Source organism: Zingiber officinale, chromosome 3B, assembly GCF_018446385.1.
Source record: "Zingiber officinale cultivar Zhangliang chromosome 3B, Zo_v1.1, whole genome shotgun sequence".
Taxonomy (NCBI): domain Eukaryota; kingdom Viridiplantae; phylum Streptophyta; class Magnoliopsida; order Zingiberales; family Zingiberaceae; genus Zingiber; species Zingiber officinale.
In genome coordinates this window covers 65,507,564-65,579,652 of record NC_055991.1, presented here as the reverse complement: position 1 = coordinate 65,579,652, position 72,089 = coordinate 65,507,564, and the positions used below count along the sequence as shown (strand labels likewise).

Genomic DNA, 72,089 nt, shown 5'->3' with positions numbered 1-72,089 from the left:
TGGAGCACGGGTTGCTACTGTTGCTGTAGGAACTTATTCTCTATCTCTGCCCTCTAGGCTTGTACTAGAATTGGATGATTGTTGTTATGTGTCTGCTTTGACTAAGAACATTATATCAGTTTCTTGTTTAGACATGAAAAGGTTTTCATTTATAATAAAGAACAAATATTGTTCAGTTTATTTAAATGATATGTTCTATTATAGTGCACCTTTGATGAACGGACTCTATATTCTAGACCTTGAGAACCCTATCTATAACATAAGTACCAAGAGGTTCAAGTCAAATGACATAAACTAAACCTATATCTGGCACTGTCGCTTAGGTCATATAAATGGCAAACGCTTATCCCAGCTCCATAAAGATAGTTTGCTGGACTCATTTGATTTTGAATCATATGAGACATGCGAGTCATGCCTACTGGGCAAGATGACCAAGACTCCCTTTAGTGACACAGCGAGAGAGCGACTGACTTGTTAGGACTTATACATAGTGATGTATGTGGAACTTTCAATGTCGCTGCAAGGGGTGGTTATAGGTACTTCATTACATTTCCTGATGATTTCAGTAGATATGGTTATGTGTATATGATGACACATAAGTCAGAATCCTTTGAAAAGCTCAAAAAATTCAAGAATGAAGTACAAAACTAGCTTGGCAAGAGTATTAAGATACTTCGATCAAATCGAGGTGGAGAATACCTTAGCCATGAGTTTCGTGACTATCTAGCTGAGTGTGGGATCCTATCCCAACTCACTTCTCCTGGAACACCACAATGGAATGGTGTATCCAAAAGGAGGAATCGTACCTTATTAGATATGGTACAGTTTATGATGAGTCACACAAATCTTCCCATGTATCTTTGGGGCTATACTCTAGACACAGCAGCCTTCATTCTCAACCGAGTTCCATCTAAGGCTGTAATAAAGACACCACATAGGATATGGTCTGGGAGAGATGCTCAGGTGTCTTTTATGAGGATTTGGGGTTGTGAGGCTTACGTTCGACGTCAAGTCTCGGACAAATTGGGACCTAAATTCGATAAGTGCTATTTTTTGGATATCCCAAGGAAACGAAGGGATATTACTTCTACATTCCCAGTCAACACAAGATAGTTGTGGCTAAGACTGGGGTATTTCTAGAAAGGGATTTTGTTTCTCGAAAGACTAGTGGGAGTACGTTCGATCTTGAAGAAGTTCAAGATGTGAACCATAGCACTGAAGCCTTGATAGAAGTTGAACTGGAACCACAAAGTGTTGTGGAAGATGTTGTTCCACAAGGAGTTGAGGAACCACAACCAATTCAAGTTGACCTACCTCTTCACAGATCTGATAGGGTACATCGTCAGCCTGAGAGATACTCATTTCTCTTGTCTAACCATGATGATGTTTTGCTCATTGATGATGAGCCTACCTCCTATCAGGAAGCTGTGATGAGACCAGATTCCGAGAAATGGCTAGAGGCCATGAGATCCGAGATGGAATCCATGTACACTAACCAAGTATGAACCTTGGTTGATCCACCTGAAGGGGTCAAACCCATTGGGTGTAAGTGGGTCTTTAAGAGAAAGACTGGCATGGATGGACTTATCTATAAGGGTCGCTTGGTAGCTAAAGATTTCAAGTAAATTCATGTTATTGACTATGATGAAACCTTTTCTCCAGTAGCGATGTTTAAGTCCATTCGGATCATGCTTGCTATTGCAGCATACCACAATTATGAGATATGGCAGATGGATGTAAAACCGTATTTCTGAATGGAAACCTGCTCGAGGATGTGTACATGATACAACCTGAGGGTTTTGTAGATCCACAGCATACTGGCAGAGTATGGAAGCCGCATAGGTCCATTTATGGACTAAAGCAAGCTTCTCGGAGCTGGAATCTTCGATTCAATGATGCAATCAAACAGTTTGGTTTCATCAAGAATGAAGATGAACCTTATGTCTACAGGAAGGTTTTTGGGAGCACAGTTGTCTTCCTTATATTGTATGTGGATGGCATACTACTCATTGGGAAAGACATCCCTTTGCTGTAGTCTGTCAAGACTTGGCTAGGGACTTGTTTCTCAATGAAGGACTTAGGTGAAGCATCCCGCATTCTAGGCATACAGATCTATAGAGATAGATCTAAGAGATTTCTTGGCCTAAGTCAGAGTACATACATTGACAAGGTACTACTACGATTTGCCATGCAGAACTCCAAGAAGGGATTTCTGCCGATGTCACATGGTGTGAGTCTTTCGAACACTCAAGGTCCCTCTTCTAGAGAAGAAAGAGACAGCATGGATCAGATCCCTTATGCTTCAGCCATAGGATCTATCATGTACGCCATGTTATGTACTCGTCCTGATGTCTCATATGCTTTGAGCATGACGAGCAGATAGCAGTCAGATCCAGGTGAAAGTCACTAGATAGCGGTCAAGAATATTTTTAAGTACTTGAGAAGGACTAAAGAATATTTCTTGATATATGGACGCGATAACGAGCTAACTGTAAAGGGTTACAGTGATGCTAGCTTCCAAACTGACCAGGATGATTATCGATCGCAGTCTAGGTTTGTGTTTTGCATAAATGGTGGTGCTGTGAGCTGGAAGAGTTCGAAGCAGGACACAGTTGCTGATTCTACAATAGAATCTGAGTATATTGCTGCATCAGACGTGGCAAAGGAGGTAGTTTGGATCCGCAAGTTCATTACTGAGCTTGGGGTGGTTCCTAGCATAGCTGATCCTATTGAGCTTTATTGTGACAACAATGGAGCAATTGCACAGGCTAAGGAACCTCACTCACAATAGCGAACCAAACACATACTACGACGCCTCCATCTCATTCGAGAGATTATCGATAGAGGAGATGTGAAGATTGCAGAGTACCCACTGAGGCTAACATCGCAGATCCCTTGACCAAGGCTTTGGCACAGGAAAAGCATGATGGTCGTCACACTAGGTCATTAGGCCTTAGAGCCTATACTGATTGACACTAGTGCTAGTGGGATATTGTTAGTTAGAGCCCTAGAGCCAATCATTTGATGATTGTTGTATGGACTCATTGTATCATATTTCTTATGTATATAAAGGTATTTGTTTATGGTTATTATGCTTACTTGTACTGGTACCAAATAACTAAGTATAATAGCGTCCTTGAGTAGAAGGTTCTTACCTATATCAATCGATTGGTTGAATCGATAGTGAGATGATATAGGGAACACTACTCTTAATCATTCCTAGTCAAGTATTAACATTCAAGGACAATGTTAATGCGACGAGACTTGCATGCAGGTCAACTCGATGACTTGATCTCACAAGTCTTGGATATAGAGATTGTTGGAGCAATCCCAATGGTCCGCGGGACCATGTGTTTTGGTGTTTGGGCAAAGGGTTTAAGTTAGGTTCACCCTTGTATTTGATATGTGTATTTGAGTTGTGCAGGTTTGCAGGATACACATATGACTCAGATTGATGGCTTCGGGTCCGGTGAAGGATGGAGCATCCGAGGGACCGTGGACAAGACAGCGAGGACAAGAGCCAAGGGAAGCGACTTCGAGGCATACGCGAAGGATGTCATTGGGGACGAGCCGCGGGCTTGAATGCATCCGAGGGACGAGAGCCAAAGGAAGTAGGCTTGAAGGCAAAAGGTCAAAGCTGCAAAGGAAGAATCAAGTGAGTCATAAGGGTGAGGGTACGAGTGCACGAGAGATTGTACTCGGAGTAAAATCCTAGTTTTTAGGGTTTTACTGTAGCAGTACTGTAGCGCTACTGTAGTAGTACTGTAGCACTACTGTAGCAGTACTGTAGCAGTCGACTGCATGTTTTAGCAGTCGACTGGTGCAGTCGACTGGGGCAGTCGACTGGCATCGAACAGAATGTGTGGAATCGAGCCGTTGGGATGTAACGGTCGAATTTCCACAGAGGGCAGTCGACTGCATGTTTTAGCAGTCGACTGGTAGGCGGGGTTTTCCAACCCGTGGCCTATAAAACCAAAGCTTGGGAGCTTGGTTTGAGTTGACGAAATAGAGGTGGTTAATCTCTATTAGTAGTCTACCTGTGCCCTAGCGTCAAAGGAGCTCTTGTGAGGGTTGTGGTGAGGTTTCTCCACCCACAAGGAGGTTTGAGCTAGCCGGAAGTTTTCCGGGGAGTAATCCACCGAAGGATCGGGATCGTCCACCTTACGGACAGCCGTGGAGTAGGAGCTTTATCTCCGAACCACGTAAACGAGCTTGTTAGCGGTTTGCATTCTTTCTTATTCTTGTCTTTAGTTTAGCTTGTATTTTGTATTGTATTTCCGCTGCGCAAGCTAACGAGTGTAGAAAGCAAAGGATTTGGGGGCGCCGTCTATCCAACCCCCCTTCAAGCCGGCCGACCGATCCCCAACAAGTGGTATCAGAGCGAGGACGCTCTCCGTTGGACTAACCGCCAAGGAAGCACAAGATGGCCGGGTTTATTGTCCCTCCAAAATTTGAAGGAGGAAGCCTTGGGGATATCATGTATTGGATGATGAGGATGGAGGTTTTCTTCAACACGGATTGGGACACCATGATGGTGGTTAAAGAACCGTTTGAAGTCCCAAAAGACAAGAAAGGAAAAAGACTCCAACCACGACGTTGGACGGAAGAGCAAACCACACGATCGAAGGCAAATTCAAAGGTAATATCTATATTGATTGATATTTTGCCTAATCATGTGATAAATGGTGTAGGTGAGTATAAGAACGCCCATGAGTTGTGGAGCAAGGTGAAGATGGTTCTACAAGAAGAACCTAAACCTACACAAGAGGAAGAAGAACCCATTGAGATGGGTCTAGTTGCTCAAGTTGAAGAGGAGCAAACGGAAGTTGAGCCATGCTCAACATCCGAGGAGGAGAAGGAAGATGAGGCATCATCTACATCCTCAATAATTGAAGAAAATTCCACGGCAAGTGAAGAAGAAGAAGAGGTCTTGGAAGAGGTCAATTTAGCAAGCACCTCCACCGAAGCAAAGTCAAAGGACCACATTATGTGCTTCGGGTGCAATGAGAAGGGACACTACAAGAGTAGGTGTCCATTGGGTAAGAAGAAGGTAATTCCTAAACCCAATCAAGTTATTTTAGACACTAACAAGGGTTGTAGGAATGAAGAAGCCCAAAGAAGGAAAATGCGCATTATATGCTTCACGTGTGGAGAGAAGGGCCACTACCACACCAAATGCCCAAAGAAGAAAGAGCTCAAGAAGCTTGCACATTTAAAGAAATGGGAGAAGAAGAAGAAGAGCTCAAATCAAGGGGGAGCTTCAAGGGTAAGGGAGGTATACCCTAATTTGAAGTGTAATTCAAATTCAAATTCTTATCTTCCCATGCATGCTAGGAGAAATAATGATTATCATTATGTAGCAATGAAAAATTTTGGATTTAGATATTATGATAGGAGTAGGGTAAATGTGGATCATAACCCTAGGAAATCTATGCATGATAAATTTAGAAATGATAGACCTAAGGAGACCCAAGGCATTAATCCCAAGAAGGGGAGACACATGCCTAGAAAGGGTAGGTCTAGGAATGTCCATGGTGGACATGTTGACTCTAGGGTTAGGAACCTAGAGAGGGAGAATCAAGCTTTGAAGTTAAAGCTTGATAATTTGGAGAAATTCCTTAAGAGATTCACTATTGGATCTAAGGGATTAAATATGGTGTTGGGTAGTCAAAGACCCAACAATGATAGATCGGGCTTGGGATACCGATCTAGTCCCTCCAAGGTTAAAAGAAGACCATGTGCTAGGGTGGCACATGATAAGTGCAAGGGAGAGTCATCCAAGGCCAATAAAAAGAAATATGCTAGGGTTGCATATGATTATGGCAAGGATGATATGTCCAAGGTCAAGAAGATAAGGAGATCTTCTAAGGGACATCATTGTGGTTTGGTCACAATAGATGAGTCACCTAGGGAGGTGACTAAGGTAAAGAGCTCTAGGGGGAGCTCCAAGAGTCAATTTGGGACCCATGGCCAATGGATCTCAGGTGGGTTCTACTTGGGGGTCTAGAGGAGCCATGGAGTGTGCCAAATGGTTTGGAGACGGACTTGAGTCTCAAACCTAGGGTTTTGGCATAATTGGGTTATATTTCATGCTTGAGAATATGACATTGGGGTCATATAGCATGATAATTGGTTTTAGATGTATAGATGTCATATAAACCAATGCTAGGGATGCATTGTGGGTTAGTATGGGCAAATACATCAAGAGGAAGCCAAAACTAGGACTTTAGGTCAAGGTTCAATTGAACTTTTTAGCTAGTTTTGAGTTTTGTGTCAATCTTGGGATTGGTGATAGATACATTTTTGAATGTATTTTTCCCAAGTAGAAATGGGTAAAACAGACCTCTCCACAAAATTTGGGAATTTTTGGAGGTCTGTGGAATTTCTGGTGCATTTCTGAAATTGGGTCAGAAATGCTGAAAAAGGCTGAAAAACTGTGCCAGTCGACTGCAACTTTTAGCAGTCGACTGCACCAGTCGACTGCTAAAAGTTGCAGTCGACTGGCTGGAAACAGAAGCATTCTGTTCGCTCGACCAGTAGCGACCAGTCGACTGGTAGTTCTTGCAGTCGACTGATACCAGTCTGAAATTGTTTTCAGCATTGAATTTTGACCAAGTCAACTCATACAGGTGTATGAAATCCATGGGGGATTAATACATGAGTTTAGGGTCAATTGGAATGACAAGTTTTCAACAATTGGGATATTGTTGGAGGACTTTTTGGATGTTAGGCAAAGGGGGAGAAGTAAGGTTTAGTTGGGAAAACCTGAAAGTGCCTTTGCGTAGGGGGAGCCTTGGGATAGGTTCTTAAAAAACCTGTTGTAAAATTCCTAACTCAATGGGGAGCTTAGGTGTAGGGGGAGCCTTGTGATAGGTTCAAATGCATTGATTTTTATACGGCGGTTGCCAAGTGTGTAGCCTTGGCAACGTAAGTCCATTTGGCGTTGTAAGTCCAAGTGTGTAGCCTTGGCATCGTAAGTCCATTCGGCAGTGTAAGTCCAAGTGTGTAGCCTTGGCAACGTAAGTCCATTCGGCGGTGTAAGTCCAAGTGTGTAACCTTGGCAACGTAAGTCCATTTGTTTTAGCATGTTTATTTGCTATATGTTTTCCCTAACTTAAACGTATTACCAAACACCAAAAAGGGGGAGATTGTTGGAGCAATCCCAATGGTCCGCGGGACCATGTGTTTTGATGTTTGGGCAAAGGGTTTAAGTTAGGTTCACCCTTGTATTTGATATGTGTATTTGAGTTGTGCAGGTTTGCAGGATACACATATGACTCAGATTGATGGCTTCGGGTCCGGTGAAGGATGGAGCATCCGAGGGACCGTGGACAAGACAGCGAGGACAAGAGCCAAGGGAAGCGACTTCGAGGCATACGCGAAGGATGTCATTGGGGACGAGCCGCGGGCTTGAATGCATCCGAGGGACGAGAGCCAAAGGAAGTAGGCTTGAAGGCAAAAGGTCAAAGCTGCAAAGGAAGAATCAAGTGAGTCATAAGGGTGAGGGTACGAGTGCACGAGAGATTGTACTCGGAGTAAAATCCTAATTTTAGGGTTTTGCTGTAGCAGCACTGTAGCGCTACTGTAGCAGTCGACTGCATGTTTTAGCAGTCGACTGGGGCAGTCGACTGGCAGCGAACAGAATGTCTCTGTTCGCTCTGTTAGTGTGGAATCGAGCCGTTGGGATGTAACGGTCGAATTTCCATAGAGAGCAGTCGACTGCATGTTTTAGCAGTCGACTGGTAGGCGGGGTTTTCCAACCCGTGGCCTATAAAACCAAAGCTTGGGAGCTTGGTTTGAGTTGACGAAATAGAGGTGGTTAATCTCTATTAGTAGTCTACCTGTGCCCTAGCGTCAAAGGAGCTCTTGTGAGGGTTGTGGTGAGGTTTCTCCACCCACAAGGAGGTTTGAGCTAGCCGGAAGTTTTCCGGGGAGTAATCCACCGAAGGATCGGGATCGTCCACCTTACGGACAGCCGTGGAGTAGGAGCTTTATCTCCGAACCACGTAAACGAGCTTGTTAGCGGTTTGCATTCTTTCTTATTCTTGTCTTTAGTTTAGCTTGTATTTTGTATTGTATTTCCGCTGCGCAAGCTAACGAGTGTAGAAAGCAAAGGATTTGGGGGCGCCGTCTATCCAACCCCCCTTCAAGCCGGCCGACCGATCCCCAACAGAGATATCAAGTTGACACATGGGTATGCATTGGAGAATGTATACTGAATGACCCGCCATGAGAAAGTATCATGGATCGTTATATGAGTGTCATATACTTTCTCATGTGGCTATTAGTATGACTATTAGTCCTTGGACCTGAAGTCCCCATGGTTCCCTACATAAAGAGTTACAAACTTTGGCTTTGTCAAACGTCACCCGTAACTGGGTGGACTATAAAGGCAATTACTGGGTTTGTAACGAATTATGCGGAGAGATGTGAGTGATGTAGATGAGATCTATCCCTCCTATATGACGGGAGTGACATCAGTATCCTTGATAGAGTGAGACCACTAAGTGCATGGTCATGCCCAAATGAGTCAATATGAGATGTTGAGCTCATTTGATCGAGTGAGTCTACTTGTGATTCAAGATTTAGATTAATTAGAGGATGACACGGTCTATGTCTCATATTGATCAATCTTGATGTCAAGGATAGAAGGACACTTGTCACATATTGTGAAGAGTCACAATTAGTAGTCACAAGATGATGTTGGATCTCAACATTCTTGTAACTTGGGTAGTAATGATATGTTGCTAGATACCGCTCATTACTTATGCTTCTAAATGGGTTTAGGAGCAATGCCAATGTTACAAGAACCTATAGGGTCACACACAAAGGGCAATTATATAGAGATTAGGTTCATTTGATGAACCAAGAGGATTAGGTTCATGTAATGAACCAGATTGAATTAAGAGTAATCCAAAGTAAACTAATTGAGTTGGACTCAATTTGGTTCATGTGTTAAATGACTCTAATTTGGACTTAGACTCAGTGAGCCAATTTAATTCAATGAATAGAGATTCATTAAATTAAAATTGACTTGAACCAATGGTTAGATTTGATCAACCTTGGGAGAGAAGTGGTCAAATTTGACTTGACTTGAGAGGAAGATGAAAGATCAAGTTTGACTTGACCATTGTCACCTCATTTGTGAGTTAGCATTAAGTGGGCCAATGATGATGTTCCACATCATCAAGGTTGGCTTATGTGTGTATCACACCATGAGGGAGATCAAGAGTTATGACTCATGATATCCCATGGAGGTATATAACCTCATTTCAATGTGGCCGGCCACTTTATGTCATTGTGGGAATTTCATTTTTTGTGTGTAACCTCCTTCTTCTTTCTGTCTACCTTTCTTCTCTCCCTCTCCTCCACCATTGCTGATCCTCTAAGGTTGCAAGCACATCTTTAGAGGTTCTCTCCATAGATTTTTTCGTGTGGATACACATAGAGGGTTGTACACTTGACAACCTTGAGATCCGGCGAACCTTGGACGAGCGGGATACGTGAAGGGCTTCACTACAAAGGTATAAGTCTCTTCCTTATAGATCTAGTGTAGATCTAGGCTAGAAAACATGTACACAAAGTTTTATGAAATTTTATAACTTCGCACGGATCTAGTGGCATGAGATTCAGGGTTTCCGCAACGTAAAAAGTGGTTTTTGCTGCCTGAAACACCCAACACTTGGCCTTTTTGGCAAAGCCCCAGCCATCAATGGATTTGACGTTGTCCTTACCGCGAGCCATTTGCTCCGGACAAGATAGGTCGTTATGGTGGACCTATTCACCCTCTTGGACTTTTTGGCAAACTCTAACCATCAACGGATTTGGTGTTGTCTTTACCGTGAGCCGTTTGCTGCGGACTAGATAGATCGTTATGGTGGATCTATTCACCATCAACCCATGCCATCACATATTCATCAGCACTATACAAACTAATACAGTCTCACAGCCTCTCTTATCTCATCATGTACTCCACACAGATGGTAGTAATAATAACCCACAGCCTCTCCTCTCACACCACAGAACTCTCCCACTCACCCTTTAAAACATCATGTAACAAAGCAACAAGTGAACTCTCCCACTCACCCTTTAACAACATCATGTAACAAAGCAACGAGTGATTACAATGCTTGGCCTTTCTAGAATTATTATCAGCTTCCAACCTTAGCCTTACATCAATGCCCTTCTAGACCCTGCAATCAGCCGCTCAAGCCTACCCCTCCAGACCATCCAACGCTGCCTACAAGACTTGTGTTTCAAACTGCACATTTTGCTCAATCTGTGTTTTCAGCCCCATTCACACAAAAGCGGCACCTTCCGAAACCTGCACAACAGCTTGCACAGCTGTTCAACGAGGAGCATCACTTTCTACATATTCTGCATTTGGAAACCCATGCAAGCAAACTCTGCACATTCCCAAAACCTGCAAACTCCAGCCTCTGCATCCAGATTGCAGAAATGGACCTGCATTTCCAGAACCGGTCAGTCAAATTTGCACAGTTCAAATCTGCACAACATAGTTTGCACCATCTTGACAGTCAACGTTGTATTCAGGGACGCCAAAGTCAGATAACTAGCCTGTTTGCACCACCTGCAGTTCAAAAAACCGATCTGATCAATTTTGCATAATTCAAAATCGGCACTCCAACTTGCACACTCTGGTTAATCAAAATCTGCACAATAAAACTTGTACAATCTACATTTGCCAATCAAGATTACTCAAAGTCTGCACATTTTCAATCTGTATAACACATCAAATCACAGCCCAAGATCACCAAAGCGGCACTCACAGACCAGCATTTCAAAACCCATCGAAACCGAATATGCACATTCTAAAATCCACACTTCAGCTTGCACAATCAGAGTTAATCAAAATTTGCACAGGGCAATTTCGCACAAAGTATCAGGCACAGTCTGCAATAAAAATCTACGCCTTTCAAAATCCCCGCAGATCACAGCCAACCAGATCTCTGCCCAATCAGGTCTGCACGTTCCAAAATCTGCACAGCATAGCTTGTATAATCTAGCCTAACTACATCAATGCTGCCTCTGAAATGATGTCAAGAGAGCGATATACATGAATCTGAACTTTTCTGAAGATATCATCAGGCCGGAATGTGACACTTTCAAACCGTAAACAGTTGCGAGCATGCCAAACAAAATGCACCATTGCTGCAATGGCCGTGTGTCGCGCTCTCACCAACAATCCTTTGCCTCGGTAGTGTCTGATGAATACTCGCAGCATCCTCCGGTATGTAGTCATCATATGGGTCATATGTAGCCACTCTCTAATGCGATCCCATAGCTGTCTTCTCTGCAAGCACCCAAAAAATATATGATCCTGTATCTCCTGCACCATCCTACAGAATGGGCATACTCTATCCGTGTCCAGTAGGTAATCTAGTCGATCTGTGGTGGGTAGTCTATGGTGTGCTAGTAGCCATAAGGTGAATCGATGGCTGGGCTGGATATGGGTCTTCCAAACTGTCTTCGCTCTTGGTTTGCGTGCTCCAGAAGCTCTGAAAAAATCATAGGCACGACTAGTGGCTAGAGGCCCCCCACTATACTGACTGAACCAGCCATTCAATGTCAGCTGTGCTGACTGAATGGAACCACCTGATCTAACTAGCTGGTCTCTTATCTGGGCTAACCGCTTGAGTAAAGGAAAATCAGTGAGATTGGGCAGCCACCTCCATATGTCTGTATCCCGTAGATAAGTGTGGTGCACCCATCGCACCCAAAGAGCATCCTTCTTGTCATGTATATGCCATAGTACCTTGGATAGCAAAGCAGTGTTCCATGCTGTCAGCTCTTGAAACCCTAGTCCACCTTCTTCCTTCGGTTGCAGATCTCAGCCCATGCTATGGGGGTGCTTGGTTGTCCATAAGAGATTCCTATATAATCTGTACATACGCTCAACCACTCCTACCGGTATTGGTAATATCGACATCCAGTAGCACTCCACCCCCTGCAAGACTGACTGTATCAACTGTGCTTTCCCTGCATAAGAGAGAGTGAGTTTCGGCCATAGGTTTATCCTGCTACTCAGTGCATCAATCAATGGCCCATAATCCGCAATCTTCAATTTCTCCCATGACAGTGGAATCCCCAGATACCGATAAGGCATGTGACCCTCCTGGAATCCTGTGATAGTGCATAACTCCTCCCTGGCAGTGTCCTGAAGTCTAGCCATATAAATTCATGACTTGCTCAAGTTTGGCCTTAGGCCCGCCATCATCCCAAAGTCCTCCAAGCAACACATGAGTACTCTAACAGAGGCTGCATCTCCCATGGCAAAAAGCAAAAGATCATCCGCATAGGCAAGGTGTGCTATTTTGAGGTCACCGCACTTTGGGTGAAAGTGGAAATCAGCTCTCTGTGTCTGCTGGCTTAGCAATCTAGCCAAATACTCCATACAAATCCCAAAAAGATACAGTGAGAGTGGATCACCCTGTCTTAGCCCTCTCCCATCCCGGAAGTGACCATGCATACCACCATTGATGGACAAAGAGAAACTCATGGTAGTGACACATTCACATATCCAAGCAATGTACATAGGAGGGAACCTGAGTCTAGCAAGTGCATCCATCAGAAACTCTCAGTGTACCGTGTCAAAAGCCTTTTAGAGATCAACCTTCATGGTGACCCGTGGGGTGATCCGCTTCCTTGTGTAGTTTCTCATGATCTCCTGAGCTAGGTGTATGTTATCTGCAATACTTCTCCCTTTGATGAAATCCACCTGAGCAGGGTGAAAGATATCTTCAGCAACATCCGCAAGTCTAGAGGATAGGAGTTTTGAGATGATCTTATAGAACACAGTACAACATGATATGGGTCTGAAATCTGTGACTCGATTAGCTTGTGGTACTTCGGGGACGAGTGATATGAGTGAGTGGTTCTATTGTTTAAGTAGTTTCCCATGTCTGAAGAACTCACTAACCGCTGCAAACAAATCATGTCGAATGGTATCCCATGAGTGTTTGAAGAATTTTGCTCCATACCCATCTTGTCCAAGTTCTTTTTGGTCACCAATACTAAATAGTGCTCGCTTTATGTCATCTCCATAGTGCTCGCTTTATGTCATCTCCTGTGGACATCCTTTGCAAAGCTTGCTGCTGTTCTGGTTCCAGAAATTTCCCAAAAGTCAAGCAAGCTCCGGCTGGAATTGGGTTCATTGGAGGCTAGTTCCCAGCAAAGTCTGGAAATTATCCAAGAATTTATCCACAATTTCACTCAGGCTAGTTGTGTTCCCTCCTTCCCTCTTCTCAAGCACCACAATCTCCCGTCTCCTGTTCGTCCTTTTGACCAGTGCATGAAAGTATGCAGTGTTTCTATCCACCTCTCTGAAATATCTGCACTTTGCTTTCTGTGCACAGTATAGAAATTCTGCTCTACTCAGCTGATCTGCATGCTTCCGGGCCAGGCTGTATGTGGCTACAAAAGTACCAGATGTATAACCCTGCTACTGCAGCTGATGTAACTCATCTTGAGCTCTGCTGGCCCTCTCTTTAATATGCTGAAAGTGTAGGCGATTGAATTGTTTAAATTCTGCTTTTAACCGCTGCAACTTCTACTTGAATCTATACTGTGTTGTGCCCCCATGGATGTCCAAACTCAAGCTAGCCCACTTATCATTGACTACTGTGTGATATTCGTCATGTGTTGTCCACATATTAAAGTACTTGAAAGGTTTGCTGGTGTGCTCCATTGCTCCCAGAATGCTCACAAGACACAAAGTGTGATCAGAAATGTGCCTAGGTGTAAGAAAATCTGCAACTCCACACATATCATGCTCCAACCATGCTTTGTTAACCATGCACCTGTCTAGCTTGCAGGATACTTCTGTATTTGTCCAAGTGTAAGCACATCCAGTCTGTGGCAAATCTTCTAGACCATTTTACAGTGCAAATTCCTAGAAATCAGCAACTTGATAGGAAGTAACTGGCATGCCACCCTGTTTATCCATGACTGATAGTAGTGAGTTGAAGTCTCCAAGTAATAACCATGGCGCTTCAATACCAGCACCAAACTCATTTAGCTTCCCCTTGAGGCAGCGCGTTTTACTGACCGTAAGCAGACCATAAATAATGGAGATAACAAAGGATTTTTGTGTGATTCTGTAAGTGATGTTACCATGAAGATATTGCTCATCCATTTCCTACAGGACAAAGTCAACTTTCTGTGGATCCCAAATAACCATAATTCTGCTCCGGAGGGAACTATCTTTAATAAAGTGCCAGCATTCCAGATGCTGGAATCTTCTTGATACCATCCTTTGGAAAGCTTGCTCAGTTAACTTTGTCTCCAGAACACCCATCACTGCGAACTTATGCTGCAGAAAGAAGTGCTGCACTTCTCTCTGTTTGGGGGTTTGGTTAAAAGCCCTCACATTCCATGATGCAATCTTCATGTGGAGGTAGACGGTCTAGACCGCCTTGCTGCTTGGTTTCGAGTTTGAACTCTATCATCCATCCCAACCTCATTGCTGCACAAATCAGCACCAGCCCTGTTGCCTACTAGTTCCTGCTGTTTACTTAGCAAAAATCTATTTTTCCCCTGAACTGTGCATAGCTTGTTATGGTGATGTTCTAATTGTCCAGGTTGCTGTCGATAGTTGCTGCAACGCTGCCTGTTATCCTTTTTCTGTACTGATCGCAGCCTCTCTGTGATGGCAGAATTCTGCTTCCTGTTTACTGGTTTGTGTGCATGCAGGCTCTGGAGAAAATCAAATGCAGGTAATGCTGAAACCATATCAATCTCTTGTCCATTCAGTACTTTGATATGCATTTGTTTTGCAAGCATCCTTCGTTTAGCTGAACGAGCTCTTGTTTGCACTGTCTATTGCTGCTGCAAGCCTTCTTCCACTGCTGTGCCAGAATCTAGATTACTAGTACTGCTATTAGCATAACTGGTGTCAATAAATCCTTGCATCGGTGAGGAGCAGTCACTGCCTTCGCCTGAGTCTGATTGTTGTGAGCTGTTGGAGTCCAACTTGCAAGTTGTGCACTCCCGAGCCTCAATTTGCTTCCTTGTTTGGGTTGGGTAGCTAAGGACAGGTTGTGGTGCCTGCTGATCCTCTTCTCTGCCTTGTGTAGTCTTTTGCTGCTGATCATAGACCGCTTACTGTTTAGCCTTAGTAATTACTCCATCTGGTCCAGTTGGCAGAGCATTCTCCCATAGGAGCAGTGATCATCACCAATCTGAGTATCCTACCTAGTGTCTGACATTCCAATAGGAGTAGTGGTTTGGTAGTGCCTATTTTCAAGATTCCCCACCTCTACTGTGTCCCTAATGCATTCTCCCTTCTTGCTGTTAAGTTGAGGAGTGGCAGACGCCATGACTGATTGTTGTACCAACTCCTGAGCCAAGTTTTGGTGCAAATCAAAGGCCTTGTACAAATTCTGCTTCTTCCTTGTACTGAGTTTACTGCGTACTGGTTGAGGTCTATGATTACTAACTTTGAAGCCCACTCTCATTTTGTCTCTCTACATTGCTGATTAGAATTGTCTCATTGTGGCTCTACCTGTCACTATCTTTGGAGTTGGATTTGTCACCATACGACCCTTAGCCTTGCCTTGTTGATCTTCATAAACTACTGGTACAGGCCTCTGTGCAGGTATTATCCTAGGAATAGTTTGATCTATATTTTGAGTATTTGATGTGCTCTGTTGCTTCTGGTTAAGCCCCTGCATATCTGATATCCTTTGGCTAGCATGGCCCTGTGCAACTTCACTATTCTATTGTCTATTCAGCATTCCACTGTCTGATATGCTACAGTGCCCCTCATCTCCCTGATTTCGATCAACTGGAATAGTATCAGTGAAGTTCCTTGTACCAACACCTGCCATCCCTACTGATTGCATCTGAATATGGTGTTGGATCTGCTTGCTCCTGTGTCTAGACTTTTGATGCACTGATTTTGCCCTTTTTCTAATCATCTTGAACCCCAAGCAGTGGCCTTTTCTTATGCTAGGTGCTGCTATCTGATCTTTCTGGTTGCGCTGATGGTGTGACGATGATGCTCCTTGTCCATTTGTCATCAGGCCAGTCTATTTATTGGGAGCTACAGTGTTGACCTTAGTTGCAATGTGGTTAAGTGATAAGCACTCTTGTTGAACCGGTTTCTGCTTCTCCACTATCTAAACTTGGTGATCTGCTGTGGAGCCTGCCGATTTGTTTGTATCAGTAACTTCTTTGCCCTTTTCTTTCTGTCTAATATATTTTTGAATTCCACTCAGCGTTCATTATTGTAGCGTGCCAGCAGGTATTGCAAATTCAGTATGTGTGCCAGTCTGGGGTGTGCCGGTTCTTTAGGTATGAGTTTGTATTGCAGCCTGCGTATATGTCAATATGAATTCACCTTCTTCCATTATCGCCTCTTCCATTAGCCTTTGCACATTCAGATACTGCTCCTTTCGCAGGTTGCTTGGCCCAATATCAACAATCTTTGATCCATTCCTCTCCAGCATAGGACAATTCAGTTGATAGTGCCCCAATTTATTACATGTTAAACATAGTTTGAGGGCAACTTCAAAGGTAATCCGCAAATCTAGTTCTCTACTATCCGGTAGGGTGACTGGGATACTCTCTGGTAGTGGTTTAGTGATGTCCACTTCGACCAAGACCCTAGCAAAACTGATCCTGTCCTTGACTTTGGTAACTCGATCTGTATAGAGAGGGTTGCCGACCATTGACAAAACGTTGCTGAGGCCTGAATGTGTCCAGCAGTCCAGTGGCAGTCCGAATATTTGCATCCAGAGTGGTATCTGCGTTTGTGGCTCGATTTGGAAACTAAAACATTGTGGCATGAGCTTCACATATAGAGGACAGCCATGCATCACATAAGGACCACCCTGCAGCACACGATCAGTATCCTCTTTCGTTTCAAATTTAAAAACTAACCAGAGGGTGTGGTGGTGAAACATCTTGTGCGGTGCCATCTAGCGATGCGTCAGCTCTAGAAGTGCACGCCATCCCAAGAAGCGTCCAATGAATCTCCCTATCAGGCAGTGTTCCATAGCTTTTTCAATTGGTTCCATATAATTGAGTGAGAGAACCGCACTGGTTCCCTGCTTCGGCATCCTACTGAGCGTCATATCTCCGTTACAGTGACGGTTGTCCTTGAAGAGGTCCAACCAGTGTTTTGTGGTGCCAGATGGCTCTGGATTTGCGATGGAGCCCTTGCTCGCCACTGGTCTCCATGCACGCACTCGATCGCCAGAGGTTGTTTTGCCGGTAGCCGGCGGCTGCAGCAGCCCTGCCACCTGGCTTCGCAGGATTCCAACCAAGAAGATGTACAGTGCACGAGCACCTCACAACCGTCAGATCTCGTGCTTTGACTGGTTTCTGTGAAGGACTTTAGCTGACCGTTCACGGGCACCTCAAGACTCAGTTGACTCAGTCAATTAACTGCTGACTCAGATGCGTGGTACAAAACCAAGGCTCCGTTGACCCCAACGCTCTGGAAGCTAAACAACTGATGCTACAGTGCCGCGTAAGTTAAATGGGTGGCGGATCTTGCATTAACAAATGTTGGCCCCCTGACCCGATCCAATAATGCTTGCATTCAAAATACACAGCTCAACCCACCTCGAGAACTGTGCATCCTTATCTTATATGTGCTTCTCTGTGATTGGCCGATGCTAGGATTTGGGCAGATACCCGTTGGCACAGCGATCGGTGCAGTGATCGATGATCGTCGTCCCTATCTTCCCTTGTAACGCCCCGCCCCTCCTGCTAAGGCGACGGGGGTTACTTTGCGACACATACATACTTAACACAGCGGAAGTCTTACTTAGAGAATTTAAAAACCTTTTTCTTACTTAAAAATCACAATAGACATAAAAGGTCCACATAGCATACTTATCATAAATTTTGGGTCTTAATACCAAACACATACTTAAAGTCATGGAGTCATAAAGTAAAAAAACATCAACATGGAAAATTTCTTATTAAATGAAAGCAGGTCATTTCTTTTAGCCAGTCCACTACGGCACACATCCTTCAAGCCCTCCTACTGCTCCCCTAGTACATCCATTCCTTGCCTTTATCTGTGGTACAAGAAAGTAAGCTATGAGCACTCATGGCTCAGTAAGTTCCTTTCCTACTCACAAAAACCGTAAAGCATATATAATCACAAATCATAAGGTATAAAGACAATTTCAACATATCAAGCAGCATATCATGGCATATCATACATAACATAAAGTATAATGGCATAATAAACGTGATCATCAAGTGTATCCTGTCATAGCATAACATCATCATAAAAATCATGGCATAATCATAAATCATAAGCAAGGTAAAGTCCTAAACATATATCATGCAACATATGCAACATGTCTTTGAAAACTTATACAATACATACTTAAACATAATTTCAACATGATTGAGATCCCGAATTGTACCACATACATAAATGCGCGCGTCCTATGTAGGTCCAAGGTAGCAAGTCTTGAACCCTACAAGGCATAATTTCTAGACCCGTTTCTTAGTCCATCGACCTAGGGGCACTTAGGAGCCCATCCCTAACGAGGCCCGTTTCTTAGTCCATCGACCCCGGGGCGCTTATGCAGCCCACCCTTGGTACAAGCCATACATAAAGTAAAGTAGCATGTCATACATATCGTAGTTCTTATTCTTACATGCATATCATGTTTCTTGACATATCATAAAATATGCATTTTTTTGGGCACACAGCACATGCATGGATCATAGCATACATCATGAACTTATCACTTAGCATATCATAAAGCATGCATATTTGGGCACACAGCACATGCATGAAACATAAGCTTGCATAATGAACATATCATTTTTATCATATACTAAAGTATGCATGATTGAGCACATAGCACATACATGGATCATAAGCATACATAAAGGAGCATAATCACTTATCATAAAAAAAAAAGACAACCATTCATGGAATCGTTAAATACCATTTCATAATTCATTCATAGCATGTGAGGTACATCTAGGTCACTAAACTTATATGGCCGAAAGTCATGAATAGAGGCATGATCTCTAAACAACATACAAATATAAAAATCTCATGATATCTTCACATACTAGCATATGAAAAGGTCATAAGCATGTTAACCTAAATTTTTAAGCCCTCCTAGGTTTCTATTTCTTCATGGCCGAAACCTTACATGTAGAGCAAACAAGTTCTAAGTAACATGCAAACATGTAAACCCTAAACACATATCATATCATATTTCATAAGGAACCACTTAAGCATATTTAGTTTGGTTTCTAAGTTCCTTAAGCTCCCAAACCTATCATGGCCGAACCCTAACATGTCTCCTTCTAGGTTACAAGTAGCATGGAAGTGTTGAACCTTAAGCCAATATCTTATACATTTTCCGTGAGAAACAACATAAGCCTATTAGTTTTAAATTCCAAGCTTCCTAGACTCCTTAACTCAAGGTGGCCGAAACCTACAACTCATGGAATTAGGTTTATAATGGCATAAGAGCATGGTAACCACAACTACATTTCATAGCATATATCACAAGGCATCATAAGCATATATAAGTTGGCTTCACATTTTTCTCTAGGCCTTTGTACTATTATTGGCCGAACCCTAATAAACATGTACTACATTTCTAGTGGCATAAGAGCATGGAACCATAACTATATATCATAGTACTTACCACAAGAAGCATCATGAACATATATAAGTTAGGTTCTAAGTTTTCCTAGTCCTTAAATTCCAAGGTGGCCGAAACATGTGAGTTAGGTTTTTACTTTTCATATGGCCTAAAAGCATGGAAAAACCTTACACAATTTTCATGACATCATAACAAGGAGCAACATGAATAAATTTAGTTAAAAATCTACACCTACTAGCTTTAAAACTTAGTGTGGCCGAAAGTTACATTTACTCAAAATTCTATGCAACAAACAACCATAAAAACATCCACTAGTTTCATATTATTTTATCAAGAAAGTCATGAGCTTCCTAGCCTTAGTTTAAATTTTCCTAGACTTCACATCCCATCATGACCGAATCCTTATAAGCATGAAGTAGGATTTATAACTAACATACAATCATGGCATAAAACTTCATACCTTGTCTTAGGAAAAATCTTAGCATGCTTAGCCCTAAATTTAAAACTCTCTTAAGCCTTTTCTTCTTACATGGCCGAATAGTCATGGGCATGAAAATGGAGTTTCAATAATATACGAGTAAGAGAAAAAGTTAACAACATCATTATCATAGGTTACATAATTCAAGAATAAGGAACATGCTTTGTTTGAGTCTTAAACTTACCAAATCTTCTTGTTCATGCTTGGTCGAAAGTTTAAAGCTTATGGATCTAAGTTTTCATCATTTATTCTAGCATGGAAACCTTAGATTAACCTTTTACATAAAATACATATCACAAGAAAAATAGTAAGCATATCTAGTTACAATTTTCTTAAACTCCTCTTCTTCTTTTGGCCGAATTTTCTTAAGGAAAGTCCTAGGTTCTTAAGCGATCTAACTCCATGAAAAACCATACAAACTATTGTACCACAGGTAAGTGGAAGCTTACCTAGAAATCACTTGTTAATCTTTAAGAAATGGTACCCTTGGTGAAGAGGAAGTAGGGAGCCTCTTCTTCTAGCACTCCTTTCGATTTCTCTTGCTTGGAAAGGCACACCTTGAAGGCTCCTTCTTGTAGTTTAGTTTTCTCTTAGGGAGAAACCTAAACTTGGCTTGTGGAGATGAGGGAGGAGGATGCTAGTCTTGGCAAGGATGAGGGAGAAGGGAAAAAAAAATGAAATCCTTTAGTTCCTTTCCCTTTTATGCTAAGTAGGTGGAAGTTACCAAAATGAACTTTGCTTCCCTTCCTCCTTAATTCATGCATGTATTTTCTTAATGAGAATATGTCTTCATTCCTTTCCCTAAATTCATCTCTTTACTTCCCTCTTAAACCCCACGAAAATAGAGAAGAAAAGGGAGAAAGACAACTTGTCTTTTGCTACTTTTCTTTCTTAACCAAGAGGTAAACAAGGGAAGAAAGCCACTTGATTTTCCCTTTGTTCCTTCACTAAATTTTAACATTACTTTCAACTACAATTCCCATCATTTCCCTTTCACATATTATTCATTATCCTAGTGGTTAACATACATAAATTTTATTTCTATCCTTGGTGGGAGGTTCAAGGTTCAAACCTTCACCTCTTCTTTTTATTTCTCTTATTTCTTCTTTTCTTTGATTCTTCTTCTTTTATGTTCTAAAGCAAATAACACCCATATACTTATCTTATAATTTCTTTTTGTGGGTGTTACATCCCTCCGCCGGCAGCTTCCCCTCCGGCACCTGCTGTGATGACACTCGAAGCGAAGGTACCTCCAGAGGACTCGCTTCTCAGCGATACTGTAGCAGCATTTCTTCTGATTCCGTTTTCCTTCGGCGTCGTCCGTGCCTGATCGCCATCGAAGCTTCTCTGATACAACGTGTCTACTATTATCTGTGCCTGTGCTTGTTCCTGTGTGCAGGAATGATGCGCTGCAGTGTTGACACTCAAGGCAAAGGTTCCCCAGAAGGCGCTCCACTCGGCGTAGGCGCGCTTCTTCTAATTCCTTCCTCCCTCAGCGTCGCCAGTGCCTGATCACCTTCCACACTTCTCCGGTATAAGTGTCTCCTGGTATCTGTGCCTGTGTGTCCTTCTGTGTGCTGTGCTTGCTTGTATCTATGTGATGTTTTGCATCTGGAGCTATCCTGCACCCCGTGCCACCCGATTGTACCTCCTGCTGCGGGACCACAGACCTCTAGCCCCTCAATCTGCCAGCAGATGTCGCCGCCACAACCCGCGACGGGAGAGCCGCGCTCTCTGAACAAATATTGAGCAGGTGAGTCTGGGGGTCTGAAGGCTCCCTCAAGTACCTGTGACCTCCCGCCGGCACTGTGCCATAGGGAGGTTACACCACCACCTACCGCTATATGCCTTCTCTAAGGGCTTTGACACCCCTTTCTCGTCCGTACTCTCTTCCCAGCAACAGTCACTCACCCTCATTCCTCACCGGTGGAGAAGTTTGCCAGAGTTCTAGAGAGATGCCAGAGCTTCTCTCTCTAACCCCAACTAACTGAGAGCCCGCATGTTATCATATTGATATTACCTCGGGTGATACTGTTGCGATTCTCTTATTGCCGAGCAGTTGTTATCTCTGGCTGTATTTGTTTGGGCGCTCGAGGTGGCTCACCTGGTAATTGCAATACTCCTGACTATGGTTCTGTTGCCCGATATTTTAGCTTAAGCGGGTTGCCTTGTCTCGAGTATGATTGCCGGTTGGGAGATCGTCTACGATATCTGGCATCATTTGTCCTCTAGTTCTTTAGGGAAAAGCAATTTTCTATGTAATGAGTCCCCGACATATGATACGTACACCACCTTCTTAGGATTTCTTGTGGCACCCCCACATGCTACATTGCTTGAGGTCTAAGTTTAGGTTGACGATGTGGAGGAGGAGCTGCACGAGGACCCCTGGGTGGATGAACAGGAGCTATGGGTCGGTCGTTAGTTGGAACCGAAATAGGCACAACATTCTCCTTCTTGCGAGCTGCTTGAGCCTCTTCAACATTAATAAATTCAGTTGCTCGCTCAATTAATAAATCAAAATTAGTTGGAGGATTTCGTACTAGGTCCTTGAAGAAATCATTATCATTGAGCCCTTGAGAAAAAGCACTCACCAGAATTTCAGTGGTGGCATTAGGGACATCAATGGCTACTTGATTAAATCATTTAATATAAGTTCTAATGCTTTCCTTGGGCCCAAGCTTGATAGAGAAAAGACTCCAAGGTATTTTATGATACCTTCTATTACTAGAAAAATGATGAAGAAACACTTTTCAAAAATCCTTGAAGTGTCAAATAAAATTCTCTGGTAATCTTTTAAACCATCTTTAAGCCACTACCCCGAGAGTAGTAAGAAACATTCGACACTTAACCCCATTAGAAAACTATTGTAGCAGAGTCGCACTCTCAAATTTAGAAAGATGATCTTTCGGATCGGTAGTTCCAGAGTATTCTCCAATATTGAGATACTGATAATGTTTTGGTAATGGGTCGTCAAGAATCCTTTGAGCAAATGGTGTAACAATTCTTTCGAGGGAACTATCCCTGACCACCATCTTCCCTTTACATTTCTCCTTTATAGGCGCTTCACCCGAAGACTCTTGAAGTACCGGTCTTCATCCTCCTTGCTCCATAGGCATACAGAAAAAGCTTGAGGGTGTCGAGTAGGAGAACTAGGAGCAAGGGTTATATAAGCAAAATCCTCTTCTTCCATACCTCTATTTTTCTGATGATCCGAGGTTGAAATTGTAGGATTTACTGCAATGGGCAAGGTACCTCCCGTATTCGCTTTTTGTTGTTGTTGTAACACTTTTTGCACTCTTGCGCTGATGAGCCTCTCCAATTCCTCCTGTGTTAGAGTAATGGTCGTCAGCTTTCCAGCGTCCTCCATCACGTAGTCTCAGATTCAGGTAAAGATTCCCATAGAGTGTAACGCCCGCCCTCCACCTGCTGGGTGGCGGGGTTACTTACGGGAAACATACATGCATGCATATAAATCTATTTCTAAACAACGGAAGTATTTATTTCTATATTCTTTAATTTCTTTTCTTTCAACCACAATAATTAATTATCCACACATTTATAGTCATGTGAGCATAATTTTAAATTTAAAAAGTCATGATATCAATTTCTAACATAAGCATGCATAAGTGCTAAGTAATCATGCAAAGCATTAACATAAGTAAACATAGTTCATGTCAACATAAAATAACATAAGCAGGTCTCTGTTTTTTTTCTTAGCCGAGCCACCACAACACACATCTCTTGCCCCTCCTGCTGCTCCTTTAGTTTATCCATCCTTTACCTTTATCTGTGGTACAAGGAAAGTAAGCTATAAGCACACAGTCTTAGTAAGATCCTTTCCTACTCACAAAAACCAAGTATCATAGCATAATCAAATAAGCATATAGCATGGAGACATAATTATCTAAAACATCATATCATGTAAAGAGCATCATGTCATATCATATCATAACATAAAAGAGCATCATGTCATATCATATCATAACATAAAAGAGCATCATGTCATATCATATCATAATATAAAAGAGCATAATGTCATATATTATCGTAACATAAAAGAGCATCATGTCATATCATATCATAACATAAAAGAGCATCATGTCATATCATATTGTAACATAAAAGCATATGCAAGATGTCTTTCAAAACATGCATCATGTCATGTGTAAGATGTCTTTTAAAACAAATATCATATAATACTTAAATATAATCTCAACATGAGGGGGGGGGGCCGGCTATGTACCACATAACATAAATGCGCGCAATCCCTAGGATGGGGTAGCTAATCTCGAACCTACTAGGGATACTAGGTCCGTACTACGTCCGTCGACCTAGGGGCGAACTAAGGAGCCCATCCCTTGGACACTAAGGTCCGGTACAAGCCACATAAAAAGTAAAATAGCATGTCTTATTTACTTATCATATCATGAAGAGTGCTCTTAGTCCCAACAAAAAGGGAAGCAACTCTTAGGCCTTTACTTGTCATATCATAAAGAGTACTCTTAGTCCCAACAAAAAGGGAAGCAACCCTTAGGCCTTTACTTGTCATATCATAAAGCATGCATACTTGAGCATATAACACATCATAAGGGTCATTATCATGCATGGTTCATAAGCATACATAAATAAGCATATTACTTGTCATATCATAAAGCATGCATACTTGAGTATATAACACATCATAAGAGTCATTATCATGCATGGTTCATAAATATACATAAATGAGCATATAATATATCATAGGGAACATAATCATGCATGGAAAACATTAACTAGCATATCCTAATTCATATCATAGCATGTGAGACACATAGTAAAATCATAATTGGGTCTCTAACCCTAATTCCATGGAGGGCCGAAACATACAAGATATTGTATCTATGTTTTAAGTAACATAAAAGCATGTGAACCCTAAACCAATTCCATATCATACACCATAAAGAACATCATGAGCATGTTTAGTTTAAGTTCCAAACTTCCTAGGTCCTTGGTCTTGTTATGGCCGAAAGTTACCAAGGCTAACCCTAGGTTACAAGCAACATAAAAGCATGTGAACCCTAAACTAATTTCATATCATAAACCATAAGGAACATCATGAGCATGTTTAGGTTAAGTTCTAAGCTTCCTAGGTCCTTGGTCTTGTTATGGCCGAACGTTACCAAGCCTAACCCTAGGTTACAAGCAACATAAAAGCATGTGAACCCTAAACCAATTTCATATCATAAACCATAAAAAACATCATGAGCATGTTTAGTTTAAGTTCTAAGCTTCCTAGGTCTTTTAACTTGGTTATGGACGAAACTTGAGGAGCATGAACTAAGTTCTAAACAACATACAAGCATAAGAATATCAAGCTAACTTCATATCATATAATAAGGAAAATCATGAGCATGTTAGTTTTGATTTTAAGCTTTCTTAAACCCTAAAACTCATCATGGCCGAAACCCTTAAACCCTAGAGGGACATGTATCTATATTACAAGCAACATTCAAGCATGAGAACCCTAAGTTAGCTTCATATCATGTCATAAGGAAAGTCATGAGCATGTTAGACTACGTTTTTAAGCTCTCCTAGGTCTTTAATCCCATCGTGGCCGAAACCCTAAGGTGGAATACATCTAGGTTCCAAGCAACATACAAGCATGAAACACTAAGAAATCCTCATACCATTTCATAAGGAAAGTCATGAGCATGAAAGCTTAAATTTTAAACACTTCTAGGCCTTCATTTCTATCATGGCCGAAACCCTAATTCCCTAAGGTGGCATGCATTTAGGTTCCAATCAACATAAAAGTGTAAAAACACTATGTACTCTTCATACCATATCATAAAGCAAATCATGAGCATGGTAGACTAAATTTTTAACCTCTCCTAGGCATTTATTTCCATCATGGCCGAAAGCTATATGAACATGAATTTAAGTTTTAAGCAACATACAAGCATAAGAACACCAAACTAATCTCCTATCATAGGGTACATATCATAAGAACATAGTGAGCATGTTTAGTTTAGGTCTTAAGCTTTCCTAGATCTTTTATTCATACCTTGGCCAAAAGTTTAATAACATGAATCTAAGTTTTAAGTAACCATACAAGCATAAGAACATTAACTAACCTCCTATCCTAGGGTACATATCATAAGAACATAGTGAGCATGCTTAGTTTGGTCTTAAACTTCTCTAAGTCTTTTATTCATGTCTTGGCCAAAAGTTTCAAGAATAACCCTATGTTTTTAAGCAATCTAATCTCATGGAAGAACACATGAACAACTTGTACCATAGGGGAGGGGATACATACAACTTCTTGGTTAGTTTTTTTTCTTAAAAGAAAGTACTCTTGTGAAGAGGAAGAAGAAGCTTCTCTTCCTAGTTCTCCCTTTTTCTTCTCTTGCTTGTAAGGAGTAGATCTTGAGGACTCCTTCTTGTGAATTAGTTTTCTTAGGAAGAAAACCTTAGCTTGGATTTCGGAAATGCGAGAGGGGAGAGCTTTAGGTCTCGGTGGAGGAGGAAGAAGGAGAAAGAAGGAGGAGGAAGAAGAAGGAGGAAGAAGTAGCCAAACTTTCTTTCCCTTCTCTTCTCTCATTCCTATTTATTCTCAATGAGGATGAAAAATGTCCCAATTCATCCCCTTAACTCCTCTATTCCCTCACCCTCTTCATTCCCACGATAATAGCAAGAAGAAAGGAGAAAAAGACAACTTGTCTTTGTCTTTTGCTTGCTTCTTTTCTTAACCAAGAGGAAGAGGAGGAAAGCTACTTGATTTTCTCTTGCTCCCTTCCTTAATCATACTCTTACTTTTAACTACAATTTCCAATCTTTTCAATTCATATATCATTCATGACTCTAGTGGTTATCATGCACCAATTTAGCTTTATCTATTATGAGAGGTTCATGGTTCAAACCTTAACTTCTCTTTCTTTTTATTTCTTTTTGGTTCTATTTCCATTTCCCTTTTATTCTAAAAGAGAATGTACCCATATTTATAGCTTAAATATTTTGTGGGTGTTACAGTACCCCATACCTCATAGAAAGTTCGTCCTCGAACTTAAAATAGCGACATCAGGTGGCACAGGACTTCCTACTGAGTGCATCGGCCACTTTGTTCGCTTTTCCTGGATGATAAAAGATCTCGCAGTCATAGTCTTTGACTAGCTTGAGCAATCTGCGTTGTCTCATATTCAGGTCTTTCTATGTGAAGAAATATTTCAGACTCTAGTGGTCGGTATAAATCTTACACTAGGCTCCATATAAATAATGTCTCCATGTTTTGAGAGCGACGACCACGGCTGCTGGTTCTAGGTCATGAGTGGTGTAATTCCTTTCATGTTCTTTGAGTTGTCTAGAGGCGTAGGCAATGACTTTTCCATCTTGCATGAGTACAGTTCCAAGTCCTAATAGGGAAGCATCGCTGTACATATCGAAGCCTTTGTTACTTTCCGGAAGAGTAAGGATCGGCGCACTGGTCAGTCTCCTTTTCAATTCTGTAAAACTCTTCTCGCAGTCATCCGTCCATTCATACTTTTTGTTCTTCTTGGTGAGAATGGTCATAGGGGCTGTAATTTTGGAGAAGTCCTCTACAAACTTCCTGTAGTAGCCTGCTAGCCCAAGAAAACTTCTGATTTCACTGGCATTATTTGGCCTGCTCCAGTTACTCACAGCTTTGATTTTGTTCAGATCTACCATTACTCTGTCCTTAGAGATAATATAACCCAAGAATGATACTCGATCGAGTCAGAACTCGCATTTGGAGAACTTTGCATATAGTTGTTTCTCTCGAAGAATCTGTAGTACGGTATTCAGGTGTTCAGCATGCTCTTCTTGGGTTCTTGAATAGATGAGGATATCGTCAATGAAGATGATCACAAATTTATCAAGATATGCCATAAACACCCGATTCATCAGATCCATAAATATAGAAGGAGCATTTGTCACTCTGAAGGGCATAACTATGTGTTAGTTAGAGCCCTAGAGCCAATCATTTGATGATTGTATTATGGACTTATTGTATCATATTCTTATATATAAATAAAGGCATTTGTTTTGGTTATTATACTTACTTATATTGGTGCCAAATAAACTAAGTATAATAGCGTCCTTGAGTAGAAGGTTCTCACCTATATCAATCGGTTAGTTAAACCGATAGTGAGATGATTAGGGAACACTACTCTTAATCATTCCTAGTCGAGTATTAAAATTCAGGGACAATGTTAATGCAATAAGACTAACATGTAGGTCAACTTGATGACTTGATCTCACAAGTCATGGATATAGAGATATCAAGTTGACACATGGGTATGCATTGGAGAATGTATACTGAATGACCCGCCATGAGAAAGTATCGTGGATCGTTATATGAGTGTCATATACTTTCTCATGTGGCTATTAGTATGACTACTAGTCCTTAGACCTGAAGTCACCATGGTTCCCTACATAAGGAGTTATGTACTTTGGTTTCATCAAACGTCACCCGTAACTGCGTGGACTATAAAGGCGATTACTGGGTATGTAACGAATTATGCAGAGGGATGTGAGTGATGTAGATGAGATCTATCCCTCCTATATGATGGGAGCGACATCGATATTCTTCATAGAGTGAGACCATGAAGTGCATGGCCATGCCCAAATGAGTCAATATGAGATATTGAGCTTATTTGATTTAGTGAGTCTACTTGGAGTTCAAGATTTAGATTGGTCAGAGGATGACACGGTCTATGCCTCACATTGATCAATCTAGATGTCTATGATAGAAGGACACTTGTCATATTTTGTGAGGAGTCACAATTAGTAGTCACAAGGTGATGTTGGATCTCAACATTCTTGTAACTTGGGTAGTAATGATGTATTGCTAGATACCGCTCATTACTTATGCTCCGAAATGATAGAGGCATTGCCAACGCTACAAGAACCTATAGGGTCACACACTAAGGACAATTAGATGGAGATTAGGTTCATATGATGAACCAAGAGGATTAGATTCATGTGATGAATCAAATTGGATTAAGAGTAATCCTAATTAGGCTAATTGAGTTGGACTCATGTTGATTCATGTGTTCAATGAGTCTAATTTAGATTATCACTCATTGAATCAATTTAATTAAATGAATTAGATTCATTATATTAAATTGGCTTGAATTAACTTGTTGGATTAGATCAACCATGAGAGAGATTAAGTCAAGTTTGACTTGACTTGAGAGGAAGATGAAGAGTCAAGTTTGACTTGACTTTATGCCACCTCATTGGTAAGTTGGCATTGATTGGGCCAATGATGATGCTCCACATCATCATGATTGCTTAAGTGGGATGCCACCTCATGGGAGTTACCAAGAGTTGTGACTCTTGGCATTCCATGGAGGTTACAACTCCTCTTATTGTGGCCGGCCACATGAATGTGATTGTGAGTTTTCATTTATGAAGTAATTATCATCTTCTTCCTCAAGCTCTTCTCAAGCTCTCCCTCTCCACTCTTGGCTGAACATCCTAGGTGCTAGCACACCTTTGTTTGGTCCCCTCCACCTAATTTTGTTCGTGTGGATACTTCTAGAGGGTTGTCTACTTTGACGATCTTGAGATCCGGCAAACCGTTGGACTACTAGGATAGCGAAGGTCATCGCATCGAGGGTAATGCTCTTATCTAGTGTAGATCTAGACTTTAGAAACTCGTACTCGTATTTTGTTTTTATTTTTCTTCGCACGGATCCGGTGGCGGGGGGGGGGGGGGGGGGTTTCGGGGTTTCCGTGACGTGAAAAAGTAGTTTTCGCGGCCCTAAAAACCCAACACTATGAACTCATAGTGTCCGTATCTTGTTCAAAATGTCGTCTTCGGTATATCATCCTGTTTCACCTTCACTTGATGATAGCCGGATCTTAGGTCAATCTTAGAGAAGATGGTTGCACCCTTTAATTGGTCGAACAGGTCGTCGATCCGTGGAAGAGGGTACCTGTTCTTTATTGTCACATTATTCAGTGCTCGGTAGTCTATACACATTCGCATAGACCCATCCTTCTTTTTCACAAACAGTACTGGAGCTCCCCAAGGAGAGTGACTCGGGCGAATAAGTCCCTTATCGAGTAACTCTAGTAGCTGTCCCTGAAGTTCCTTCAACTCAGCCGGCGCCATACGATAAGGCGCTTTAGAGATTGGTTTAGTACCAGGAATCAATTCGATCTCAAATTCTATTTCTCTATCAGGGGCTAACCCTGGTAGCTCATCGGGAAACACCTCCGGATAGTTGCATATTGACATCTTCTAGCTTCTGGTCCTCGACTCGACTTGTATTGACCACGTGTGCTAGAAACCAGTACATCCCTTATCTAACATCTTTTGTTCCTTTATGGCTGATAAAAATCTCTCTGTTTCTTTCCTTGGTTCCCCAATAAATTCGAACATCGGTTCAGCTTCAAGTCGGAAAATGACTTTACTTTTACGACAATCGATCGAAGCACCGTACTTGCTCAGGAAATCCATGCCCAATATACTATCATAATCCTGCATGTCAAGCACTATCAGGTCACAGTAGAGTTCTTTGACTGCGATTTTGATGGGCGCAGCTCGCAACATATGAGTAGATGGCATTTCTTCTCCCAAAGGCAGGGTTGTTAAGAATTTGCCATTTAAGGCTTGTGGTGGCATCTCTAACTTTTTCATGAAGGGTGTAGAGACAAACGAGTGTGTCGCCTCAGTGTCAAATAACACAGTTGCAAACTGACTAAAAATAGGTAGCTGACCTGTGACAACTGTAGAAGCACTCGCCACATCCTCTTTGGTGAGAGAGAAAACCCTGGCATTCGTCGTAACAGGCGGGGCTTCCAATCTCCCTTGGCTAATCGGAGTCCCTTTTATGGTAGCTTACATCTGGTGTAGCTTTGAGGGGGCACTCTTGTTCTGGTTATACTGCTGGGATGGTGCCTGGGACTGGGTAGGGCAGTCTCTTGCCATATGTCCTTCCCGTCCGCAACTGTAACACTTTCTCATACCCTTGTGGCATACTCCAGAATGCTGCTTCCCACAAGTGGTAAACTGAGGGTACTTAGGTTGCTTATTCGCTGGACCTCCTTTAGTGTTGTTCCATTGCTTCCTTTTTCCATTAGGGTTTCCTTTCCATCTTGCTCTGGTACCTTGAGGTTTCTGTCCTTCTGTCTGTGCTTGATTCTTACTCTCATTCATCGCCTTCTGATAGTGTTCGGTGATCAGGGCACTGCTGACCAACTCTTCGGTAGTCTGCGGTCTATTAATTCCGCCGACCACATTCAAAGCTATCTCGAGTCGGAGCATCTTCAGCATCAGTCTGACCCTTTCTCTTTCCGTGCTGACCAACTCTGGGCAGAGGCGAGCGAGACGATTGAAGCGCTTCACTACTTCGTTAACTGATAAGTCACCTTGCCGGAACTCGGTGAACTCATCGTAATGTCGGTTTGTTACCCGCATATGGAAAAACTCCTCGCAGAACTCTGCTTCGAAGTCCGCCCAGTTCTTCTGATTAACTTGTCTCTTGATCTTAACCCTTTCCCACCACATTCTTGCGTCTCCAGAAAAGCAGAATGACACGCACTTGATCTTTTCTGGTACAAGCCAGTCCAGCAGTTCCACTATACTTTCTACCGTCTTGAACCAGGCTTGGGCATCCCATGGCTCACAAGTACCCGAGAAATTCTCCGACTTCAGTCTTAGCCACTGTATTAAGTAAGTCTCCTGTTGGACCACTGGAACAGGGGCTACCGGTGGTACCGGTACAGCTGTAGCTATGACGGGTAGAGAATTCTGATTTGTTGGTGGGGTGACAGGGTTTCCTTGCTGATTCATTAAAGCAGTGATTACTTGTTGTTGTTCCGTGATCTGACGCTGGAGGTCTGTGACTACATGTGTCAGATCCGGTGGATTCCCTATCTCTTCTGTCCTGGTACCATGTCTTCTAGCAATATCTATTTTCGTAAATAACAATAAGGCTAGCATAAGCCCATGATCATTCCTACTTATATTCGTGCATATTAAAACATCGCTTATCATACATAAAGGCAAATCATATCAGTTATACTTATGTTCATGCATATTAAAACCATTTCTTATCATGCATAAAAATAGAGTAAGTACAGAGATTCTTACTTGGAGCAGCAGGATGGAGGCTTGATGTGTGTGTAGTGGGAAGGCTAACTTGGCTCTGATACTAACTTGTAATGCCCGCCCTCCACTTGCTGGGTGGCGGGGTTACTTACGGGAAACATACATGCATGCATATAAATCTATTTCTAAACAGCGGAAGTATTTATTTCTATATTCTTTAATTTCTTTTCTTTTAACCACAATAATTAATTATCTACACATTTATAGTCATGTGAGCATAATTTTAAATTTCTAAAGTCATGATATCAATTTCTAACATAAGCATGCATAAGTGCTAAGTAATCATGCAAAACATTAACATAAGTAAACATAGTTCATGTCAACATAAATTAACATAAGTAGGTCTCTTTTTTTTTCTTAGCCGAGCCACCACCACACACAACTCTTGCCCCTCCTGCTGCTCCTTTAGTTTATCCATCCTTTACCTCTATCTGTGGTACAAGGAAAGTAAGCTATAAGTACACATGCTTAGTGAGATCCTTTCCTACTCACAAAAATCATGTATCATAGCATAATCACATAAGCATATAGCATGGAGACATAATTATCTAAAACATCATATTATGTAAAGAGCATCATGTCATATCATATCATAACGTAAAAGAGCATCATGTCATATCAAATCATAACATAAAAGAGCATCATGTCATATATTATCGTAACACAAAAGAACATCATGTCATATCATATCGTAACATAAAAGAGCATCATGTCATATCATATCGTAACATAAAAGTATATGCAAGATGTCTTTCAAAATATGCGTCATGTCATGTGCAAGATGTCTTTTAAAACAAATATCATATAATACTTAAATATAATCTCAACATGAGGGGAGCCCGGCTATGTACCACATAACATAAATGCGGCAATACCTAGGACGGGGTAGCTAATCCCGAACCTACTAGGGATACTAGGTTCGTACAACGTTCGTCGACCTAGGGGCGAACTAAGGAGCCCATCCCTTGGACACTAAGGTCCGGTACAAACCACATAAAAAGTAAAATAGCATGTCTTATTTACTTATCATATCATGAAGAGTGCTCTTAGTCCCAACAAAAAGGGAAGCCACTCTTAGGCTTTTACTTGCCATATCATAAAGAGTGCTCTTAGTCCCAACAAAAAGGGAAGCAACCCTAGGCCTTTACTTATCATATCATAAAGCATGCATACTTGAGCATATAACACATCATAAGGGTCATTATCATGCATGGTTCATAAGCATACATAAATGAGCATATTACTTGTCATATCATAAAACATGCATACTTGAGCATATAACACATCATAAGAGTCATTATCATGCATGGTTCATAAGTATACATAAATGAGCATATAATATATCATAGGGAACATAATCATGCATGGAAAATATTAACTAGCATCTCCTAATTCATATCATAGCATGTGAGACACATAGTAAAATCATAATTGGGTCTTTAACCCTAATTCCATGGAGGGCCGAAACATACAAGATATTATATCTAGGTTTTAAGTAACATAAAAGCATGTGAACCCTAAACCAATTCCATATCATACACAATAAAGAACATCATGAGCATGTTTAGTTTAAGTTCTAAACTTCCTAGGTCCTTGGTCTTGTTATGGACGAAAGTTACCAAGCCTAACCCTAGGTTACAAGCAACATAAAAGCATGTGAACCCTAAACTAATTTCATATCATAAACCATAAGGAACATCATGAGCATGTTTTGGTTAAGTGCTAAGCTTCCTAGGTCCTTGGTCTTTTTATGGCCGAAAGTTACCAAGCCTAACCCTAGGTTACAAGCAACATAAAATCATGTGAACCCTAAACCAATTTCATATCATAAACCATAAAGAACATCATGAGCATGTTTAGTTTAGGTTCTAAGCTTCCTAGGTCTTTTAACTTGGTTATGGCCGAAACTTGAGGAGCATGAACTAAGTTCTAAACAACATACAAGCATAAGAATATCAAGCTAACTTCATATCATATCATAAGAAAATTCATGAGCATGTTAGATTTTATTTTAAGCTTTCTTAAACCCTAAAACTCATCATGGCCGAAACCCTTAAACCCTAGAGAGACATGTATCTAGATTACAAGCAACATTCAAGCATGAGAACCCGAAGTTAGCTTCATATCATGTCATAAGGAGAGTCATGAGCATGTTAGACTAAGTTTTTAAGCTCTCCTAGTTCTTTAATCCCATCATGGCCGAAACCCTAAGGTGGAATACATCTAGGTTCCAAGCAACATACAAGCATGAAACACGAAGAAATCCACATACCATTTCATAAGGAAAGTCATGAGCATGATAGCTTAAATTTTAAACACTTCTAGGCCTTCATTTCTATCATGGCCGAAACCCTAATTCCCTAAGGTGGCATGCATTTAGGTTCCAATCAACATATAAGTGTGAAAACCCTAAGTACTCTTCATACCATATCATAAAGCAAATCTTGAGCATGGTAGACTAAATTTTTAACCTCTCCTAGGCATTTATTTCCATCATGGCCGAAAGCTTTATGAACATTAATTTAAGTTCTAAGCAACATACAAGCATAAGAACACCAAACTAATCTTCTATCATAGGGTACATATCATAAGAACATAGTGAGCATGTTTAGTTTAGGTCTTAAGCTTTCCTAGGTCTTTTATTCATACCTTGGCCAAAAGTTTAATAACATGAATCTAAGTTTTAAGTAAGCATACAAGCATAAGAATATTAACTAACCTCCTATCCTAGGGTACATATCATAAGAACATAGTGAGCATGCTTAGTTAGGTCTTAAACTTCTCTAAGTCTTTTATTCATGTCTTGGCCGAAAGTTTCAAGAATAACCCTAGGTTTTTAAGCAATCTAATCTCATGGAAGAACACATGAACAACTTGTACCACAGGTGAGGGGATACTTACAACTTTTTGCTTAGTTTTTTTTTCTTAAAAGAAAGTACTCTTGTGAAGAGGAAGAAGAAGCTTCTCTTCCTAGTTCTCCCTTTTTCTTCTCTTGCTTGTAAGGAGTAGATCTTGAGGACTCCTTCTTGTGAATTAGTTTTCTTAGGAAGAAAACCTTAGCTTGGATTTCGGAAATGAGAGAGGGGAGAGCTTTAGGTCTCGGTGGAGGAGGAAGAAGGAGAAAGAAGGAGGAGGAAGAAGAAGGAGGAAGAAGTAGCCAAACTTTCTTTCCCTTCTCTTCTCTCATTCCTATTTATTCTCAATGAGGATGAAAAATGTCCCAATTCATCCCCTTAACTCCTCTATTCCCTCACCCTCTTCATTCCCACAAAAATAGCAAGAAGAAAGGAGAAAAAGACAACTTGTCTTTGTCTTTTGCTTGCTTCTTTTCTTAACCAAGAGGAAGAGGAGGAAAGCTACTTGATTTTCTCTTGCTCCCTTCCTTAATCATACTCTTACTTTTAACTATAATTTCCAATCTTTTCTATTCATATATCATTCATGACTCTAGTGGTTATCATGCACCAATTTAGCTTTATCTATTATGAGAGGTTCATGGTTCAAACCTTAACTTCTCTTTCTTTTTATTTCTTTTTGGTTCTATTTCCATTTCCCTTTTATTCTAAAAGGGAATGTACCCATATGTATAGCTTAAATATTTCATGTGTGTTACATAGACGGTGCCAAATTTGATCCTATCTGAAAGCATACCGTGATGAAGAGCTGGGGGTGACGAACAATGACTTTGGGGAGCAAGTAGATGGTGACTCCAGGGAAGGGGAATCACAGTGGATCTGAGAAACCCAAAGTAGATCTCGAAGAAATATTATCAGAAAGTGCTTCTCAACGAAGAGAATAGCAAGTGGGAGCTAGATTGGAGAAACCCAAAGTCGATCTAGGGGAGACTTCGACAAATAAGAACACCGTGATGAAGAAGATCCAGCTCACGGTTCCGGCGGATACCATCGTCTTTTGCACACCACGCAGCCAATCAACAAGACGTTAGTGACCAAAGACCGGGGTGGGAATCTCTGGCTAGGCCCTCCGACGCTCAAGTTAGTTTTCCTCCTTTCAGGTAGGAAAAGGAAGAAGAAGTATATTGAACTCAAATGGAACTTAGAGTTTCAATGGTGGAGCTATGCGTGCGTGGACCTAGCCAACAGAGAGGATTCCCCTTTTTATACAGCTTCATATAACCTCCATTGTCATGAAGTGGACCCCAGTTTGTTAGAGTTTGTTATGAGATGACGTAAGCACCTGCAATAATACTTTAAGGAATCTTTTTCGTACCCCAGATGTACCTTCTTTGTCATCTTGCAAACCTACAGAAGTTTCTAGCAGTTGTTTCCCGCTAAATTACCATATGATTGTATATTATTCATTCATCACTGGTATTTGGTTGTAATACTCCTTACTGGCTATGCTCATAAGATTTAATGAATGTGAGTGTCTCTATGCCCAGCAAGATTTTGCCGGGTCGACTTTTTACTAATAGCCTCCTAAAGGCACGTTAGTATATCCGCCCGAGTTTATACTACCGAGCGAGTTATGTGTATACTCGACTGGATTTATTCTACCGACTGGGCTTCCTCTACCGACCGTGTTAAGACGGGTCCTTTCTGACAATTTAAGTTCGTACACCTGTTCGGTCGTCCAAGATTACATTACCAAGTGAGTTATATATACGCTCACCGGGACTTATTCTACCGGTCGTATTAAGTCGGGTTCCTTCTGAAAATTTAGGTTCGTACACCTGTTTGGTCGCCCGAGATTGCATTACCGAGTGAGTTACGTATACGCTCACCCGCGATTATTCTACCGACCGTGTTAAGCTGGGTCCCTTCTGACAATTTAGGTTCGTACACCTGTTCGATTTCCCGAGATTACATTACCGAGCGAGTTACGTATACGCTCACCCGTGCTTATTCTACCGACCATGTTAAGCCCAGCCCCACCTGACAATTTAGGTTCGTATGCCTGCTCGATCACCTGAGATTGCACTACCGAGTGAGTTATGTATATGCTCATCCGAGATTCTTCTACCGACCGAGCTTACTCTACCGACCGTGTTAAGCCGGGTCCCTTCTGACGACCTTGGTTCGTACGCCTGCTCGATCGCCCGAGATTACACTACCAAGCAAGTTATGTGTATGCTTGTATGAGATTCTTCTACCGACCAGGCTTCCTCTACCGACCGTGTTAAGCCGGGTCCCTTCTAACGACCTTGGTTCGTACGCTTGCTCGATCAAGACTTCTTCGTTGGGCGTAGACGCGCTTGCCAATACTTTACCCATTTGGGTTTGTCTGATCTCATATACCTATTTATATCATATGCTCTGTTATTTTTTATCCCGGCTTGTCTAAAGTGGCCGCCCGAGATTTGATTACTGAGCGCATTTGTCTTGACCGAACCTCCTTATTCCTCTTTCTTCTCCTTATATCCCCTTTCACGTATTACACGGAATCCACCCCTTATAACCCATATCAGTGAGAGTTCTAGGAGTTCGGTTTCATTGTGATATTTATCAATGTAAGGTGGTCTACCAATTCTTATTCTCAATTGTCATGCATTTGTAGGAAGTTGTCGGTTTCCTCCTGCAAAAGTCAACCGGCTAGGAACTTTTATCTATGCATCTAGTAATTTTATAGTTATGGTCTCCATGAATTCACTTAGTGGGCCAGCCTGTCACCAACACCCCTCAGTCATACAATATAGAAGCATATCACCATTCAATCCACATAAAAGGCTTAAGGAATAAATGCACTCAACCAATCCACCTCCTTGTAAGACTAGCTTCACCCTTCAAGGTGATTCCCTAGATGTCCATTAGCGGGGCAGCCTATCACTAGCGCCCCTCGATCATACGATCTAGGAAATCTCTCTACGAGATCCATAAGTAGCACAAACATCGAATCAAGCATGGAAATCAGATCCAAACAGAACAAACCACACAAGATCAAATAGATATAAAACATAACAACATCATTGATATAGGAAATTGGCATATCCATGAGATTCTTACATCAAATCACATCACAAATACTCCCTTAGTCCTAGAACAATCAATCTACTCCGTAATGTAAAGATAGAGATCTGAAGACAAAGAGATCACAAACATTTCAATCCAAATCGGGAGAAGAGAATAGAAATGCTTATCTAGCGACGATTAGTGATCTTCGGAACCAACCCTCGCTTCTGGAGTTGAATCTGAGATGGAAATAACTTAGGAACGCTGGATCACACCTGGAGAAGATGGAGATTGGCCCCAAACTTGATCTCCCCAAAAGGGAGAGCGTCTCTTTTTAAAAAGAGGAAGAAGCTCCTTATATGGTGCAGGGCACGGGCACCACATGACCCGTGCCACGGTCGTGTGGCACACACGGCCCAGCTGCTCTACCCTCGGCCAAGGTCACACGGTCGTGTGGCCTTCACACGGCCGTGTATCTCTCTTCCTCTAGGTGGCTCACACGGCCGTGTGGATCACACGACTGTGCCAATCTTTGCCTCTGAAAACCTCACACGGCCATGTAGAACAGACGACCTGGGCTTGCCTCTTCTCTATAAATGTTGCACGACCATGTGGAAAAGTTGCTTGGGTCGTGTAGATCTACATGGCCAGGTTCTGGTCGTGCATGCTGGGATGACACGGTCGTGCCAATCCACATGGCCGTGTCATTCTCCACCTCTGGTGAAGCTACATGGTTTGTCTGCTCCATACGACCAAGGTCATTTTCCTCCCTACTACTTTGACACGACCGTGTGGCTCACATGGCCAATATTGTCTTCCTTTGCTTGTTGCCTAGATCAGCCACGAACATCATTTCTTCTCCAAATTCAACTCCTGATGACAGAAAATACACAAGAGTAGATATCCAAATAAAGAAAAGTATTTATGCTGAAAGTAAGTCAAAGAGTATGAAAGTGTATAGACAAAGCATGCGTAAAATATGTAAATGTGCGTTAAAACATGCTAAACAAGTGTATATAATCTACGCACATCACATAACCATGGCCTTACATTCTAGCCATCTTTCCTCAGCCTTGCGTTCCTCGGATGCTTCTCCATCTTTCACGTCTTTCCTTCCAGATGATTCCTTCGATCTCACATCCCTCAGATGTTTCTCCATCCTTCATGGCTTGTACTTGATGTTGGGACTTCACCATGCCATGTCACACTTAGACATATATTGCCAAGGCTACACACCTGGACTTACACCTCCATGACTCTACTTGGACTTTCACCTTTGCCAAGTCACACTTGGACTTACGTTACCAAGGCTACACACTTGGACTTACTCCGCCATGACTCTACTTGGACTTTCACCTTTGTCAAGTCACACTTGGACTTATACCGCCAAGACTCCACTTGGACTTTACCTTGTTGTACCTGCGTCCTGCACACTCACAAGCGCATATCAAATACAACAATAAGTCTAACTTAGGGTCGCACCTATTGCTCCAACAATCTCCCTTTTTGATGTTTGGCAACCCGTTTAATCTATTGAAACATATAATGTAATAAACATGTAAACAAAATATATAATCAACTCATGCATAAGAAATGGAACTTGATCATAGGCTCCCCTTTCAAATAAACACCCCCCTGAGCTTAAATTTCTTGCAAAGGTATTTAGATTTCCTACTTAAACCTAAACTTCTCACTTGACCCTTTGCTAAATATCAAAAAGAGCTCCAACAATATCATAATCATTGAACTCTATTATAACCTTTAATGACCATTAATCATCCATAAGGTTACATACATATATACCACCATGTTTGGTCATTTCCTATTGCTGAAAATAATATCAGACAATATCAGTCAACTGTCTTAGACCCCAGTCGTCTACTCTCATCGAATTAACCCCACAGAAATATTTTCTGCTCGATGAATAGTGCTATTAGTTGGCTGTCACCAATTTCAGCCCAAACAATAATTTTGAATCGAGCTTTAAAAATGCACAAAAAATTTCACAACCCTCCAAAAATCCTTAAATTTTATGGAGAGATTTGTTTTACCCTTGTCTTCTTTGGAAGACTATATTTAAAAAATATATCTATCACAGATCCCAAGATTAAAATAAAATTCAAAACTATCTAAATGGTTCAATTGAACCTTGACCTAAAGTCTTAGTGTTAGCTTTCTCTCGATGTATCTATCCATAATAAATCATAATGCATCCTTGGTATTAGTTATATCACATCTATACATCTAAAACTAATTTTTATACAATATTAACCCAATGTCATATTTCTTACATGACAACTTAACTCAATTGTACCAATTCTTTAGATTTGAGAGTCAAGTCCATCTTCAAACTACTTAGCACATTCCATGACTAATCTAGAATCCCAAGCAAGGCCACTTAAGATCCATTGACCATGGGTCCTAACATGACTCTTTGAGCTCCCCTTAGAGCTCTTAACCTTGGACACCTCATCCTTGCCATAATCAAATGCAATCCCCCTTGCATATTTCTTCTCATTGGCCTTGGATGACTCTCCCTTGCCCTTGCTTGCTCCTTCCATGCCACCATTATCATGTGCCATCCTAGAATATGATTTTTTTTTCTTTGGAGGGACATGATAGGTATCCCAAACCTAATCTATCTTTATTGGGTGGTTGACTACCCAACACTTTATCTAACCCTATAGATCTAACCTTAAATCTTTTTAGGGTTTTCCCCAAACTATCAAGCATTACCTTCAAAGTTTAATTTTCCTTTTCTTGATTCCTCACTTTGGACTCTTGTTGTCCACCTTGGACATTTCCAGACCTACCCATTTTTCTAGGCATGTGGCTCCCTTTCTTCATATTTTTTGTCTAGGTCCTCCATTACCTTCTTCTCCTTTGATAATGAAAATCTAACTTGCCTAGGTTTATCATGCATAGGTACCCTAGGGTTAATTCCAAATTTTACCCTACTTCAATCATGATAACTAGATACAAAAGTTTTCATTGCTATATATCATGATAAACATTATCAATCCTAGCATGTATGGGAAAATAACAATTTGAATTACAATTCAAATTAGGGTATACCTCCCTTACCCCGAAGCTCCCCCTTGACTTGAGCTTTTCTTATTCTCCCATTTCTACAAATGCGCTAGCTTCTTGATTTTCCTCTTCTTAGATCACTTGGTGTGATAATAACCTTTCTCCCCACACGTGAAGCACACAATGTACATTCTCCTCCTTTTGGCTTCTTCATCCCTACAAGTCATATTAGTATCTAAAACAACTTGAGTGGATTAAGGATTTACTTTCTTCTTACCCATTGGACACCTACTCTTGTAGTGTCCCTTTCATTGCAATCAAAGCAAATGATGTGGTCCTTTAACTTGACTTCAGTGGAGATGCTTGCAAGGTTGACTTCCAATACTTCCTCTTCACTTATCTTGGATTATTCTTCAACCCTTGAAGATGTGGATGACAATTCTTCATCTTCCTTCTCCACGGAAGTGGAACACATGTCAACTTCCGGTTTCTCCTTCTCCACTTGAGCCACTATATTCCTTTCCTTAGACTTTTATTCTTCGTGTGTAGGCTTAGGTTCTTCACCTAGAACCATCTTTACCTTTCTCCACAAATCATGGGCATTCTCGTACTCACCTAAATAACTCATCACGTCATTAGGCAGAATGTCAATCAAAATTGATAATACCATTTAATTTTCCTTTGATAGTGAGCTTTTCTCCTTAGTCCAATAATGTGGTCAGAGTTTCTTCGCTTATCTTTTAGAATTTAAACTACTCCTCAACAACCATCATGGTGTCCCAATCTATCTCTAAGAAAGCCTCTATTTTCATCATCCCAAATGTGATATCCCATAGATTTCCCTCTCCATACTTTGGTGGAACAATCAAACTAGCCATCCTTAGCTTCCTCAGCAGTTAGTCCGATGGAGAGTAACCTTGTACTGATATTACTTGTTGAAGATCGATGACCAGGCTAGAGGGGGTTGAATAGATGATCACCCCAAGCATTCTCTTTCCTACGTATTCATTAGTGCACAGCAAAAATACCAAACTAATATGAATACAAAACCTAAAGACAAGAAAAAAAACCAACAAACCCTAATAGGTTCATTTAACATGGTTCGGAGATAAAACTCCAACTCCACGGCATGTCCTTGAGGTAGACAATCCCTCAATCTGTCGTTGGATTAGTCTCTAGAACTCTAGCTAGCTCAATTCTCCTTATGTTAGTATTATCCCTAGTACCAATTATGAGATGATTGTAAAATGCTCATTTTGTATCATATATCATTATTAATAAAAGACAATGTTGGTTATTATATTTATTTCAGTTCAGTGCCAATTGAATAAGTATAATAATATCCTTGGGTAGTAGGTTCTTATCTACAACATATCAATTGGTTGAATTGATAGTGAGATATTGTAGATATACATGGAACACTACTCTTAACTATTCCTAGTCATGCATTAATATGCAAGGACAATATTAATGCGTTGAGACTAGCATGTAGGTCAACAGATGACTTAATCTCACAAGTCATGGATATGATATATCAGGTAGACACATGGGTATATATTAGAAAATATATACTGAATGACCCGCCATGAGAATTTTTCATGGATCATTATATGAGTGTCATAAACATTCTCATGTGACTATTGGTTTGAATAGCTCTTAGACCTGAAGTCACTATAGTTACCTACATAAGGAATTGTGTACTTTGGTATCGACAAATGTCACCTGTAACAAGGTGGCCAATAAAGTCGATCACTGGGTATGCAATAAATTATGCGGAGGGATGTGAGTGATGTAGATGGGATCTTTCCTTCCATATGACGGAAGTGATAACTGTGGGCCCCTTGATTAGTAGGACACAAGAATGCATGGTCATTCTCAAATGAGTCAATATGCGATATTGAGCTTATTTGATTGAGTGTGTCTACTTAGAGATCAAGAAACACAAAGATTGATAAGAGGATAACACGTTCTATGCCTCATTGATCAATCTAGATATCAAGGATAGAAGGATTGAGTCATACAAGATAATAGACACGGAAAGGTTAGGTCGGATCTCGACATTCTCATCACTTGGGCAGCAATGATGCATTTCTAGATGTCACTCATTGCTTATGTTTCTAAAATGATTTTAGATACATTACCAATGTTACGAGAGCCTATTGGATCACACACAAAGAACATGTTGATTTGGAGATGGATTATGGGGTTAAGTTTAATTCGAATCATACATATTGTGTTGGACTCGAATGAATTCGGATTAGACTTATTGAGTAATTGGTTAGACTCATTGATTTATTAGGTTTATAGCTTATTGGATTAATGATTAATCCAATATTCTAAATCTAACCCATTAAGATTAATGAATATTAATAGAGATTAATATATCATTAATCAAAAGGAAGATCAAGAGACAAAAATATTTTGTATTCATGGGATGAATACAAAAGCCATTTGTAAAAGTAACCTTTAGGTGAAGTAACCTTTTTGGTAAAGTAACCTTTTCGGTGAAGTAACTTATTTGGTAAAGTAACCCTTTTGTGAAGTCACCTTATATAGATGAAGTGACCTTTTGGGTGGGTGTGCTCTTCTTGTCTTTTGCTCTTCTTCCTTCTTCAACTCTTGGCCAAAACTTCCACAAGAGGTTGCTAGCACAACCTTTGGTTGTTTCTTTCTCCATTTCATAAGTTCGTGATACGGACGGAGAACGTGTTCGTATGGATACCATAGAGGTGCGGATGTGTTGATCGCGTTGAGATTTACATCCTAAAGAAACGTTGCTATCGGGATTACGAAGGGCATGCAACAAAGGTATAACTTTCTCATGTAGAAAATTAGTACTTAGTATATGGTTTCCTTTTGCATGGATCTTCTGAATAGGAACTTATTTTTCAGCTATACTTTTGGGCGTGTTTAGCGCTATAGTTCCTTACAGTGGTATTAGAGCCATTTGCAAAGGTATATACTAAGTTGTAGTAGATTTTGATATGTGATATAGAAATGCATGAGATTTTACTATGATTTAGATGATTATTAGTAAGATTTAGGCCAATGGTCTCGATTAAAGTTTTGTGGATAGCGGAGTCTCGGGCATGGCAGCAACTCATACAATGAGTATGCAACTCTAGGGGCGCTGCCCCCTCACCCCGCAAGGGGCGCTGCCTCCTTGAACCCGCCTGATAACTGGCTAGCGGGACCGTCGTGGCGTTGCGACTCATAAGTCTTTGCTTAAATCATAGTAGATTTTATGTCATAAAATATTGTGAATGTTATGTGACATGGTGCATGGTTATGACCCTTTACCTCGATGTGATTGGATGTGTGTTGTAATTTATAATATGGCTTGCGTGTCGTACCTCTCCTCTTTCACTCCTGTTGTAAATTTAGACTATCCTCAAATGTAACTCGAGGTTTCTTTAGGTTTTGTAATGTACAAATTAGAGAAGAACAAGTCTACTGGATGACGGTGAAAAGGGAGGAGGACAACAACACGAGACGATCGAGGAAGCACTTGAAGAAGATGCTTTGACCTAGGTTGACCTTACAATCTTCTCATTGGCTTGAGAAGACCATAGAAAATGGGGCCATAACCATGTCACGTTTATTTTATGCATATATGTAATGTATGCCATGATATGCTAATTTTGTATGAGATGCATGTGTAGTTTAATCATGATTAGGTCTTTTTAAATATGCCTACCAAAGTTCTATACTCACTACTACCTCGATCATTTGTAGTCAAGTTTGCTAAAGCAAAGTGAGTCGTTTTATCTTGGTAGAGTGCGATAGGACAATAATGATATCCAACTATTGAACTTTAGGTGTGACTTAACTAAGTTGAGAACTTAGAGGCATATCCCATACAATGTAATTCAATTATACTAGTCTTGGGTGATTAGCCAAAGCTAACACAAGATGTATTATAATGTGGATTTCATAAGATGGGCAAATGAACAAATAGTCTTGTTCACCTAATGATACAAGAGTTACATATGATATAATTGGTAAACGTTGTCTACCTAAGTTATACAAACCTTTGGCGATTAGCCAAAGCTAGATCAAGAAAAGGTATAATATGGATCTTGTCCAATTGGTACACATTGCCTACCTAAGTTATACTAAGTGTTGGGTGATTAGCCAAAGCTAACTCATGATGAGGTATAATATGGATCTTGTCCCACATGAATGTTATCACAATTGGATTTGATGTTGGTAGTGTGGGTAAAACCACATCCATGACTTGCTTCTACCAAAGCTTTACAATTTAGTGGGAGAATCTGATGTGAGCCAAGAAGAGGCATTGAAGGGAATTGAGGGACCCATGACGAGGTCCAAGACTAAGAGAATGAAGCAAGATTTGGAAGGTTTAATAATGTGGCTCAAGGAAAAGGAGGATCAATGCACAAGGGAGGCAACAACTAAATGGATCACATTCCTTCAAATTGAAAGTGAAATTGGACCAACATGATGACCATTTTCGTATGCATTTTTGGGGTTTTTTTTTCTAAAGTGACTTTTGATGTCCTTTGTGGGTTTTTAATGTATTTTTTAGAGTTCCTAATCTAGTATAATAAATACCATGCATGCATGGTTGCATTAAGCTAGTATTAGGGATTAGTGGTTGCATTAGTGGATAATAAATACCATGGATGCAAGCATGATATTTATTGCATAATTAGTGCATAGTGGATCTTAAGGGATGTTAAATAGGAGAACTCTTGTATGGAAAATCAAGTAAGTTTGAATGAAAATTTTAGTTTCTCTTTGGTGAGAGCTTCCTTCTAGTTCTTAGGCAAAAAACTAATTCCAATCTTATCAAGGCAACTTGTGGCGATCAAACCCCATGACTTATCACTCACCTTCTCATCTTACTTGAGTGTGGCGTCAATACCCTTCCCCAAGTTGAATTTCAAGGCGATCCATTTACAAGGTTCCTTATCATTTGGTATCAGAGCCTTGGCTCCTTGATTCACTACAAGAAAAAAGTCAAACAACAACGGTTTTTCACCGTTGTCGTAGGCCATTTTGAACTGTTGTTAAAGGCCGTGTTGTTAAAAGGAGTGGCAAAAGACAACAGTTTTTAACCGTTGTCTTTGAAGGCAAAGACAACATTTTTTACAACGGTGAAAAACTGTTGTCTTTTCCTTCAAAGACAACAGTTTTTCACCGTTGTCTTTGAGCGTCTACCTTTAATAACAGGGTTTTCAACAACAGTTTTAAACTATCTACGACAACGGTGAAAAACCGTTGTCTTTTTTAGAAAAAAAATAAAAAAAAATTAATACACAATTTTCCAATATTATAAATCATTCAAAATACTGAATTTCAAAATAAAATTTAATATACAATTTTCTAACATTCAAAAATAATATCTATAACATTCCGAAGAAATTTCATAAGCAACCAACAAAATTTCATAAGCAACCAACAAAATACAACAAAGCTATGACCAAGTGCTTTTGAAGCAAATTCTCCCCTAGGAAGGCTATCACATTGTTTGCTCACTTCAGCTAAAATTGCATCAACATTGACACCATCTCCAGCAATGACAAGAACTACCTGACTGTCAGGACCATGTTCTGCCTGTAAAATTAGCGATTTTATAAAAGAAGAGCACCAAACCCATGGAACAACTATCCTTATAGCAATTTGAAAGGTTTCATTGTGGATTTTTATCAAGTCTTCAGGTAATAAATTCCAGCTACTGAAAATTACAACAAAAAACATTAATAACACAGGCACAATAGAACAAAAGACTCTGCACCTGAGAGAGTAGATCTGCAGCTATGTGAACTGGATTGGCATGTCTGTCGGCGATGACCAGCACCTCTGAAGGGCCAGCAGGCATATCAATGGAAACCATGGCTTCACTATTCTGCAAATCAGCCAAAGTATTCACCAAGGATCATTCTCTTCGTGATCAACAAAATGAACAGCTATGAGGATTGAACAGAAATTTAACTACTGTAGAGACATATCTCTAATACAATATCTATGAGATATATCCATACCAATTGAACACCTTACTGGGAATCAAAAATGAAGCCACGACACTGGCAAAGGTTATCGGAATTAGGGAGAAACAAATAAATAACACCCAAGTTGATAGGTTAAAGCAGATTTATCTTTTTAAGTGTCAGAAAATTGATGGTAGATGATTTGTGTATTACTTGGGCAATGATGTAGTTGTTTCCACTCCAATCCTGAGTCTAGTTTTAACAGCTCAAAAATGATATTTGCATTCACTATTTAGAGGCTATCAATGTCACAATTTTTTAAGCTAAGAACATAAACATTATTATAGTTCCCACTGGCTATGAAACTTTCTTGATAAAATTTGGTTCCTGTGTTTCTGTTAATCACTTTTCCAGGAAATAACAGTACCTGAGGTACAGGATTCAATTTTATTCTTAAGGCAGGGATTTAGCTGAATGATTGTTCCTAACAAATCTTATCTGACCTATAGCTCCAAGTTTCTGATTAACTGCAAGGGGAAAAGAGCTAATAGTTTACAGAAGAGCCAACTGATCTGTCATTTCATTCCTGAAAGATCTAGAAAGGAATGGCCATATTATCTGTTACATTTTGATCTTCTTACTTAACATATTATCTTCTTCCAAAAATCACCACAAAACAAGATAATTAATACTACAGATTTGATTTGATTGATCACTACATTTCCAGTACCTCATGACAAGGAAAAAATCATTTGTGCATAGGACTAAAACAAGGTAAGTAGATGTAATCAAATGATAAGAGCAATATTCATAGAAATGTGAGGCTACAGAATTATTATCATACCTGAAGAATCATTTTTGCAGCAGTAACATATTGATTTCCTGGCCCAAAAAATTTTTCAACCTGAAAAAAGCAATTAAAACATAGACGTAAAAGTAAGTGCAATCAATATTACATAATGCTTAAACCAAATGAAGAGGAGTATCAATTAAAAGCTTGACAGAAAACAAAGATTGAGTTAGTAGGGAGATCCTGCACCACAAGAGAATCTCATATAGGTGTATATTTGTTCATGTATGATATGTAGGATTGACACAACAGCTAGAGGAGGGGGTAGTGAATAGCTGATGTCTGAAATACACAAATCAAAATCTTGAGTGCAAAGCTTAATTAAATGTTCGTTACTCAATGGAAATAAAATAAGCAACACTAGCAACACTAACTCCGTTGGTTCAGAACGCCTACATTCCAAATGTTTTTGTACTAACTAAATGAGAGATTCAAATATAGAATGCAGCAGAGAAATTTGCACACAATGCTCAGGCAACAAAATCCACCGTAATATAGTATCATATTCATGAAACAAGGCTCATAATGATGAAAAAAATTATATATATGTATATATATAATTGAAGCATGAGAATAATAGTTTGTGGTCAAGATTGCAAAAATGATGATTTTGTATGCAAGACAGCTCTCCTGTAAAAAAGTTTGTAAAAGTAGAAGATGAGTTAGTGCTAGTGTTCCTAGTTCCTACTCTTTCTAGCCAAGATGCCCACCTATCACTATTAAGTTTCCCAAAATGATAAAGAGATACCACCTCAAAATCAAGCTACATATACAAAGCACAAAATTACAATCCAGATAAAGCAAAGACAGAAGAAACTTGAAAATACTGCCAAACAAGAGATGCAACTTTCAATGGTGAGGGTTTGCAATCAACGTATTAGATGTTTGTAAGGATTACCTTTGGGCAAGATGATGTTCCCCAAGCCATCGCTGAGATCGCCTAAGATAGAATGCATAGATACCATTGTGAGAAAAGACTTGTTGAAGAAAAAAAGAATGAAAAGGGTTAGAAATTGACGAACCTGAGCTCCCCCAGCTTTTAGAATGTGGGTGACGCCAGCTTTCTTTGCACAATATAACACTTCCTGTTGTCACATAATCATGTTAACCTATGTCTTAACATGGAAAACCAGTGTAGGGATAGTGATGATAGATTATTTTTTAAGGCTACCTTGCAAATACTGCCATCACGACCAGGCGGAGTTGCTAGAACAATGGTTTTGCACCCGGCAATCTGTGGAGGCTGGTGCATACATAAATAAATTGAAAGTTAAACCAGATCCTTTTGCCTAAATGTGTCAAAATTCACTATGACTACAACATTGGATATTGTAAACAAGGATACTATACCACCGAGAGCATCAAAGCAGTTGAGGGTAAGACTGCAGTACCCCCTGGAACATAAAGGCCAACAGATGCAATGCACCGTGCTATTCCTTGGTGTGCAGCTTCATAGCAACGGTCCTCATCTCGTCAACGAACGAGCAGTCCCGGGAGGCCTGCCGCTTCTTCGGCATCTCTGCGGTGGTCGCCGTGACGACCATGGTGCACAGGGGCTTCCGGTAGGAGGCCTCTCTCCGGTGATGGTGAGAGAGGGCGAAACGAACCGGACCAGAAAGGGAGGCAAGGATGAGGCGTGCTCAAGCACAGAAAGCTTGGGATTGGGAGATAGGGAGCGTGGAGGAGGCCATACTTATGCTTCTGCCGCTACTCTTCCTCCTCCTGTCCCAGGCTGCTGTTACAGCTACGGCGCAGCAGCAGCAGCAGTGGAGCCAAGAAGCTTGTGCTCCCTTCTCTTGCGGTCTGTTCCACGACATCAGCCACCCATTTCGTCGAACAACTGATCTGCCTCAGTGCGGGGATCGGATGTACGAGCTCACCTGCGACGGCGACAAAGCCACCATCTCCATCGGCTCCACACACTACTTGATCACTCAGCTATCTTACAAAAGCGGCACGATCCGCTTGGTGGATCCGAAGTTTGCGAGCGGAAGCTGTGGCCTCCCTTCCCAATCTTTGTCACCCTCCGATCTTTCAAGCTCTGGCTTCGACCATTACCAAAATAGTTGGTGGGCAAGTTTCATGAGTTGTAGGAGAAGAATCGAGGCCCAGAGTTTGTATCAGCTTGTTCCTTGCTTGAGCAACAAAAACAACACTTTTGTCTATGTCGTTGTTGCAGATAAAGGAAATAGTTTGTCGTACCTTTATCCATCATGTCATTTTGTGTCGATGATTCCAGCAGCAGAAGTGAGGAGGCACTAGTGAGGAGGCAGCGAAGATGGATGAAAGTCGAGGTGGCGAGGAGGAGGCGCTGGTGAGAAGGAGGCAACAAAGATCGCTGAAAGTCGAGGCGACGAGGAGGAGGCAGTGAAGATGGCTGAAAGTAGAGGCCGCGAGGAGGAGGTGGCGAGGACGAAAGTTGAGGCGACGAAGAGGGCAACGAGGAAGGAGGCAGCGAAGAGGGTGGTGAGGAGGGAGGCGGCGAAGAGGGCGGTGAGGAGGGAGGCGGCGAAGAAGGCGGTGAAGAGGGTGGTGAGGAGGGAGGCGGCGAAGAGGGCGGTGAGGAGGAGGCGGCGAAGAGTAGGGTTTTGGGAAAGAGACAGAAAAAAACAAGGCGTAAACAACACTGACAGAAAAATGACGAAGGAGAAAAAGTGGCGAAAGAAAAAACAATCGCATTCAACAACATTTAATAGACAACGGTTTTTAAAAACCGTTGTCGTAATCCCAAAAAAGCACACATAGACAACAGTTTTAAAAAACTGTTGTCGTACCCTTTAAAAACCGTTGTCGTATCCCAAAAAAAACATAAATAGACAACAGCTTTTAAAAACCGTTGTCATAGGCCAAAAAAATTACTAAAAGACAACAGTTTTTGTTAAAACCGTTGTTAAAAGGCAAAAAGACAACGGTTTGGTATAAAACCGTTGTCGTTTGTGTGTTGTTGAATGTCATTTTTCTTGTAGTGATTTTCATGTTTGTGTCTTGTTTTCATCTTTGTTCTTGTCCATCTTTGTTGATCTCTCCATCCCTATCTGTCATAAATTTCTATTCACTATTTGGGTCCTCAACTCAAGAAAAAAAAGAAGGAAAATTCAGGAAAAAAAAAGAAGAATTATTAGTCATTGTTTTCTGATTAAAAAAAAGAAAAAAAAGGAGGATTTGTGAATTGAAAGGACTCAATATTCTTTCTTTGTGAAATCTAAATTCAAGGATATTCCTTTCATTGCTCTTGATCGTTGCTGAATTTCTCGTTTTATCCGTTTATTTCTCTTGTTCTACAAATATTTCTCTTATTGGTTTCTTGTTCACTTGATTGTCTACTAGCTGTCTTGAGAAAGACATTGATAAGGTTCTTTCCTTAAGAGCTTATAAAGGAAGCTGAGTGGATAAATTTGAGTGCAACCACGTGAATAGAGTGTTGAGGTCCGTCTAACATTTCTTTTGTAATTTTCCTTGTCATCTTCTTTTTTTTTGCAAGCATGAGTGGGGAAAAATTGTTGGAACCCCAAGGTGTTTTGATGTGAACAAACAAGCTAAGTTAGGTCCTGCGTTTGTTTAACCCTTGTGTCTAAGTGTGCAGGAGCTTAGGAACACAGGAAGTCGAGCGGAAGACGCGGCTAGCGAGAAGGACGGCACGGGAGAGAGCCGACGGGCTCGGTGCGTCCGAGGGACGAGGTGACTGCGGAAGAGTACACCGGTGGACGAGAAGAACGTGCGCGGCGTTCGAGGGATGAGAAACCGGGAAGGAAGGCTGCTCGAGGAGAAGGCCGGAACATGGGTTCGGGTGAGCCCTATTCCCGATGGCCGAGATCACCCAAGCTAGTGGAGCTGAAACAGAAGACCCGGACCGAGACGAGCTGAACCGAAGCTGAGCGACCCGACGTAAAAAGTCAACCAGAGTTGACTTTTGGGGTCCGGGGCGCCCGGACCCCTCCTGGGCGCCCGGACCGAAGTTTTTGACCAAATTGAGTCAAACTCGATCTGAACGCTGGGGGATAAAGTTTTATCCCCCCAGGGTGCGCTGAACCCCTTCAGGGCGCCCCGACCAGTGCTATAAATATAGCACTGGTTTGCACAGATCTTTAGAACTCACTTGTAATCAATTCCTTCTGTGCTTTCAATTTTGTTCTTTACATTTGTGCTGTCAACGTTGTAAAGAGGCTACTCCGCCCAGAGGAGAATCAGATAGTGCGCTTACATTCCTTGGATTAGCAATCCCCTGATTGCAAACCAAGTAAAACTCTGGTGTCTGCTTTTCTTTACTTAGTCTCTTTTATTTATTTATTATAAGTGTTCATTATATAGTTGAAATCCGAGAAAGGTTCGAGTTTTATTTTGTAGGGAAATTCACCCCTCCCCTCTTGCCGGCCTCCAAAGGGACCAACAAGTGGTATCAGAGCCAGGTTCACTTCAGGAGGACTAACCGCCGATCGAAGCAACAAGATGGCCGGACCAAGCATCGTCCCACCAAAATGCGAGGAGAACTTCGCAGACTGGAAGCGTCGTATGGAGGTATTACTAAAAATAGATTTTGAAATTCGGTTTATTATGAAATATGGTTTTTTAGCTCCAATATATAAAGATGGAAAAGAAAAAGAAGAGAGCGATTGGACAAAGAAGGAGCAGAATGAGTCGGTAGCAAACAACCGTGCGGAACATCACCTGCTGAGCGTGTTACCGCCTCAAGAGGTCAACCGCATCGGAAACTATTTATCTGCTAAAGAACTTTGGGAGAAGTTCTTGGAACTCCACGAAGGCACGTCCGAAGCAAAGCTCGCTAGAAGGGACATCCTCCGCAACAAACTGATGAATATCCGTGTGGAGAAAGGTGAAAAAGTAGCCGGTCTACATGCAAAGGTAAAAGAACTAGTTACTGGTCTCGAAAACCTTGGTGAAACGGTAACAAACCGAGACACTATACGCTACGCGCTCAACGCATTTCCAAGAACTCCGGAGTGGACATCAATCGTCGATGCTTACTACATCTCAAAAGACCTTGAGGTAAGTACTTTAGAAGAGTTGTTTTCTACCCTTGAATTACACGAAACTAGATATGCAGAGATATCAAAGGACACAACCCAGACAATGGCGCTGAACGCAACCAACAAGGATGAACCCGAGTCAGACTCCGAAGACGATCAAGAAGCGTACATGGTAAGAAACTTTAAAAAGTTTTTTAGATCTAATAAATTTAAAATGAAGAATAAAAAGAATCAAAAAGGTAGAAGAAAGGTACGGTGCTACCAGTGTCAGAAGGAGGGACACCTAAGGGAAAACTGGCCAGAACTCAAGAAGGTCAAAATGAAGGAACCTAAGAAACACAACCTAAAAGCAACTTGGGATGACACTTCTTCATCTGAATCAGAAGCTCAAGAATATGCGGGGATTGCACTGATGGCAAGTCACGAAGGACAAAGTACATCAGAACCCAGCATCGATGAAGGGGGAGCGACCTCAGATGGAAGTAGCGAAGCAGGGGGAGATTCAGGCTTCAAGTCTGATATGGTAAGTGAGGTATGCCTCTTACCCCCTGATGAACTTTACTTTGGTATCAAAGCTATGACTAAATCCATGTATAAATTAGAAAATAAAAATGCCAAATTAGAAAATAAAATTTTAGAAACAAAGAGAATTTTGGCAAAATCATGTCTTATAGAGGATTTTGAAAAATTGAAAATTGAAAATGAAAAACTAAAAGAAAAAATAGAAAGATTGAAAAAATCTAATTGTTCAAATATTTCTACTTTTGGAAATTATAAATGTTTGAATTGGTATTATAGATTTCATCAAAGTCAAATTAGAAATATATCAAAAATCCATATACCTAGAAAATACTTGATTAATCCTGTAGGTAGGAACCTCTATTGGGTTCCAAAAACCTATTTAATTTAAAATTAAAATTAGATTTAGCATTTTCAGCAAGGAAATTAAACAACTAATTTATTTATGAGGCTTTGTCTAAGAAAGTGGTTGTTGCTCCAATAACCAAGAAGGCCTAGTGCCTCGCCACGACCTGGAAGCCAAGTATCGAAATGAAAAGTTTAATTGATTAACTGAAAAAGTATTAATTTAAATTACTTAATGCTTTAAAAGAGTTATTCAATTTGTGTTAAAAAATATTTAAATTTTTTTTTAACATAACTTACCAATTTTTTATTATCTTAGAAATTTTTATGAAAATTGACTTAGATTTTTTTTATAAAAGTAAACATAGAGTTTTTTTTAATATTGCCTTATCATTTTTTAAAAAATTGACTTAGAATTGTTTCTTATGAATATTTACTTAGAATTTTTTTTTAGAAATTTTTTTTTGGGGAATGCTGAGATAAGTTTTAAAACTTCAATTTTTTAACACTTATGACTTTTCTTATCTGAAAAATATTTTTTTCGAACAAAAAAAATTCTGAAGAGAGTATTTACTTAGACATTATTTTACACTTGAAAGTTCATGTTTGAATTGTCCTTAGACTTGTTTATAACCCCAAATTTTATGTGATCAAAGGGGGAGAAGTATGTTAAGTCTAGGGGGAGGTACTATAATACTATAATTTTTCAATTGAAAAATATTTGGACTTATTTGAATATAAATTATTTTTATTGCATATGGTTACCCTAACTTAACTTGGGTTGCTCACATCAAAAAGGGGGAGATTGTTGGAACCCCAAGGTGTTTTGATTTGATCAAACAAGTTAAGTTAGGTCCTGCGTTTGTTTAACCCTTGTGTCTAAGTGTGCAGGAGCTTAGGAACACAGGAAGTCGAGTGGAAAACGCGGCTAGCGAGAAGGACGGCACGGGAGAGAGGCGACGAGCTTGGTGCGTCCGAGGGACGAGGTGACCGCGAAACCGGTGGACGAGAAGAACGTGCGCGGCGTTCGAGGGATGAGAAACCGGGAAGGAAGGCTGCTCGAGGAGAAGGCCGGAACATGGGTTCGGGTGAGCCCTATTCCGGATGGCCGAGATCACCCAAGCTAGTGGAGCCGGAACAGAAGACCCGGACCCAGACGAGCTGAACCGAAGCGGAGCGACCGGACGGAAAAAGTCAACCAGAGTTAACTTTTGGGGTCCGGGGTGCCCGGAACCATCCGGGGCGCCCGGACCCCTCCTGGGCGCCCGGAACCCTCCGGGGCGCCCGGACCGAAGTTTTTGACCAGATCGAGTCAAACTCGATCTGAACGTTGGGGGATAAAGTTTTATCCCCCCAGGGCGCCCGGAACCCCTTCGGGGAGCCCCGACCAGTGCTATAAATATAGCACTGGTTTGCACAGATCTTTAGAACTCACTTGTAATCAATTCCTTCTGTGCTTTCAATTTTGTTCTTTTCATTTGTGCTGTCAACGTTGTAAAAAGGCTACTCCGCCCAGAGGAGAATCAGATAGTGCGCTTACATTCCTTGGATTAGCAATCCCTTGATTGCAAACCAAGTAAAACTCTGGTGTCTGCTTTTCTTTACTTAGTCTCTTTTATTTATTTATTACAAGTGTTCATTATATAGTTGAAATCCGAGAAAGGTTCGAGTTTTATTTTGTAGGGCAATTCACCCCTCCTCTCTTGCCGGCCTCCAAAGGGACCAACAAAAATCACCTCATTCCCCTAGGCGAGATCTTAATAGTCTTCAAATGGAGGCACTTACTCATCAATTTTAAAGAATGTTTCAAAGACAACTTGAAGAAATACATGAAAGGATGGACCGACTTGAAGGAGAAAATGTTTCCAACCATGGGGGCAATTCTAATTATGAAGAATCTCGTCGAAGTGACCCATTCTATGATTCACCCAGAGAAGAAGGAGGCATGAAGGGGAAAGAAGACGTGAGAGAAGAGGTAGAGACCATAGACGTGAAGATGATCTAGGAGGTGTGAAAGTCCAGATACCTTCCTTCCAAGGGAGGAATGACCCCGAAACATATCTTGAGTGGGAGATGAAAATAGAGCAAATCTTCTCATGCTACAATTACAATGATGCAAAGAAAGTAAAGGTGGTTGCCTTTGAGTTCACCGATTATGCCTTAATTTGGTGGGATCAATAGCAAAAGGAGAGAAGAAGGTATGGAGAGCATCCTATCAACACTTGGGACGAAATGAAGACTTTGATGAGAAGGAGATTTGTGCCTTCCTACTACCATAGGGAATTGCACAACAAATTGCAAAGTCTCACCCAAGGGAGTAGGAGTGTGGATGATTACTACAAGGAGATGGAGGTGGCTTTGATTAGAGCCAATATTGTGGAGGATAGGGAAGCTACCATGGCTCGGTTTCTCCATGGCCTAAACCGAGATATTGGAGACATTGTGGAGTTACAACATTTTGTGGAGCTTGATGAATTAGTGCATCAAGCAATGAAAATAGAGCAACAATTAAAGAGAAAGGGTGTTATGAAGAAATCCTCTTCTCCAAACTACTCCTCAAGTTGGAAGGACAAGCCAAAGAAGGAGGGTTCTTCTTCAAATTCTAAGGAGGCAGCAAGCACTAAGAAGCCTATTCCTACTACCTCTTCTTCCACTTCTAAGAGTAGGGATATCAAGTGTTTTAGGTGTTTGGGAAAAGATCATATTGCATCCGAATGCCCGAATAAGAAGACAATGGTGGTGAGGGATAATGGGAGTATTTCTAGTGAAGAAATTTCTTCTCATTCCTCTTCCTCAAGCGATGAGGAAAATGATGGAGCAGCCTATGCTCAAGATGGAGATCTCTTGGTGGTTAAGAGATTATTGGGAAGCCAAGCCAAGGAGTATGAGGAGGACCAAAGAGAAAAAATTTTTCATACCCGCTGTCTTATTCAAGGTAAGACATGCTCTATGATCATTGATGGTGGAAGTTGTACCAATGTGGCAAGCACTTGGTTGGTCACCAAACTCAAACTCAAGACTACACCACATGCAAGACCATATAAACTCCAATGGCTAAGTAATAGTGGTGAATTGGTAGTTAACCGGCAAGTGTTGATTAATTTCTCCATTGGCAAATATGAAGATCAAGTTCTATGTGATATTGTGCCTATGGAGGCAAGCCACATTCTTCTTGGAAGACCTTGGCAGTTTGATAGGCGAGCTCACCATGATGGATTCTCCAACAAGTTCTCTTATGTCCACAATTCTCGCAAAGTCACACTTGTACCATTATCACCTAGGGAGGTTTGTGAGGATCAAATAAAAATGAGAGAGAAAAGAGAAAAAGAAGAGCGAGAGCTTAAGAAAAAGAAAGAGTGTGTGAAAAAAAAAATACTTGATTTTGAGGACAAAATTCTAAAGAAAAGAGAGAATGAGGAAAAGAAAGAGAGAAAAATAGAAAATTTGTTTACAAGAGGAAGTGAGGCGAAGAAAACTTATTTAACAAGGAAGCCTATATTTCTTCTTTTGTGCAAGGAAACTTGCTTGGAATCTAATACTAACTCCTTGCCTAGTGATGTTGTTGTTATTTTGCTGGATTTTGAGGATGTGTTTCCCAAGGAAGTACCTCATGGTTTGCCTTCAATGAGGGGGATTGAACACCAAATAGAACTTATTCCTGGTGCTTCTCTGCCCAATAGGCCAGCTTATAGGAGCAGCCCTCAAGAAACAAAGGAGATACAAAATCAAGTAGAGGAGTTATTGCAAAAAGGATGGGTCAGAGAAAGTTTAAGTCCTTGTGTTGTTCCCATAATTCTGGTGCCTAAAAAGGATGGATCATGGAGGATGTGCACTGACTGTAGAGCCATCAACAACATCACAATTCGGTATAGACATCCTATCCCTAGACTTGATGATTTGCATGATGAATTGCATGGTGCTTGCTTCTTTTCTAAAATTGATTTGAAAAGTGGGTACCTTCAAATTAGGATAAGGGAAGGGGATGAATGGAAAACAACTTTTAAAACCAAATATGGATTGTATAAATGGTTGGTAATGCATTTTGGGTTAACTAATGTACCAAGCACTTTTATCAGGCTTATGAATCATGTCTTATGAGATTTTCTTGGAAAATTTATGGTAGTATACTTTGATGATATTTTGGTATATTCCAAGAGTTTTGTTGAGCATATTGCATATCTCCAATCTGTCTTGTATGCCCTTAGAAAGGAAAAACTATATGCTAACTTGGAAATGTGTTCTTTTTGCACTAATCATGTGGTTTTTCTTGGGGTTGTCTTAAGCTCTAAAGGAGTACAAGTTGACGAAGGTAAAGTTAAGGCCATTAGAGATTGGCCAACTCCTAAAACTGTGAGTGAGGTTTGTGAAGGATTTCAACACAGTGGCTTCCATGGGTTGGCAAGTTTCTATAGGAGGTTTGTGAAGGATTTCAGCACAGTGGCAACACCCCTAAATGAAATTGTTAAGAAAAACATGAGTTTTAGATGGGGAGAGAATCAATAAAATACATTTCGAACACTTAAGGATAAACTCACACATGCACCCATTCTTGCTTTACCTGATTTTTCCAAATCATTTGAAATTGAATGTGATGCATCTCATGTGGGCATTAGGGCTGCTTTACTTCAAGATGGTCATCCCATTGCATATTTTAGTGAGAAACTAAGTGGCTCCACTCTCAACTATTTCACTTATGATATAGAATTGTATGCACTTGTTAGAGCATTGCAAATATGGCAGCATTATCTTTTGCCTAAAGAATTTGTCATTCATAGTGATCATGAATCTTTGAAGTATTTGAAAGGGCAAGGGAAGCTCAACAAAAGGCATGCCAAATGGGTCAAATTTCTTGAACAATTTCCTTATGTGATTAAGCATAAGCAAGGAAAGGTAAATGTTGTAGCAAATGCACTTTCAAGAAGGTATAACTTGTTAGCTACACTTGAAATTAAATTGCTTGGCTTTGAACATATTAAGGAATTGTATGTACATGATAATGATTTTTCCCAATTATATGCTACGTGTGAAAATAAATCACAAAATGGGTTTGTTAGGCATGTCAACTACTTGTTTAAGAATAACAGACTTTGTGTGCCTAGAGGATCCATGCGTAAATTGCTAGTTAGGGAAGCACATGAGGGGGGTTTAATGGGACACTTTGGGGTTCAAAAGACCTTAGAAATACTGCTTGAACATTTTCATTGGCCACACATGAAACACGATGTGCCGAAATTTTATGCACGGTGTATTGTGTGTAGAAAAGCAAAATCTAAGACATTACCTCATGGACTTTACACGGCTTTGCCTATTCCTAATTTTTCTTGGACTGACTTGTCTATGGATTTTGTTTTAGGGCTACCACGTACTCAAAAAGGTAAGGACTCCATTTTTGTGGTAGATGATAGATTCTCCAAGATGACACACTTCATACCTTGCCACAAAGTGGATGATGCAACTCATGTGGCAGATTTGTTTTTCAAAGAGGTGGTAAGACTTCATGGCATGCCTGTAACGCCCGCCCTTCCCCTACTGTTAGCAAGGGCGGTGCTACGCAAACATACATACATGCATAAGAAATCATTGCAGCGGAAGAAAAAAATGTTCTTTTTTTTTTCTTTACTTACTTAAATTTAATCATATAACCAAAACATGTGAACATGCTAGCATTCATGTATATAAAAATTCATTTACTATCTATTACTTGAACATGATACATGTGTTAGTTAGAGCCCTAGAGCCAATCATTTGATGTTGTAGATGATGTTGTTCCACAAGGAGTTGAGAAACAACAACCAGTTCAAGTAGACATACCTCTTCGCAGGTCTGATAGGGTACGTCATCAGCCTGAGAGATACTCATTTCTCTTGTCTGATTATGATGACGTTGTGCTCATAGAGGATGAGCCTACCACCTATCAGGAAGCTGTGATGAGACCAGATTCTGAGAAATGGCTAGAGGCCATGAGATCCTAGATGGAATCCATGTACACCAACCAAGTGTGGACTTTGGTTGATCCACCTGAAGGGGTACAACCCATTGGGTGTAAGTGGGTCTTTATGAGAAAGACTGACATGGATGGACTTATCTATAAGGGTCGCTTGGTAGCTAAAGGTTTCAAACAGATTCATGGTATTGACTATGATGAAACCTTTTCTCCAGTAGCGATGTTTAAGTTCATTCGGATCATGCTTGCTATTGCAGCATACCATGACTATGAGATATGACAGATGGATGTCAAAACCGTGTTTCTGAATGGAAACCTGCTCGAGGATGTGTACATGACACAACCTGAGGGTTTTGTAGATCCACAGCATACTGAGATATAGCGACCCATCTGCCATATCTGCCATATCTCGCAGATAAAGGCAAGGAATGGATGTACTAGGGGAGCAGTAGGTGGGGCTAGAAGGATGTGTGTAGAAGTGGTTGGCTAAATGGAAAGACCTGCTTTTGTTTAATAAGAAATATGCCATGTTATGTTATTACATTATGACTCCATGACATTAGTTATGTGTTAAGTATTATGATTTAAAAATTCATGTTAAGTATTCTATGTGGTTAATATGTCCATGGTGATCTTAAAGTAAGGTAAAGTTTTAAATTCTCTAAGTAAGACTTCCGCTGTAGTAAGTAAGTATGCATGTCCAAGTAACCCCCCGTCGCCTTAGCAGGAGGGGCGGGGCATTACAGTTTGGTATCAGAGCCAAGTTTAGCCTTTCCACTACACACATGTCAAGCCTCCATCCTGCCGCTCCAAGTAAGATTCTACATGCTTAAATTAATTTTTTTTTTGTTTTGTTTTGTTTTGATGCTTTAATATTATGCATGTTTATTTATTCTTTGATTTAGTTTAGGTATGCATGATGGTAGGATAGGAATAGTATTGACCTTATGACAGTCGAATAGGAATAACGATAATTTGTTGCTATTTAATGAAGATAAGCATGGCTAGGAGACGCACTACCCGAGTGAACGAGACAGTAACTCCACCAGATCTGACTCAGGTAGTTACCGACCTCCAACGTCAGATCACAGAACAACAACAGCTGATCATGACCTTGATGGGTCAACAAGGAACTCCTACCACCCGGCCAGTGATTCATAACGCAGTGCCCGTCGTGCCAATTGTTACACTAGTACCACCGGTAGCCCCTGCCCTAGTGGTTCGACAGGAGACCTACTTAATACAGTGGCTGAGGCTGAAGCCGGAGAACTTCTCGGTTACTTGCGAGCCGTGGGATGCCCAGGCCTGGTTCAAGACGGTAGAAAACACAGTGGAACTACTGGACTGGCCTGAATCAGAGAAGATCAAATGCGTATCTTTCTGCTTCTCCGGAGATGCGAGAATGTGGTGGGAAAGAGTTAAAGCTAAAAGGCAAGTTAATCCGATGAATTGGACGGACTTCGAGATAGAGTTCTTTGAAGAGTTCATCCATACGCAAGTGACGAACCGGCATTACGACGAGTTCACCGAGTTCCGGCAAGGTGATTTATCAGTGAACGAAGCAGTAAAGCGCTTCAATTGTCTAGCACGCCTTTGTCCCGAATTAGTGCGTACAGAAAGAGAAAGGGTCCGACTGATGCTGAAGATGCTTCGACCCGAGATAGCACTGAATGTGGCCGGCGGAGTTAATAGACCGCAGACTACAGAGGAATTAGTCAGCAGCGCACTGATTACGGAACATTATCAGAAAGCAATGAATGAGAATAAAAGTCAGACCCGAGCTGAAGGACAGAAATCCCAGAGTACCAAACCAGGCTGGAAAGGAACTTCTACCGGAAAAAGAAAGCAGTGGGACAATGCCAAAAGTGGGTCAGTGAATAAGCAACCGAGATACCCCCAGTGTTCTATTTGTGGGAAGCTGCATTCCGGGATGTGTCACAAAGGTACGAGAAAATGCTATAATTGTGGACAGGAAGGACATTTGGCCAAAGACTGTCCTACTCAGTTCCAGGCACCATTCCAGCAGAATAATCAGAACAAGAGTGCCCCTTCACAGCTACACCAGATGCAAACTACTATAGAAGGGACTTCGATCAGCCAAGGGAGATTGGAAGCCCCGCCAGCGACGACGAATGCCAGGGTTTTCGCGCTTACTAGTGAAGATGTGGCGAACGCCTCCATTGTCGTTATAGGTCAGCTACTTATTTTTAATCAGCATGCTTTAGTATTATTTGATACTGGGGCGACACACTCGTTCGTCTGAACACCATTTACAAAGAAATTAGACATACCACCTCAAACACTAAATGGTACGTTCTTAACAACCCTACCATCCGGGGAAGTTATGCCATCGGATCATATGCTGCGGGCCGTACCTATCCGAATCGCAGACAGAGAACTCTACTGTAATCTGATAGTACTTGACATGCGGGATTTTGACATTATACTGGGCATGGACTTCCTGAGCAAGTACGGTGCCTCAATCGAGTGTCGTAATAGGAAGGTAGTCTTCCGACCTGAATCTGAACCGATGTTCGAATTTATTGGGGAATCTGGAAAAGGAACTGAAAGATTTTTATCAGCGATAAAGGCACAAAATATGGTAAACAAAGGTTGTAATGGATTTCTAGCGCACGTGGTCGATACAAGACAAGCCGGAAGCCAGAAGCTAGAAGAGTTCAGAGTAGTGTGTGAATATCCGGAAGTATTTCCTGATGAACTACCGGGATTAGCACTTGATAGAGAAATAGAATTTACGATTGAAGTAGTTTCAGGTACTAAACCAATTTCTAAAGCACCTTACCGGATGGCACCGACTGAGTTGAAGGAACTTCAGGAACAACTATGGGAGTTACTTGACAAGGGACTTATTCGCCCTAGTCACTCTCCATGGGGAGCTCCGATACTGTTTGTGAAAAAGAAAGATGAGTCTATGCGAATGTGTATAGATTACCGAGCACTGAACAACGTGATAATCAAGAACAGATACCCCCTTCCGTGGATCGATGATCTGTTTGACCAATTGAAGGGAGCAACTGTCTTCTCAAAGATTGACTTAAGGTCCGGCTACCATCAAGTGAAAGTGAAACAGGAGGATATACCAAAGACAACCTTTCGAACAAGATACGAGCATTATGAGTTTGTAGTTATGCCCTTCAGAGTGACAAATGCCCCTGCTGTGTTCATGGATTTGATGAATCGGGTATTTGCGGCGTATCTCGACAAATTTGTGATTGTCTTCATTGACGATATTCTCATTTACTCGAGAACCCACGAAGAGCATGCCGAACACCTGAATACGGTATTGCAAATCCTCTGAGAAAAATAACTATATGCAAAATTCTCCAAATGTGAGTTCTGGCTCAATCGAATATCATTCTTGGGTCATATTATCTCCAAGGATGGAGTAATGGTGGATCCGAATAAGATTGAAGCTGTAAGCAACTGGAATAGGCCAAAGAATGCCAGTGAAGTCAGAAGTTTTCTCGGGCTAGCAGGCTACTACAGGAAGTTTGTGGAGGACTTCTCCAAGATAGCAGTCCCGATGACCATTCTCACCAAGAAGAATAAAAAGTATGAATGGACGGATGACTGCGAGAAGAGTTTTACGGAACTGAAACGGAGACTGACCAGCGCTCCGATTCTTACTCTTCCGGAAAGCAACAAGGACTTTGATATGTATAGCGATGCTTCCTTTTTAGGACTCGGAGCTGTACTTATGCAAGATGGCAAAGTCATTGCCTATGCCTCTAGGCAACTCAAAGAACATGAAAGGAATTACCCCGTTCATGATTTAGAGCTAGCAGCGGTGGTCTTCGCTCTAAAGACATGGATGCATTACTTATATGAGACTCAGTGCAAGATTTATACAGACCACCAGAGTCTAAAATATTTCTTCATGCAGAAGGACCAAAACATGAGACAACACAGATGATTCGAGCTAGTCAAGGACTATGATTGCGAAATCTTTTATCACCCTGGTAAAGCAAACAAGGTAGCCGATGCACTCAGCAAGAAGTCCGGTACCACCTGACGGAGCCATTTTAAGTTCGAGGACGAACTTTCTATGAGGTATGGGGTACTGTAACACTCACAGAATTATAAGATAAGTATATGGGTGTTATTTTCTTTAGAGAATAAAAGTAAGAAGAATCAAAAGAAAAAGAAATAAGAGAAATAAAAAGAAGAGGTGAAGGTTTGAACCTTGAACCTCTCACAAAGAATAGAAATAAATTTATGTATGATAACCACTAGGATAATGAACAACATATGAATGGAAAATGATGGGAATGGTAGTTAAAAGTGAGGATATAATTAAGTGAGGGAACAAGAGAAAATCAAGTAGCTTTCTTCCTCTTGTTTACCTCTTGGTTAAGGAAAAGGAGTAAGCAAAAGACAAGTTGTATTTTCTATTTTTTTTCTCCTTGTTTTCGTGGGGATTAAGAGAGTGAGAATGAGGAGAATTAAGGGAGATGAATGAGGACATATTCTCATTAGAAAAGTATATACATGAATTAAGGAGAAAGGGAAGCAATGTTCATATTTGTTTCTTCCACCCACTTAGCATAAAAAGGAAAGAAAGAAAAGGGTTTCATTTTCTTTCTTCTTCCTCACCATTGCCGAAACTAGAGTCTTTCTTCCTCATCACCACAAGACAAGTTTAGGTTTCTCCCTAAGAGAAAACTAAATTACAAGAAGGAGCCTTCAAGGTGTACCCTTCCAAGCAAGAGAAACCAAAAGGAGTAGCTCTCTTCTTCCTCTTCACCAAGGGTACCATTTCCTTAAGGATTTACAAGTGAACACTAGGTAAGCTTCCCCTCACCTATGGTACAATAGCTTATATGTTTTTTCATGAAGATAGAGTGCTTAAAAAGAAACCTAGGGTTGTTTTATGGAACTTTCGGCCAAGACAAAAGGAAGAGGCTAAGAAATTTAAACTAGATGTGCTTATTATTTTCCTTATGACATGTATCTTATGTAGGAGGTTAATCTAATGTGTTCATACTAGAATGATTAATTAGAACTTAGATCCATGAAACTTAGACTCTCGGCCAAGCATGAACAAGAGGACTAGGTAAGCTAAAGACTCCAACTAAACATGCTCCCTTGTTCTGGTGTTATGTACCCTATGATAATGTTGTTATTAACTTTTCCTCTTACTTGTATGTTGATTTAAACTCCATTTTATGCTCATGAATATTCGGCCATGGAAGAATAAAAGGCCTAGGAGAGTTTTAAACCTAAAACTAAGCATGCTATGATTTTTCCTAAGACAAGATATGAAGCTAAGATGTTATGCCATGATTGTATGTTGGTTTTGAATTCTATTTCATGCTTGTAAAGATTCGGCCATGTTGAGATTTGAGGCCTAGGAAAAGTTTAAACCAAGTCTAAGATGCTCATGACCTTCTTGATGAAATGTTATGAAACTAGTTTGATGTTCCTATGGTTGCTTATTACATAGAAATTTGGCTACATGTAACTTTCGGCCACACTAAGTTTTAGGGCTAGGATGCTTAGATTTTTTAAACTAAGTTTACTCATGTTGTTTCTTGTAATGATGCCATGAAAATTGTGTAAGGTTTCCATGCTTTTAAGCCACATGAAAAACAATTTCATGCTCACATGTTTCGGCCACCATGGGTTTAAAGGCCTAGGAAATTTAGAACACAACTTAGATATGCTCATGATGTTTCTTGTGATAAATGCTATGAAATGTAGTTGTGGTTTCCTTGCTCTTATGCCACTAGAAAGCTAGTTTCCATGTTTAATATGTTTCGGCCACCTTGAGTTAATGGGTTTAGGAAGTTTAGAACTCGAACCAAATGTGCTTATGATGTTCCTCATGAAATGTGTAGGATATTGGCTTAAGGTTCAACATTTTCATGCTACATGTAACCTAGAATAAGGCCTTGCTAGGGTTCGACCATGATAAGGTTAGAAGCTTAGGGAACTTAGAACCCAAATTAAACATGCTCAAGTTGCTCCTTATGAAATATGATGTGATATGAGTTTAGGTTTGTAACGCCCGCCCTTCTTACCCAACCAAAGGCGGCGCTACGTTCTTATACTACTTACGTACATGTTTTACTATAACAGCGGAAGAATAAAATTTTTAAAGAATTTAATTTATTAAGTATAATATCACATATTCTGATTTGTTCAAATGTGCATATATTGAACTTATAACTAAAAATATTAATTTGTCCGAATCGTCCTAGCCGAGCCACCACCACACACATCACTATCTGCTCCTCCTGCTGCTCCGTTGTTCATCCAGCTCTCTCTTTTATCTGCGGTACAAGGAAAGTAAGCTATGAGCACTCATGGCTCAGTAAGTTCCTTTCCTACTCACTAAAACCGAGAATCATCGTATATCAAGAATGGATCAACATATCATCGTCTCAACTAATCATAACATAACATATCATTCTATTCAAACATATCATGCATATTTCTTATTCACATATCATTTCATAGAAGCATGAATATCATATCATAAAACAAATAAATCACAAGCATAAGACATACAAGGGCATCATATTCATATCATAATATCACATGACATTATATCATATCATCATATAATTCAAGCACATATGAATGTAGGCAATGCATCGTGAATTTGAAAACTTATACTTAATAGTACTTGAAATTAATATCATCATCATTTGGGATCCCGGTTTGTACCACATACATAATCCGTAGGTCCAAGGTAGCAAGTCTTGAGCCCTACCATGCATACATACTAGGCCCGAGTCTTACTCCATCGACCTAGGGCACTCAAAGGCCCATTACTGACGAGGCCCGAGTCTTACTCCATCGACCCCGGGGCGTTTACGGAGCCCACCCTTGGTACAAACCATAAAAATAACTTATCATGCATAACTATCATATCATGTCCTTAACAATCTTTCATGCATTTATTCTTTTCATTTCTTTTCATTATGTATAGCATTTTCTATGCTATCACATATCATAACATAACTTCATTTCTTTTCATTATGTATAGCATTTTCTATGCTATAACACATCATGGCATATTTCATAATATAACTTCATTATGCATATCATTTCATAACTAAAGCAATCATGCATTCTAACTTATTATCATATCATTTTCATACAGCATGGCATAGACATATTTAATTTTTGTTCTAAGGTTTCTAGGGCATCTATCCCTTCTTGGCCGAACACATAATGATTCATTTAGGTCATACAAACATGTATCACATTCACACATTATCAAGTTTTCATAAGAAGTACTTTTAACCCCTTAGGTTTCATTTCCAAGGCCTCTAGGTCCTTTAATTCTTTCTTGGCCGAAACATGAGAGTGGGGTTCTTTTGGTTCCATTCAACTTCCAAGCAAGAAAACCATAGGAAGGTCCCTAGCATTTCATAGAGGGAACCTTGCACTAGTTTGGTTAGACAGTAATTTTCCTAACCTATTTACAATATTTTTGATTGAAATTCTAGGGTTACATACACCTCTGATCATGCATCATATATGTATAAAAACATAGGGGAAAACTTTCTTTCAAGGCATAGAAAAATAATCCGAAAATCACATGAAAGCCTTGTACCACAGGTGAGGGGAAGCTTACCTTCTTTGCTTAAGTTTCCTAGAGTTGAGAACTTGCTTGTGGACCTTTCTTCCTTGCTTGCTTTGCTCGGCACCAATGGAGGAAGAAGTGGCTAGGTCTTTTGGTGGAGAGGAGGAGGAAGAAGAGGAGACTTCTTCCTCTTGTGTTGCTCGGCAACAAAAAGAAAGAAAGAAGGGGAGAGTTGTTGCTCTCGGAAACAAGAGGAAAGAGGGAGGGAGAGTGCTCGGCACAAATGGAGGAGAGGAGGAGAGTGAGTTGAGGATCAAGCCCCCCCCCCCTCCATGCCTATTTATACTAAAGTGAGGGGAGGAAAACTTGACTTGATTCATCCTCCTCATTTACTTCTCCTCTTAATGAGAAAGAATATGCTAGAGAAATGCTTCTTGAGTTTCTCTCTTTTCTTTCTCTTAATTTCTCTCCTTTCTTTCCCTTAATTATAATTCCCATCTCTCCTCTTACAATATTCACTCCTATCACACTTGGTTAACACATGCATGCATACACAAGAGAACCAAGGATCAAATCCTTCTCCTAACATATTTTTGTACAAAATAATTCATGTATATGCATTATGCATAAATATTTCACACATGAATATATTATCTCATATTTCTTCCTTTTGTCTACATTAATTCCATACATTATAAATATAGATGATTTATATTCTCAACTTTATTTTCTTTCATAAAGTTTTAATCATCTAAATCCTTCCCATCTTAATATTCAACTTAGAATATTTACACCTTCTTTTCACTACCTTCAAACTCTCATTATCCTTACTTTCTTATCTAGGCTTTCTAGGGGTGTTACAAGGTTTACATGTTTGCATGTTGCTTAGAACTTGATTGCTCTTTATGAAGGTTTCGGCCATGAAAGAATTAGGAACCTAGGAGAGCTTAAAAATTTAGGTTAACATGCTTATGATCTTTCTTATGATAGGTTATGAAGTTATCATGAATTTCTTATGTTTGTATGTTGTTTAGAATTCATGTCCCTACTCTTAACTTTCGGCCATAAAAGGTTTAGTGACCTAGTTGTGCCTCACATGCCATGTTATGAAATAAGAGATGTTATTTAAATGATTCCATGTATGATTATGTCTTTGTATTATGAGTGATATGTTCATTATGTATGCTTATGACCCATGCATGTGCTATGTGCCCAATTATGCATGCTTTATGATATGATAAATGACATGTCCATTATGTACGTTTATGATCCATGCATGTGCTGTGTGCCCAAATATGCATGCCTTATGATGTGATAAATGACATGTTCATTATGTATGCTTATGATCCATGCATGTGCTATGTGCCCAAATATACATGTTTTATGATATGTTAAGAAATATGATATGCATGAAATGATAAGAATTATGATATGTATGACATGCTACTTTACTTTATGTATGGCTTGTACCAAGGGTGGGCTCCATAAGCGCCCCGGGGTCGATGGACTAAGAAACGGGCCTTGTTAGGGATGGGCTCCTAAGTGCCCCTAGGTCGATGGACTAAGAAACGGGCCTAGTATGTATGCCTTGTAGGGTTCAAGACTTACTACCTTGGACCTACATAGGACGCGCACATTTATGTATGTGGTACAAGCCGGGGCCCTAATCATGTTGAGATTATGTTTAAGTATGTATACTATAGTTTTCAAAAGACATGTTGCATATGTTTCATGATATATGATTAGAAATTTACCTTGTATATACGTTATGATTATGCCATGTTATTTATGATGATGTTATGCTGTATCAGGACACATTTGATGATTATGTTATATTATGCCATGATACCTTATGCTGGTTATGTTACGATATGCCATGATATGTTGCTTGATATGATAGATTTGTTTCCATGCATTATGACTTATGATTTTGATATGCTATGCGATTCTTTTTGTGAGTAGGAAAGGAACTTACTGAGCCATGAGGGCTCACAGCTTACTTTCTTGTACCGCAGATAAAGGCAAGGAATGGATGTACTAGGGGAGCAGTAGGAGGGGCTAGAAGGATGTGTGTGGAAGTGGTTGGCTAAATGGAAAGACCTACTTTTGTTTAATAAGAAATATGCCATGTTATGTTATTACATTATGACTTCATGACATTAGTTATGTGTTAAGTATTATGATTTAAAAATTCATGTTAAGTATGCTATGCGGTTTATATGTCCATGGTGATCTTAAAGTAAGGTAAAGTTTTAAATTCTCTAAGTAAGACTTCCGCTGTAGTAAGTAAGTATGTATGTCCAAGTAACCCCCCGTCGCCTTAGCAGGAGGGGCGGGGCATTACAGTTGTCTTCCTCATATTGTATGTGGATGACATACTACTCATTGGAAAGGACATCCCGTTGCTTCAGTCTGTCAAGACGTGGCTAGGGAGTTGCTTCTCAATGAAGGAATTAGGTGAGACATCCTAGGGATACAGATCTATAAAGATAGATCTAAGAGATTGCATGACCTAAGTCAGAATACATACATTGATAAGGTACTTCTTCGGTTTACCATGCAGAACTCCAAGAAGGGATTTCTGCCGATGTCACATGGCGTGAGTCTTTCGAAGTCTCAAGGTCCCTCTTCTAGAGAGGAGAGAGACTGCATGGATCAGATCCCTTATGCCTCAACCATAGGATCTATCATGTACGCCATGCTATGTACTCGACCTGATGTCTCGTATGCTTTGAGCATGACGAGCAGATACCAGTCAGATCTAGGTGAAAGTCACTGGATAGCGGTCAAGAATATTCTTAAGTACTTAAGAAGGATTAAAGAATATTTCTTGATATATGGAGGCAATGATGAGCTAGCTGTAAAGGGTTACAGTGATGCCAGCTTTCAGACCGATCAGGATGATTATCGATCGCAGTCAGGGTTCGTATTTTTGCATAAATGGTGGTGCTGTGAGCTGGAAGAGTTCGAAGTAGGACACAGTAGCTGATTCTACGACAGAGGTCGAGTACATTGCTGCATCAGAGGCAGCAAAGGAGGCAGTTTGGATCCGCAAGTTCATCACTGAACTTGGGGTGGTTCCCAGTATCGCTGACCCTATTGAGCTCTATTGTGACAACAATGGAGCTATAGCACAGGCGAAGGAACCTCGCTCACACCAGCGGACCAAACACATACTACGGTGCTTCCATCTCATTCAAGAGACTATCGAGAGAGGAGATGTGAAGATTTGCAGAGTACCTACAGAGGCTAACATCGCAGATCCCTTGACCAAGGCTTTGACACAGAGAAAGCATGATGGTCACACTAGTTCATTGGGGCTTAGAGCCTACACTGATTGACACTAGTGTTAGTAGGAGATTGTTAGCTAGAGCCCTAGAGCCAATCATTTGATGATTGTATTATGGATTTGTTGTATCATATTCTTAAATATAAATAAAGACATTTGTTTTTGGTTATTATACTTATTCGTATTGGTGCCAAATAAACTGAGTATAATAGCGTCCTTGAGTAGAAGGTTCTTACCTATAGCAATCGGTTAGTTGAACCGATAGTGAGATGATATAGGGAACACTACTCTTAATCATTCCTAGTCAAGTATTAACATTCAGGGACAATGTTAATGCAATAAGACTAGCATGTAGGTAAACTCGATGACTTGATCTCACAAGTCATGGATATAGAGATATCAAGTTGACACATGAGTATGCATTGGAGAATGTATACTGAATGACCCGCCATGAGAAAGTATCATGGATCGTTATATGAGTGTCATATAATTTCTCATGTGGCTATTAGTATGACTACTAGTCCTTAGACCTGAAGTCGCCATGGATCCCTACATAAGGTGTTTTGTACTTTGGTTTCGTCAAACGTCACCCGTAACTGGGTGGACTATAAAGGCGATTACTGGGTATATAACGAATTATGTAGAGGGATGTGAGTGATGTAGATGGGATCAATCCCTCCTATATGACGGTAGCAGCATCGATATTCTTGATAGAGTGAGACCATGAAGTGCATGGACATGCCCAAATGAGTCAATATGAGATATTGAGCTCATTTGATTTAGTGAGTCTACTTGGATATCAAGATTTACATTGGTCAGAGGATGACATGATCTATGCCTCACATTGATCAATCTAGATGTCTAAGATAGAAGGACACTTGTCATATATTGTGAGGAGTCACAATTAGTAGTCACAAGGTGATGTTGTATCTCAACATTCTTGTAACTTGGGTAGTAATGATGTGTTGCTAGATACCGCTCATTACTTATGCTCCTAAATGGGTTTAGGGGCATTGCCAACGTTACAAGAACCTATAGGGTCACACACTAAGGCCAATTAGATGGAGATTAGGTTCATATGATGAACCAAGAGGATTAGATTCTTGTGATGAATCAATTTGGATTAAGAGTAATACTAATTGGGAAAATTGAGTTGGACTCAAGTTGATTCATGTGTTCAATGAGACTAATTTAGATTATGACTCATTGAATCAATTTAATTAAATGAATTAGATTTATTATATTAAATTGGCTTGAATTAGATGGTTGGATTAGATCAACCATGAGAGAAATTAAGTCAAGTCAACTTGACTTGACTTGACTTGAGAAGAAGAGGAAGAGTCAAGTTTGACTTGACTATTTGCCACCTCATTTGTGAGTTGGCATTAAGTGGCCAATAATGGTGTTACACATCATCATGTTTAGCACATGTGTGTGCCACCTCATGGAGGTTACAAATATCTTTAATGGCTACATTAAATGAGAATGGGGGTTTCAATT

The 72,089-nt window shown here is 40.5% G+C and overlaps 2 protein-coding genes across 2 annotated transcripts; one reads left to right on the top strand and one right to left on the bottom strand.

The window, feature by feature from the left end:
* Window positions 1-16,940: 16,940 nt before the first annotated feature.
* LOC122054924 (histidinol dehydrogenase, chloroplastic-like) lies at window positions 16,941-49,496 on the bottom strand. The gene is made up of 9 exons (XM_042616339.1): window positions 49,439-49,496; window positions 49,303-49,382; window positions 49,124-49,195; window positions 48,975-49,037; window positions 48,851-48,892; window positions 47,947-48,006; window positions 46,910-47,020; window positions 46,582-46,728; window positions 16,941-17,264 (listed from the first exon to the last, which is right to left on the bottom strand). Exons 1-9 carry the CDS (start codon window positions 49,494-49,496, stop codon window positions 16,941-16,943), a joined length of 957 nt encoding a protein of 318 aa, XP_042472273.1.
* An 85-nt stretch (window positions 49,497-49,581) lies between these two features.
* LOC122054923 (putative RING-H2 finger protein ATL21A) lies at window positions 49,582-50,214 on the top strand. Its single transcript, XM_042616338.1, has one exon. It carries the CDS (start codon window positions 49,582-49,584, stop codon window positions 50,212-50,214), a length of 633 nt encoding a protein of 210 aa, XP_042472272.1.
* Window positions 50,215-72,089: the final 21,875 nt, after the last annotated feature.

What these genes read in the sequence shown, in the direction of transcription:
- LOC122054924 (XM_042616339.1), bottom strand. Translation starts at nt 49,496, where the DNA reads ATGGTCGTCACGGCGACCACCGCAGAGATGCCGAAGAAGCGGCAGGCC. An exon ending in GCGGCAGGCCTCCCGGGACT is followed by an intron (nt 49,383 to 49,438) that starts GCTCGTTCGTTG and finishes ACCAAGGAATAG; the next exon opens with CACGGTGCATTGCATCTGTT. An exon ending in CTGCAAAAATGATTCTTCAG is followed by an intron (nt 47,021 to 47,946) that starts GTATGATAATAA and finishes GCTGATTTGCAG; the next exon opens with AATAGTGAAGCCATGGTTTC.
- LOC122054923 (XM_042616338.1), top strand. Translation starts at nt 49,582, where the DNA reads ATGAGGCGTGCTCAAGCACAGAAAGCTTGGGATTGGGAGATAGGGAGC.